The sequence below is a fragment of the Suncus etruscus genome, chromosome X (genome assembly GCF_024139225.1).
Source record: "Suncus etruscus isolate mSunEtr1 chromosome X, mSunEtr1.pri.cur, whole genome shotgun sequence".
Taxonomy (NCBI): Eukaryota; Metazoa; Chordata; class Mammalia; order Eulipotyphla; family Soricidae; genus Suncus; species Suncus etruscus.
In genome coordinates this window covers 103,405,329-103,477,417 of record NC_064868.1, presented here as the reverse complement: position 1 = coordinate 103,477,417, position 72,089 = coordinate 103,405,329, and the positions used below count along the sequence as shown (strand labels likewise).

Here is a 72,089-nt window from a genome sequence, read left to right as displayed (position 1 = left end):
TTATTCTTTGATATTATACCCAAATTTGCAATAAAAATTATTTAAAAAACTGGTCACAATAAAAATTATTTTAAAAAATTTTCACAGTGTTAGTTTAAGGTCAATAGGGAATATGAACCTGTATTAATAAAATTCTGAACAATTTATACTAAACCCAAAGGTTAATATTGCATATTAAATATATCTTTATATAATCTATGATTTCACAACATCAAGCACTAATTATTTAACCAACACTGTTTTACTCCGTTTGCAGACCTTCAAATGATGACACATTTCATTATAAAACATTTCAAAACTCATATTAATACTACTGCTCATTTAGTCAGTAAAGGGGGATCTAAATACTGAGAAATTTTCGAACTATGGTGACAGATACAAGCGTTCCAAATTTTTAATTTTTACTCACAAACTCAAATTTTATTATTGGTAACAAATATTGTCCCCCGTGCCTGCAAGGAGCTATTTCTGAGCTGACAGCCAGGAGTAACCCCTGAGCAACGCCGGGTGTGGCCCAAAAACAAAAACAAACAAAAAAATCTAGTATCAAATTTTGGGGCCGGGTGGTGGCGCTAAAGGTAAGGTGCCTGCCTTGCCTGCGCTAGCCTTGGACGGACTACGGTTCGATCCCCCGGTGTCCCATATGGTCCCCCAAGCCAGGAGCAACTTCTGAGCACATAGCCAGGAGTAACCCCTGAGCATTACCGGGTGTGGCTCAAAAACCAAAAAAAAAAAAAAAAACAAATATTGTCAATTTGCCTTCAAGGGATAGACTTACTTTATTTTTTGAGAAAATGGCTGTAAAATACCCAACTCTAAATAGTCACAGTTTGTCCATTGTTCCTTCAGTAAAATTGGAGAGCTATAGGATACAATACTATCAGTTCAATTTGCAGTCACTCAAGTGCTTCAGTATGAGACATTATCATACTTTGATAAGTGCATCATTTTGTTTATATAAATGGGAAATATGTACAGATTACTTCTGATATGTACAAAAGAATAATACACATAGATATTACATATTAAATATGTACAATTCTTTCTGTGTTATTATATCTCAATACAACTATTTTTTAAATGTACTGTACACAAGGGTAAATGTTTAATAAAAATAATAAAATATGTTTACCATGTTACCATGAACAATATGTGAAAATGCTCTTTTTAACTGTGATTTTTGTGTTAATAAAGAATACAATTACAGTGAGTACACTTTGTGTCATGCCCTTGATTTCTGTCAAAGCTGTACCAGTACTACCCAGTTCTACTCTTTCATGATCAATAAAAATGTCAACACAGGGGAAAAAAAAGTTTTAGGATTATTGTGAAAATGTTTTTACCTTGCAGACTCCATTAAAGTACTGGGGATGTTAGTTCCATAAACCACACTTTGAAAACCACTCAAAATGAATCTGTGCTGTAACAGAGTCTACAATGTGAGCCTATACTTTGAGGTGAAAACTGTGCCTGGAATTATTTGTTGTAATATTAATTCTGCTATTTCCACTTATTTCTTTTTAACCTTAGGTCTCTTTTAGGATTCTAAATTCTAGAGAGCTATCACTCAGCTAAAGAGTTTCAGCTAAAACACTGACAGATTTCTCCCAATTACCCTGTCTTTTACATTCTGTGTTTCTGCAATCTCTCTGACTTAATATATCCAAAATATAATTCACTTGTTCTCTCAGCCTTTCATATTCCTGAATCCCTGATCTAGGCTGTCAGCATCTTTCTTCATTGGTCACTTCATCTAGAAATCTAAGACTCATCCGCAACTTCTTCCTATACCTGGCTCATAAAGAGCCAGTCAGGTAACATTTATTTGTGATACCATGGTAAAAACAAATTGCAATATAATAGAATATAGAAGGTCAAACTAGAGTATTCTGGCCCAACTAAAGAGTACTTAAATTCAAACATTGTGTGGGTAAAACAAAATGTATTTGTTGGTTGAGTCTTCATACTCAGAAACTCTGAAATATCCACTTACGTTTTCATTTCCACTATCACTCCTCTAATTTAGATACTAAACCAGGTCCTACATAGACATTTATAGCAGACTTAAACCTCTGGGTCCAATTTCTCTGATACTTCTCTCTATCCCGTCCAGATTTATCTTTCATGTTAAATAGTGATAGAAAATAAAAATCTGATCACTACTTTGAAAACCTATCTTGCAAAATTCCTTTATAATCCCCAGGCCCCAACTTTATAATTCACATTCATCCAATGCTATTTCACTTAGTTCTTTGTTTCACCTTTTCTCCTCTTTTCTGTTCAAATGCCAAGCTTCAATATCAATAGACAGCAAGATTTAAGACTTATTAATTACTCTTCTATGCCAGCATTCCAAATTATATAATTTAATTAATTGGCCCTCACTATCATGACAGATATCACAATTAAGTTAATTTTTAAATGGGGAGATGGAAAAAAAGACAGAAAAAATGGGGAGACAGAGTCAAAGTTTAATCTAATCACTAGAAGATAATCAAAGCATTTCATAATGCCACTGAATTTCAGGACTTTGCATTTCTACATCTCAAGATGTCAATCAAATAGGTCTTTGAGCTACCTTCTCTGGCTATCCTCTACCCAAGCAAAAGCTAGGCATGACTTTTCAGTTTGGTGGCATAAGCTATACATCATGTCCAGAAATAAATACCTTCTCAGCACTGGGCACAGAACAGCATCTTCCAATAGCAAGGTGCCCTACTCAAAGTGATAGCAGATGTGAAGAACTAGAATTTTTTACTGAAGAAGATGAAGCTCATTTTTTCTCCCATTTCTCCTTCCCAAATTCATTTCCCATAATAGCTATATAGCATTCCCATGACAGGCAGCCCTTTAGAGACGATCCATACCAGAGTCAAAACTTCTTCAAGTTAGAGGATCCCTACTGGGTCCTCCTCCCCATCCAGGGGACTTCAATCTACTTCATAATCCTTCAATAAGGTGATGTCTGTTTGGGTAATTAGAACTGTCAAAATCAATAAGAAAAGTTTATAAACAGTTAAGACAAGCCACTCTGAAATGGGGGAAGCGGCTATAAGTCACCAATTACTATGATTTTTATAGAGAAATATATTTAGTCTTTCCTAAATTGAGCATTAAGGTATAAAAGCTCCATATTCTCTAAAACATTTGGAGTTTGAACACATGTAATCTAGCATCTTTCACCAGGCAGGGCTTTAATGAACATTTTGTAAGAACATCTGTTTGTTATTTATCTTTGTCTCATTTTATACATCAGCAAATCCCTTTTTTAAACACCAAGACTGAATAAAAATCACCATCTCATTATACAGCAGTCATAATTTTTAAACTTCAATTGGAGGAAAGAGAAGCAATTGTCAGCACTGGATTCTACCTGATGTTACAGGGAAGAAGAACAAGGGTGAAGCAGCACAGAGGGGAGATGATTAAGTATATAAATCCCTTTAACACACATTCTGCCGATGGCTCCTGTGTTTTACTGTGCCAGCAACTGTTACAAAGAATTAAAAGATGCTCTGTCTTTCTAGAAGGGCATTCTATTTTATTCTCTTGAATCTATGTCAAAGAAAAATAATGACTGCCTAAATAAATTTTTCCTTAGATTTTACAGAGCATATGCAGAGAAATAATTAGTAAGGATGATCAGGTAGCTATCTATTTATCCCAGCTTTGTTGAGATATAACTGCCACAACACATTATGAAAGTTTAATGTGTTCAAAGTAATGATCAGATATATATATATATCATTAAAACACAATACACCATTATCATAATTAGGTCAGTTAGCACTTTGAAACTATGGGAAATAAGAGAGACCTACTAGTAATAGTCAATATTCCTATCTTATTTTCATGAAGCAATCAAATAGCATTTCTATTGCACCCAATATCCACTGTGAGAAGGAGCCAGAATCAACATCTTAGCCATCAGGAGAGATTAGTGCCACAGATCAGGGGGAAATGCCAGTTTACAAAGAGAACTGAAGCCATTTCTGACAATATATCTATCAGTACCCAATTGCGAATGTTTTTTGACTTCAGATGGATATAAGTATAGAATAAGATCTTAATTCTATGAAAACACAACTATCATATGATGCAGTAATTCCACTCCTTAATACCTAGCCCAAGAACACAAAAACCCTAATCAGAAACATAAATGCAAGCCTATGCTCAGTACAGCGCTAGATACAATAGAAAAGATCTGGAAACAATCCAAGTACCCAACAATATTTGAGCAGATAAAAAATATAGGGTAGCAGGGGTGAGAATGTTGCTCAGCAGTATAGCACCTGCCTTACATATGTGAGTTTTCTGGATTTGATTCTGGGCATCTCAAAAAAAATGTAGCACAAATAATGAATAAAATATTACTCTGCTATAATGTTTTAAAATGCAGCCTTGGAACCGGAGAGACTTGGAACAGTAGGTAAGGCTATTGTTTTGCATGCAGCCAGGCCTTGTTTTATTCCCATCATTCCAAACGTTCCCCCAGGCACCACCAGAAATGATTCCTGAGTAGCCAGGAGCATTGCTGGGTATGTCACCTCCCCTCCAAAACTGCAGCCTGTTTTGCTTCAATATGGATGAAACTTAAAGGAGCATGTTAAGTGAAATAAGTCAAGGGGAAAAGTGTATCAACTCAAGCACCTCTGTATATAAAGAAACAATGCAAGGAAATCAACAAACTCAAACAAAAACCAATACTAGGACTCTGACCAGAGAACCATGGTTGCCAAATAGGGGTGGGGAGAAGTAAGAGAGTGGGTAGGTGGGCAGTGAAGTAGAAGGGGTCTAGAGAGAGTAGTGCAGAGCTACTGGCACTTTCGTGGTGGGTGTTGTGCAGTAACACTGTACATCTACAGTGTAAACATTAGCACTATTGTAAACCATGTAAACTCAATAATAAAAATTGCAATTACAACAGTAGTTAAAGTTGATTGTTCCCTAGATCCATGTACACTGTCCTGCAAGTTATGGAGACTAATAAAGGAGGATAAGAAAAGCATGGTTTCAAGAATTTAACAGTCATTTCCTCCTAACATCCATTTATAGTCCACATAGATCACCAGTCTTGTATGAGGAGAAGTTTAGCACATATAAACTCACTAAAGAACAGAGAACAATATAAAACCCAATTGAACACTGGATAGGGTGGTATAGATAGTAAATATTGCTCTAGTTCAGAGTAGGGGAAAATCAATAAAGACTGGCAAAAGAGGAAGATGCTTTCTGTGATGACTAGAATTTAAGTTTAGTAAGTTGGGTAAGTTTTAGAAAGGTAAAGTGTAAAACAAAGTCAAATTAATCTTTATCATGTAACTTTATCCTATCCCAACTGAGTTATTTATCATTGCTGTGTTGTGAAAATCCCTCTTATGAATACCATGAAGCAGGTAAAGGGGAAGACAAGATTATGAATACTTCTACTTTCCTTTCTAAGCCATTGGGGAATGGAAATCCCAGGCAGAATTTGATCCAAGTAAAATATGAAAAGGAAAAAGTGATTAACATATGATTGAATCTTAACCTCTGCATGAGACATTTGTATTATAAAGCAGATCATAAATCAATACAGAATTTCTCATTAGTATAATTATATGAAAATGACTTTTGGAAACTAGAAGAGCTCCCCCACCCCACCCTGCTGCCTCATAAACATTTCTATACTTTGTCCATTTCTGACAATAGCATTCCTTTTCCCACATAATCTGCTAGAATTTAAAATATTCAAGATCACAGTAGGTAGTCCGTGTCTTTTCCACTTATTCACAAGAGCGTCCTTACTTCTTCTCTGCCTCCAAAATACATTAAACTGTATTTGAAACTACCTATGAAATTTTGAAGTTTCTATTTTTTTTCATAATTATTCTGCAGGGTTTTTTTTTTCCAATTTCAGGTGGTAGGGCAAAAACACAGGGAGCCAGCCATTTCTGTACAAAAAAATTCTTATGGATTGGATGTAATTTTATTTACCTCAGTGACATTTAACCAGCTGGTATAATAACCAATAAAGATTATAATAAACTCTCTAAGAGTTTTCAATCTATGTATTCCCAACATCTCATACTGGATTTTTATTTTTGTTTATTTTTGTTTTGTTTTGTTTTGGTTTTTGGTTTTTGGGTCATACCCGGCAGTGCTCAGGGGTTACTCGTGGCTCTACGCTCAGAATTATTTTTATATTTTTGTTCATTTATAATTGGCTTACAGTATCATGGGAATAATGGGATTTAGCCTCCTATTTTTACATGTGTATAAAACTCACCATTCCCATCAACCATGTACCACTGCCATCCTCTAACAGAAAGACCCATCTGGACTTAATGTACATTGTTTGACTGAAAAGTCAATCACGAACAACTTTGTATCTATGGGGAAAAAACAACTGTATTATAAACAACCTTGTAATCACAGTATTTAAATAAAGTAATTTTTAAAAATTAAAAAAAATAAAGACCCTTCTACCTTCACGTCAGCTATCCCCCTTTCTCTATGGAAAGCAGCAGAATTTCCCTGAGCCTAGGAAGTTAGTTTTATTGTATCTTCTAGTTCATTTGCTTTGATCATTAATATTCTATATATAAGTGCTTACCATCCACAATCCTTCACTTTCTTATCTTTTTTGGCTTGGGGGCACCCAGTGATTCTCAGTGAGTTACTCCTAGCTTTGCACTCAGGAATTACTCCAAGCAGAGTTTGGGGATCAAACCTGGATTAGTCACATGAAAGAAAGTACTATCTCTGTATTTTCTCTCTAGCTCCCCCTTCACTTTCTTACTTTACCCAGAATAAAATTCATTTTGTTATAAAGAACCACACTAGATTTTTAAATGGCAGAATCATATTTCAATAAATTAAATACAAAATTTTCTTTATCCACCTGTCAATGGGCACTGAAAAATCCAGATTTGAGGGGAGGGCACAACTGGCAGTGCACAGGCCTTACTCTTGGCTCTGCACTCAGGGATCACTGCTGACAGGCTTGTGGGACTGAACAGGGTGCTGCATCAGCCTCGTTTAAGGCAAAAGCCTCCCATGCTGCATATCTCTCTAGTCCCCTAGAAATCCAATCTTTGTGGGAAGAGAACATATGCCAGGGATCAAACTTAGGAGCTTATGCATTTGATATACATTTTCTACCACTGAGCTACATTTCTGGATCAAATATCTGATATTTTGGTAGTTATCAAAGATACCATATCTATTACCTCATCCCTAAGCAACCTCTGTATGGCATGTCATAACACTAATCAAAGAATAACAAAGGAAAGATAAGAAAGAAAAAAGCCTGTAAAGACCAGAGAAAGCACACAATACCAGCCTTCTAACAGACTGGTACATCTTCATTCTGAAGGACAGGCTTCTTCGTGCCACACATCAACATGTGTTTGGTATGACTGAGATTGGTAAACACATTGTTCCATATGTAATTGGGAATATCACGATCTTGTTCTTTGGCACCATCTGAGAGGTTGTAAAGGGAATTAGAAAGGTTCCATAGAACAACTGAGTTCTTTTTTTTTTTTTTTTTGGTTTTTGGGCCACACCCTGTAACGCTCAGGGGTTACTCCTGGCTATGCGCTCAGAAATCGCCCCTGGCTTGGGGGGACCATATGGGACGCCGGGGGATCGAACCGTGGTCCCTCCTACGCTAGCGCTTGCAAGGCAGGCACCTTACCTCTAGCGCCACCTTCCCGGCCCCACAACTGAGTTCTTAGCAGTAAAAAAAAATGGAATGAAAAGCTTATAAATAAGTAGTGCAAAAATTGCAGCTTGGGTGATGATAGCAGGATTGGGAGGAATGTCAAACTATGGAGCTGCTATGCCACAACTATAGATAAATACTAAAACTAGTGTTATGTATGGAAATCAGAGAAAGATTACAAACATCATTTTCAGAGAGACATCCAGATTCACAGGCAACTCGGAAAGAAAGCTCAAAAAGAATGACATAGATGACCTGGGTTCCATGCCAAGCACCATACATGGTCCCCTGAGGCCTGCCAGGAGAGCAGAGTCAGGAGTAACCCCTGAGAACCACTGGGCATGGCCCCAAAACCAAGAATTAAAAACAGAAGCAAATACAGAGCCACATACACATAGCCATTTACTGCCCACACAGATGATGATACAAGAGTGACACATACTGCACTCTACTATGGGAGTGTGGGAAAGGAAATTACCTCTTAAGACAATTTTCTCCTTCAAATATATTAGTTGGTCTATTAAAATAAATGCTGCAAAATGCAAAAGGTATGAGCAGAGGGCTAAATTTTGGTTGTCCGTTGAGGTATGGCTGAGTTGGACTCAGACATGCCCCTTAGACATCCCCACCTGGCATTTGGACTTGGACATGCCCCTCGACACGTCCTCCCACTATGCCAGATATAAAAGGAAAAAACTTGAACTGTGGGGGCACCCAGGATAGTGACCAGGGTTCATCCCCTCCCTCTACACCACCACTACCACCTCTGGCCTGTGAATTCCCCCACCCCTAAGAAATCCCTGGGTGGTGGCGGCAGGCCTCAGACTCCAGGAGGAATAAAAAGTAAAGTATGGGGCTGGCGTGGTGGCGCTAGAGGTAAGGTGCCAGCCTTGCCTGCGCTAGTCTAGGACGGACTGCGGTTCGATCCCCCGGCGATCCATATGGTCCCCCAAGCCAGGAGTAACCCCTGAGCATTACTGGTGTGACCCAAAAACCAAAAAAAAAGTAAAGTAAACTTGGTTTCTCATTCTCTTCTTTCTTTTCTTTTTCTCTATCTTCTCTCTCTCCCTCCCCCCAGGGAGAAGGTCTCTACATGTTGGAGTACCTGGGTGGGCATGAGGCCCCACCCAGCATCAAGGCCCCACAGGCCCCTGCAAGCCTTGCAGTACTGGGCCCTAGCAGCCTTGGGCCTCTGCAATTGTCTTCTATCACATATAATACCTCAGAAAAGCTGGCTACCCAGGCGGGTCTTCAGGGCCACGCCTGGTAAATCGGGCCCTGGGGGGAGGAGGGGAGAGATACCTTCCCTATGCATCCACAAACTACAGAGGCAGGGCTGCACCCGGAAGACTCCACATGCCAGTTCTTCTGTTTCTCTTCAGCTGGTATGTTGGGGGCCCTGGACAGGACAGCTAGCCAAAGGCCCCTGGGCTGACCACTTAGTCCAGGGGACTGAGATCCCCTACCCCAGACTGGACATTATTCAGGATTTCTCTTCTTACTATTATTCATTTTCAAAAGCGCACGGGTGCATATATACTTTTTAACAACACCCCAAAATATTCTTAATTCTCAACTGTTTAAGGAAAAAAATTGGAATTCCCTATATTTGGAGGATAATATTCAAATAGGTCTCTAAAATCAGTGTATATGTAGACGTGACTTCCTCTACAGTGGTCCTCTCTGACAGCCAAGCCTAATCCATAAACAATTCATCTATACAATGTATATAACCCCTCTGATATATTTCCCCTCCTCCACACAGAGCCCCTTCTACTGCCTCATACCCCAATCCGGATTTGTTATCTTCCCCTTAATTAACCCTCTTTACCCTCAGTTCTTTAATTTGTTCAGCACCAAGACCGACCTCCTGCACCAACAGATTCTGCCCTTTCGTACACCCTTACAAAGCTCATTATTACTCCTTAACTCTCTCACCCCCAACCATCAGTACCCCACATTTACCCTTTTTAACTTCAGTACTACACAGTCCTAATCACAGACCAAAGTCATGCATTGGATTTAACAACCCCAACTATTTCAAAAGACATAAAATGGACACATATGTCTTTTGAATATTTTTGTGTATTTTCTTTAACAGCTATAACTCTTTCTAAATATTCTTTTACCGTGATGCTTCTACCCACTTTTTATCTTGTCTTCTCTTTGTGAGCTGTTCAATAAGGAATTTTGGTGGAAGAGTCCCTCAGTTTAATGCTTATGATTGAACCATGTCATGGGGATAGTTGGACTTGTTCTTATGGCCCCCTTATGCGCCGATAATGCCACATGGCATATTTTCTTGTTTGCATAGGCACATTAAAATGGGAAAATACGATACATACAAATAAGTTCTTATCTATTAGAGATCGAAACACACAAATCTCGTAGTGCAATGGGGCCTTACACCCTGAACATTGATATAATGACCTGGCACAGGCCTCAGAAGAATGGGCATCCTCCATTCACCCCTGAACCAGGGAAGCTATCTACGAAACATCCAAGGTTTTTTATAACAACATCTGGAAGCAATCCTCTACCAGGGAAGACACTACCACGGCTCTGACATCGACCTGCTCAAAAGAGACTTCCCTTAACACTAAGAAGACTTGACAACAACAATGACCTTCTTACAGGACAGGGTTCTCTGCATTCCCCTTTAATTGTGAGGTGAAACGGGAGGACACACTGCACCATCCTGACTGCAATATAGGATATGCAGATTCCAGGATCTTTAATACAGAAACATGATACCAACAACAGAGACTGGGTGAAAAATAAAAGTGTATTGGCACTACAGACAATGACCTGGATTGGACAAACTAGTTTGCCTGGAGCCTAGAGTTGGTCTTATGCCAGGAAACTTCAGGGGTAGGGTCTCCTTATATTTAGGCTATGGCTTATCCTTTCCATGTCGCTCATATTTTGCTGGGCCTATGCGAACAATAATTGCCACTCTAACACCATTTTTACTGTGCTCCTTTGACTCTAATCCTTAAGAGAAACAACCCACTTAAACTTTTGAGGTTAACTTAAACTAATATGCATGTGCATGAAAATGTAAAAAAGTACTTTGCCTTCAATGTTTAAGGAGTTACATAAGTTTTATGTCTTTAGATTCCTTTGTGTGCTGCTAAGAAATATTATGTAGTACAATCTGGGGGCTTGAGGGACAAAGTAATTGTACATGGGTTCTGTTTTATTTTTCTTAATGTTCTTTGGCTGAAAGTTCAAAGTTAAGATATCAGTAATGGGACTACTGAGAATTCTGTTTATAGGTGATTGTCCTTCCACTGTAACTTTACCTTGTCCTCTTTCTTTGCATCTTTGTTCTCATAATTAAAAATAAAAAATAATAAAAAAAGAAAAGCTGGCTACCTCCAAACCTAAAAGGTGTCTATAAAAGGGATAGGCTTCTATTCTCGAATAGACTACAGGTAGGAAAAGTGAGAGAAATTGTTGGTGGAGTTATCCTGCATGGGATTCCATTCATTGTGAGAATTTTGTCTTAAAAATTACTACTGAGAAAAAAATTTACTACTGAGGACAGAGACATAGTACAGGAAATAAGATTTTTACCTAGCATTTAGTTGAAACTGGTTAGAACCCCCAGGAAAAGAGTCCCCAAAGCATTTCCAGAATTAATTAATGAGCATAGAACCAGGGGTAAGGCCTGAGTATAGCCAGATGTGGCCCACTTCTCCCCTCGCATCCAACCAATAAAGAAAATTCATTTAAAAATCACTATTGAAGGCAAGAGAGATAAAAACAGTTCATAGGGTATTTGCCCTGAATGCTGGTGACCTGGGCTGAATTCCTGGCACTATATATGGTCCCCTAAGTCCTGCCAAGAGTAGTCCTTGAGCAGAGCCAGAAGTGTGCCCCCCACAAAAAAAAGATCACCATTTATCTGATGTAATATCTTTCAATATATAAGCTGACCTTTAAAAAAAGGAATTGAGATAGTGATCATAAAAATCAATATGGAAATTGATAGGCCACAAATAGCTAAAACCATCTTTAAAATTAATGAAGTCAAAGAACTCCCAGTTCCTAATTTCAAAAATTACTTATCAAGACAGTATAGTGCTAGCTTAAGGGCAAGCCTAGAGAACAACATACCAGAACAGAATCCAGAAAATAAATCCTTATATATACTAAAATCTATTTTCACAAGGCCAAAAAGACCATACAGTAGAGAGAAATGTCTTTTCAACAGTGGTACTGTAACTTAAAATATACATGCAAAATAATAGAGCTGGACTCTGACCTCATATCATACATAATAATGAACTAAAAATGGATCACAAACCTATATGTAAAGGTTGAAAATTTAAAACTCTCAGAAGGAAAGACAGCATATCCTTGTGACCTTGAATTAAGCAATGGTTTCTTTCATATGACACCAAAACAAACATAACAGATGGAAGAAAAATCTATAAATTGACTTCCTAATAATTAGAAATGGGCCAAACAAAGGTTAAGGTGCCTGCACAGCATGCAGCTACAAAGGCTGCACCAATTTGAATCCTACATACAACTACATATAATCCCCCCCACGCACTGCCAGGGGTGATCCCTGAGCACAAAGCCATATGTAACACCTGAGTACTGCTGGATGTGTCCAATCATCCCAAAAAATAGAAATGCTTGTGCTACATAATTATGTCATCATAAATGTGTAACAATGACCACAGCGTGGTCGAACATATTTGCAAAATCATAAAATAACACTTTAATTTTTTCAGAGAAGACAATTCTGGGCCTATCAATTGGACTGCTTTTTAGTAGTCTATAATGTTATGGGTGGCAATTTAAAATGTTAATAAAAGGGGGATAAGTGACAGTACAAGGGAAGCTAGAGAGATAGCATGGAGGTAGGGCATTTGCCTTGCATGCAGAAGGATGATGGTTGGAATCCCGGCATCCCATATGGTCCCCCAAGCCTGCTAGGAGCAATTTCTGAGCATAGAGCCAGGAGTAACCCCTGAGTACTGCCGGGTGTGACCAAAAACAAACAAAAAAAGTGGCAGTACAGGGATGAAGGCACTCACCTCACATGCTGCAGACCCTTGATCGATACCTGGCATCACATATGGCTCTCTGGGCAGCACCGGGAGAGATCTCTAAGCACAAAATCAGGAGTAGACACTGAGTAGCAACAGGTGCAGCCTAAAATTTTTGTTAAAGTTAGTAACAGATGCTAAGTTGTACTTACTACTGACCAAAACTTAGTGATACAAATTATTCTGTGCTCTTTTTTTTCCTCTTTCCACCCTCCGCTGTCCTTAATACAGACATGAAATTTGCAGGGTGCTCGTTTTTACATGTTGCTTCCAAGGCTGCAGAATGAAGTCTTTTGCTAAGGGTTTCATATAGTTTGGCTTAAGTCCATAAATGCCATAAGAAAATGGTATTCGATCCTGCGATGCTTTTCTCTCTATCAATAACTTAAACTTGAAATCTTAAAGTGGAATCATTTGTCAGGTGGTCCACTGTGACGCCGATTTAGAAACTGGTGGAAATAGCATGTCTATAAACTACTTTACATTGTAGAATTACAGAGAATGATTTTATACTGAAAAATAGAAATACAGCTACAATGAGAAAAGCTGCTTATCCACCCTGTTTCCCACAGGAGGGAGGTCAGTTTTATATCCTGGGAATGGAGGAAGCTCACCAATAGAGAGACAGGGATCAGAAATGCATGAACAACTTTAGGTCAAGTACCTCTCTCCCTGGATCAGTCATATACAAGCAACATCTAGAGTATGTCTTAGCTAAGTTATGCTAATTCTGCATCACTGACATCTTTAAACACAGCAGCCCTACATGAAAAATTGCAAATGGAAAAATAGTAACCATGAAATTGTACTCACTGTCCAGCTAGTACATTAGAGCCTTACTATAAATCCCAACCTCAGAATTCATGCCTTGGAACTCTGTTCTAACATGGGCCTTCTGTTACTTCCAGTAATAAATCCTCATGGAGAAGATCCAAGAAAGATACTACCTTAGATCATATTCCATGTCAGAGTGAGGTTCTCCTCTACAGCTTGTGCTTTACCTCGTCTTGATGTGAGGCCAGCAAAAACAAGTGTTCTCGATGTTTGCTGTGAGGTGGGACCTCTCTTGGCTTTAAATAGCTGTAAATACTCGACAATTATGTCTTGGTCACTCTAATTACTTCAGACCATTTCTTCCCAGACCATTTCTTTCCCTTTTTGGTAAAAGTCTCGAGGCCAGTAGGTAGTGCACTCAGGGAGCACTATTTGGGAGAAGGTAAGAGACTACTGGAACCTCAGAATCATTTCTCCAGTGGTCTTATTTCTGTCTCTGGCATTCCCTTATTCACCAGATTGTGCTTTTTATTAGTCACACCACTAAAAAATTAGCCATAGTGCCAATATTCACAAAGTACTCGAGCTGTCTTTATTGTATATACTTTGCATCCCCCTCATAACCACTCTGTTTAGGTCCCTTAAGTCTTTCAGTTGCTCTTTTCCATTTCTAGCACCTAAATTCCAGAAAATTGCACATTTATGCATAGTTTTATTACCAATTAAAAATAATTCCTATGACTTTACTCTAAAGTTATTTGTCTAAATCCATGTGAGTTACTCAAAACTATATTGGCTTTTTAAATGCCATATCACAGTGGGTACTTTCAATAGAGTTTACTAACTCCTGTCACCTATAGACTAAAAGAATAAATCCAATTTATTTACAATGGTCATCAATTTACATAGTTATGATGAAGAAATGATATAATATACCACCCTAAAAAAAGAATTTGGGCTTTAAAAGTCTAAAACCCAGAGTTCTAGACAGGTTCTTAGTACATATAGTTTTGGATAAAGAAGATGACTAACATTTAAATCAGGATTTAAAGAAAAAATGTATATAAAGAACTAGTGAAGTCCTAAAGTTGACCTTCTTTTCTATCCTAGTTTGAAATGGGAACAAGTACGGGTCAGGGTGAACTTTTTCATTGAAAGTAGAAATGTCTCACCTCCTAAGTAGTAAAAATGTCATTTTAAAATTGTAGACATCGTTTAACGGAAGACGGTGGCAAAGGGTTAATTTTTTTCTTTAGCTAGAAATGAGTTTTATCTTCAAGAATGTCTCAAAACTTTCTAGTCTCTAAAATGAAATAAGCTATTTGCAAAGTGCCCCGAGGTGGCCCTCAGTGGCACTTCGAGGCAGTTTCTGAGAGAGTGGATACAATAGATTTAGAGAATGAGTTTGAATGGGCCAAGGAAAAAGGGAGGGGTGGTCTTCTATCCATTGAAAACAGAAAGGAGAGCCAAAGAAAGCAAAGAATGTGAACAGAGAAAGGGAAATTTCAGTATGAGCACAATTTTTTAGCAATTGGAAAAGTACAAAGAACTGGGATTCAGTTAACAGAGTGAAAGCCAGGCAGACATAATTATTTATCATACAGTTTTCACAGATAGCAATAGTCAAGTATATTATTATACCTATATTTTCTAATAGTATTAAATTTTGACACTTGGGTGTTTTTTTTTAAAGTCATCAAGCAACACTAATACACAGGATAGACTCCAAGCAATAAAACAAAGTGCCTAGACTAATGTCTAGGACTTACAGTCCATTCAATTCTTCAAAAAATTAATATTATTTAAGCAATGAAATGATCCTCAAAAGGATATACTACTGGTTCAGGGAACATGTACTTAGAGAAAGAAATGGAAGCTGAAACATGAAAACTGACGATGGTCGGCTGATGGAGCCAAAAAGAAGAGTTAAGAGTCTGTGAGAGCTGAAATGTTTTAGTTTCTAGACCTGAACATCGGATCTGTGAGCACTTCCTTTTGATTAAATCAATTCTTTTTTATCCCAAGCTCAGTAAGGAAGACTTTCACAGCCAGATCTCAATGCAAGCTTATAGGAGACAAAATTATGTTAATGATAAACACTGAGCATAGATCTCACTTAAATTTAACTGAGATCATAAGTTGTCAAGTCACTTCTGAGGTTAACACATCTAAAGGCCATTTTAAAATTTAAACTATTTTTGGAGCTGTAGCAATAGTACAACAGTTAGGCACTTGTCTTTTAGGCAGTTGACCTGGATTCAATCCCCAGCAATCCATATGGTCTCTCAAGCCTCACCAGCAGTGATCCCTGAGCACAGATCCAGGAGTAAGCCCTAAGAACTATCAAGTGTGGAACAAAACCAAAAAAAAAAAAGTAAACTATTTTTGGCTGATGTATTGTCCAATATTTCAAAGGAAAAATTGTTTGATTTCCCACAAGTCAATGTGGTATTACAGACCTCTATGAAAACCATTCCTGGATAAGCAAGTTTTCCAGACCTCTGTGCAACAATCAAAAGTAGTTCTTCAGACATTGGTTTGCAATTTTGCTATTGAAGAGTTAAGTGTCTAAAAGACAAAAGGAAGAAAGAAGAATGAAGAAAGAAGATGAAGACGAGGAGGAAGTGGTGGAGGAAGAGGAGGAATGTCTGCCACAAAGATAGGAAGGAGAATGAGGGAGGGGAAAAGAGGGGGAGGGCAGGAGGGAAATTGAGGACATTGGTAGTGGGAAGGAAATGTGCACTGGTGAAAGGTATGGGACATTATATGACTGAAACTCAATCATGAACAACTTTGTAATGGTATTTATGGTGATTCCCTTAAAAATGTATGTATTAAACATAGTAAAAATCAAAACAAATTAGAAACTAAAAAAGTAGCTATTCAAAACCCAACTCAATTTTTTACTGAATTATATTTAAATTTCAGTTCCTAGTTCAAAAGCCACATTTAGGAATTCACCACCACCTGTGGCAAATAGCTGCTGTATGTGACAGTGAAGATGATGACAGAAAGTTTTATTGGACTACACTGTGAAAATCACTGGGATATCATAACTCAGTGTTCAACCAAACACTGGAACCATTTTTTGTAATTTTTTCACAATTAGTATTCACTCCTATTTGTAAGGAAAACAGACTGACCTCACATTTAATTTTCTACATGGGAGAGTAGGTCTCAGAAGTCATTTGTACAGAAAGATCACCTGGAGAGTTGACTAAACACAGATCCCTTAGAGCAGGGGTCTCAAACTCAATTTACCTGGGGGCCGCAGGAGGCAAAGTTGGGTGATCCTTGAGTGCAAAGTCAGTAGTAAGCCTTGAACGTTGGGGGTGTGACCCAAACAACTAAAACAAAACAAAACAAAACAAAAAAGATTCCTCTAGGGCAGGGCCACAAAATGTTGTACGGAGGGCCGTTTGCAGCCCACAGGCCCCGAGTTTGAGACCCCTGCCTTAGAGGATAATCCAGCATGTCTGAGATCAAGATCCCCAATCTGTTTTCAAGATATGTCCCTAAAACACATTTTGAGAAAAACTGAATATGCATTTTGGGAGGTTTGGGGCCTTACCATGGCTTGGTTCAGAGCCTACTCCAGGCTCTGTACCCAGGAGTCATGCCTGGTGGGATGGGAAAGACTACATGCAGTGCTGGGTATCAAACCTGAGTTAGCCTCATGCAAGGTAAGCAACTTTCCCCACTGTACTACCTCTCTAGTCCCATGAATAAGCATTTAAAAATTTATTAATAACTTTATGCTTTGATTCAATTTCTTATATGGATAAATTTTACTATGATATGTCACTAACTCTTCATCTTCCTACAAAAGTGCAAGTGTTTCACAAAGACCCTTCAAAAAGGAGAACAAGTTTAAAAAATCACTTTAGAAAGAAAACCAATATATTGAAGAGAAAATTTTATAATTTCTATTCAGCAGAGAAGTGATCAAACCATTCATCTTCTTAGCACTTGTGTACTAGGATTCGCTCTGCAACCATAAGCCAGCAGAAGAGAAGAGCAGCACCTTAGCAGGAGTTTCTGAAGTTCAATAATTGTATCCAAGTGCTGAGGATGTTGTAGGTACAGAGTCATATGCTAAAAGAAGAGTAATATAAGGCCTATACTCTGAAGAAATAGGTCTCGTGAGGGAAGACAGCATAAAAATAAATATTAGAATATGGTAGCAGTTGTCATCTAACCTTCCACTTAGATGTTGAATAGATCTAGCATTGTCAAATGTATGAAAGAAGAGCAATCAAAAGACAGAAAATCACGTGAGGGAAAATAGGAGAGCAAGAGAATGTGGAGTGTACTCAGTGACCTAGGACAGGCTGAGAGTGGCTAGTGAATGGGGTTGAGAGAGGGTTGCATTGTGCAAAATTGGATGCAAATGCATTCTGGGTGTCTGCAGCAAAATCCTAATGGCCCTGAATGTCTTCCTGACCTAAAACAAAAAACCTCTGGAAGGTGTTTGAGAAGAGTAATAAGATGATAAGATCTGTGCTTAGGAAGAACACTTGAGCACCTTGATATAAAATGAAATGGGGGAGGTAGCATACACAGGAAATGTGTGCTATGATTTAGCCATTTGATTGCATGGAAAATAAATGGCACACTGGTTGGCAAGGTTTGTTCCTGCAAAAGCTGACAATTGAAAGAGAAGCAACATTATATGAAAAGATTTTTATGCTGAAAATATGAAGACAAGGCACCTGAATGACAGTGTTTAGAAGCTGTGGGGGATGCAGTGACCCACCACAACTGCAAGAAAGGGTGTTAGCGATGATAGAAAATAAACCTTTCCACAGCCTGGTAAATAGACAACTGATCTTCACTATCCGTATCTCCTAAACCTGAACAATGGGATGTTCTCTGGGCTTCTTCGGTAAAGTATCCTGCAAGACATACTATATACCACATAGTTGTTAAAAGCATGCACTCCAGAGACTTCCTAAGTCTCTAGATCTGGTAGTTACTTAATATTGGGTAACCTGGCTTGAAAGAAGGTCCTTGATGCCTCGGTTTCTCTAGATTAAATGAATACCTCATAGGAATGCCAAGAAGATACAAATGTATTTATAACATGGACTGCACATAGCACAAACTCAGTAATGGTCTGTTATTGTAATTACCATATGTGTATATGTAAGTATGCTTGAAGAAACTCATATAATTGTGTTATGCTCAATAACCCTTGAAGGTCAGTACTCTTATCTAACAAAGATGAAAGGTAATATTTAGCAGTGCATGGAGCATCTTCAGCAAACTGTCCTACATAGGTATTGCATCCTTCCTGGGGAAAGGCATATATGAATATATTTTCAAATGTTAAAATGCTATTAGTGATTCCCTTAAGCAAGCTAGAGCAAACTGGCTCCTGCAGACCACTGGTTGGTGTACACTGGCCCTAACACCTCCATCCACAAGAGCAAACTTACAGTCCTTTTCAAGATGTACTTAAGAGGAAAAGATATCAGGCAACCAACTCAGCCCCCTAAACTATAAGAACCTAGAAATCTATTCCTTCTCAAATTCCTCTTTGCCTTACAGAGCACAGAGAGGGGAGACAGTTGAAAATGGTTATTTTGTAGAATAAAGACTAAACTAATAAAAAAAATTAATATTAAAAGTTATTTCTGGTTTTTTTACCACCATCCCTCAAAATTATTCTTCCTTAAGCTCGTAACAGTCTCTTTTTCATTTATATGTTCTAGAGTGCTTGTTCCCAAAAGTAAGAATGGAACAAGCATTACCCAGAGCTCCCGACTGCCCTGGAAACTTGCCACCTGAAAACAAATTTAATATGGAGCTTCCAATTAAATGCTCAATTTTCCTCGTTTCCCTGCTTCTAAATCTGACCCATTTCTCCACATTTTCTCCTGTATTTTTTAAAATATCAAATATCATTTAAGTGAAAAGAATGATAAAATGGCAGTATATCACCTTCTTTTCACTGTTGCTAGTGAGGAAAACTATAAAGAACCTGACTTTAAATATAATGCAAAAGATACTATAACAGATAGAAAGAACTAATTCTGATTACAAGTTACTTCAGACCGTATCTCTACTGCCATCTTTGTGAGTCTCATAAACAAGTCATAAAAACACTTGACCTATTTCTAGCCCATATTCTTGACAACACTCTCCAATATTCACTGTCGAATAGTGAAGTGATGTCTGTGGTGTGAGAATTCAGCCATTTCCTCTGCACACAGGATAGTCCAATCAATTCCGATCTAAGATTGACAGTTTCAAGAATGTTTCCTGAAGAGATATGAAAGGACGTTTTTCCCAGAAATGTAGTATGAACTACTCAAGTACCAGGGTTCCATCTATTACAGCCATAATGCATCTTTAAACAACAGTCCCCTTTTCAGTGCAACAATAACAAAAATAGTGTTTATATAGGCTCTCATTTATTTGTGACATACAGAGTATCTGGATGAGGAAATGTAATGTAGGAAAGGGGTGGGGGGTTATAACACCCATGACCCAAAAAAATCAAGGGGAAGACCAGGAGGAAGATAAAAAGGGGGAAGTAATGGGAACAGGGGTCAGGGCTTCAGTAATATTGAAGCAGTTGGAGAGCTATACAGTCAAAATACAGACTCAACAACACTGAAAACAGGAGATCTATGCTGCAACCCCCAAATTTTGAAATCTCAGGGTGGCAGGTGGGGAAAGCAGGAAAAGGGAAGAGGTGCAGGGGATGAAGAATGGGAGCACAGTGGAGGGACTTTGACTCTGGTGATGGTGTTGGTGTTGAAATATGCTAGCCTAAAACTCAACTATCAATAACGTTGCAAATCACGGTTCTTTAATTAAATTAAACAGTTGTTTAAACATAAAATAAAACACCATTTTTACCTTTAAACTCATTCATTTAAAACTGAAAAGCCATTTGCAAGTTTTGAAAGATGAGAAAGGTGATAAGTGATAGTGTAAAACTGAGCTAGCTCCAGTTGATCTTGACAAATATTCTAATTTTTAAAATATAGCTAAAGTAAGAAACTAAGCTGACAATATTTTTTTCTGTTGATCTGGATACCCAACATTTAAAACCAGCACTTTAAATTCATGGATATAATATTTTAAACTACACTTTTTAAAAAATAAGTAGTCACCATGAAATTAAACTGTTATTCACAATTGTGTGTCAGGCATAACAATCCACACCAATCCCTTCACCAGAATTCATTTCCTTCCACCAATATTCTCCCACCCCTTTTTGCCTCCCACCAGTCTGCCTCTACAAAAGGTACCTTTTTGTATATAAGTTGTTACACTGTGGTTTGATAGCATTTCATATACAGATTTTTTCTGAAAACAATTGTGTAAGTATGTGGAGATAATATTAAAAGCAAACTAGTTTAGTTTTATTTTAAGAGAAAATGTAGCTTTTCTATTGGACATTTTCTTTTCTAGTAACTTCACAAGGCTCTACATTCATTCCTATTAATATACAGATTAATCATAAATACTCACGATTCTTGCATATATAAAAACGAATGAGAGAAGGACTAGTGAATTCAAATGTGTGCTGGGTTAAAACAGTTTGGTAAAGGTCTTTCCAGTTCTATGAAATAGTACACAAATAAATAATACATGTTTTTAGAAAATGACAAGTTCCTCTTCTCAACTAGTAGCTTAAGTGAAACTTAACCAGATCAATCAACTTAGAGGCATCTTTGATAAAGGAAGAAAAACCTGGCTCGAATTGGATCATCTAATGTGTTCATCTTCTCAGAGTCCTGATTCTTCCACTTGTTAGATGTGAGACCTGTGGTCATTGTTTTTCCAACTCTCAGTCACCTCACCTCTGAAATGGATGACGGAATGCCCCTGACCTCATTTTTTTCCTGAGGATAAGCTTGCCAATGTATATGTTAAATCATTGTATAAATATTTATGCCACATTCACTCGAACTCAATAACCAAAAAGTATTTTGTAATTATAAATTTTTATGGAGCAAAACCATGAAGGAATCACATGAATTTCACTATTACCATACCAATAAAATTCAGTCGTAAAAACCATCTCATTGAATTAAACATTATTCATTAAGTCAACCCTGGAACTAAGCAATGGCAAGGATATGTTACTATATTATAAAACAAAAACATTTCATTAGCATAAAAAAGTTTTTCCCATATTTAATCATTCCAATACCCATATCTAAGTCCAAAATTTTTCACTGCCAGAAAATTAAATCAGTACACAGATTCATGAGAAACTCTCTCTTTACTGAAAAATAAGGCAGTATATTTCCCTTGCGGAAAAGCAGTATCTATTTACTTTTGCAATATAGAAAAATAAGACATCCTGGTTTTCACACAAAGAGAAAAACTTCACACTTTTCCCACTTTAAAATGTACAGACACCGGTCTTCTGGAGTCAACGATGCACTGAAATCTGAAGATAACATCAAACACGCACAACTCTCCAATACTTAGTGAGACAAATCAACTGCTACCCAAGAAACTGAAGCTATAAATTCAAATAAACAGGCTGCAGGGAGACCACACAAACCTGCTGTTGCTTTAATTGCAGACAATTCAATTCAGCAGCTGTTGGTCCAGGCACTAAGTAAGGTTCACTGGATGCTCTTCTGTGTAACCTTGAAATATTGTCAGTCACTCACTTCTCCAAATAATTTGCATGCTGTCCAACTAATGAGGACTAAACCCAATTGCCCAACCATGCACCAAAACAGAATACAACCTTTTAGTTCTGGATCAAAGTATTTTACATTTCAGCTACTTTAATTTAATGTTTACACTTTCAGTATAAATGATTGTACCTCTTCCATCCTTAAAGTGCCAAAGACCCTCCAACTCTGCTCTTACATTACTTCTATGAGTGTTTTATGATTCATTTGTATGCACAATATTTTAAGAACACAAAGCAAGAATAGAGGTGAAGGTCCTTGTCAAATAAATGATATTGAAACTTAGCAAAACATGAGGTGGTAGGAGCTAAGCCTCTGTTCTTAGCAAGAAAGTGAAACTTTCTCCAGATGTTTTCAGGAAAGATCCTGTCTACCTGCTACTTAAGAACTCTTCAGAACATCTATCAATATCGGATCAATCTTCAACTTGTTCATGCTTATGGACCAACATATTTCAGAAAGCGCAAGAGAATACTTAAGGAGTACTCTGGCTGCATGGATTTGACAACACAGATGGTTGAGAGCTGAGATTTTTAGTCGTGATGTTCCCAGCACTTTTTTTTCCTACCAGGAAAATAAACAAATAACAACAATATAATATATTTTTCATTAAGAGACAAATCATGAGATAAAAATAAATTCACCAAACATGTCCTGGAATATTTGCTTTATAAAAGTTTCCTTACTCTCAGCTAATCACAAATCTATACAATCTATTAAATACAGGAGTTAATAAACTCTAGAGAAACACAACACATTAAATGCTTAAAGATCATCTTGCTTTTTTGTCTTCTGTGCAAACATTCTGGACTGTATCACATAGTGCCAGTTGCAGAAATAAGACTTGAGAAATTTAATACAACAATACAGCAGAGAAGCGTGCACAATTCGGGGACCGGGACTACCAATTTAACAGAGAGCCCAGACTTGACACAGCAATCTGCTACAAACATTATAACTAGGAGCAGTCATGCTTCATGCAGTTAGGTTGCTTAAATCCCATTAAAACCCTGTTTGTCCTTCAGTCGGTTTAAACTAGAGGCAAAATAAGAGAGAAATGCACTTTGAAACAAAAGGCAATATCAGGAAAAAGAAAACATACTCTACCTGTATATTGTACCAGAAACATCGTGACACGCTTCCAGGAACTGTTTCACGCTGTATCCTATTGTGAGTTATTCTCCCTTTGCCTTCTTTTCTCCACAAAAAGAAATGCCAAAGCACCCCAAACCCGTACTACATACTACCCCTATCCCACCCCCCACCCCCCAGTGAGGAGAGGGAAAAAGAAAGCCACAGTTCAGCTCAGATCTGATGCTTCTGTTTAGCTCCGCTCCAGCTGAGCAACTGAGCTCTAGCAACGGAGCACAGGGAGGTGGATTCTGATGCCAGTAGCACTTCCATCCACTACACTTACACAAAAGCAGGCAGTGGAAAATCTAGGAGCCTTGAAGACAAGGGCTGGAACTGGCTTTTATGAATTGCTATTACTGCATGTGTCACCATCCATCTCCAATGACGGACACTTATAGGCTGAATTGGGAGTGTAGGGGGTGGGGTGGGGGAGGTTGGAGAGCAGGTGGAGAAGCAATTAGCAGTATGTTCATCGGAGAATTCGTTCAGGATTTCATACATCAGTGCCTAAAGAAACAGCATGCAGTTGACAAATCAGAACTTTACGATTTGCATGCCCTGGAAGCAACCGCAGCTCCCAGTCCGAAACAAAATAACGCTTGCCCACTGATAGCGTGCATGGCAAGCCACCCCTCTGCTTTCTCTTGCCTCCAGCGACCCTGGTGCCGAAGAAATCAACATTCAGATGGAGTGTTTGCTAATTTCCCCTAAAGAATTGTATTGAAAAGCCTGGCAGCAAAGGAAGTATAAAGAAATTAAATTCCATTGAACATGACACCTCTGAACAAAAAGGCAAGAATCTAATCATTTTAAGCCAACTTGCATCCCTGGACCCCATTCCCAGGTGCATCTTTCACACCTATAATCAGAAGATCACACAACTTTGGTGCTTCTGTGTAACATTGAAAAAACTCTGTGTGCCTAAAACTAGTTCCAATAAGTCAAGGTGGAAAGCTAAAAGCTACTACACAGGACTCACCACACAGACGATGCTATCAAGGCATTGTATCCTCAGTCTTACCCATCTGCTAAATTGGAACACATTTTAAAGACTGGTTTCAAAATTAGCATGAGTAGAAATGAAAAAAGAGATAGTCTCTTAGGAAAGAAGTATACCAAAAATGAAAGAGTACTAGACACCGTATGAGCAACTGGGTTCATTTTCTACTTTTACGGTTTCTGAGCTGTGTGACTTTGGATAAGCCACTTAGCTTCTCTGAGTCTAAGTACCCAAAAACATAAATTGCACATCGTGGTATTAAGCCTGCCATGGTTTCATCAGATTGTTGAAGAGTTAGAGGGGATAATAAACATGAAAATCTTTTTAAAAAAAATGCCAACGGGGGACCGGAGAGATAGTATGGAGATAGGGTGTTTGCCTTGCAAGCAGAAGGACAGTGATTCGAATCCCGGCATCCCATATGGTCCCCGAGCCTGCCAGGAGCGATTTCTGAGCGTAGAGCCAGGAGTAATCCCTGAGCACTGCCGGGTGTGACTCAAAAACAAAAACAAAACAAAAAAAAAAACAAAGAAATGTCAAAGGGTTATTATTATATCCAAAAGAAATCTTACCAAAATGAATGAAGTGAGACTGCTCTATCACATAAGTGTTCATGAAACATTTCAATTCTTTTAACTTAAAAATTACTAGGAAGCATGGTTTGCTCTATAAAGTTCACATAAGGCTGAGGGTGGAAATAAGGTTTAAGTGATGGGCGCACATATCTGGCATATGTGAAGCCCTGAGTTCAATCTTTGGTACCTTATGGTTCCTTAAGCATCACAAGGTGTAATCCTGGCCACCCTGAGTACTGTCAAACCCAAGCACGAAATGAGCACTGCCAGAGAGAGAAATTTTGGCAATTTTTGTTTGTTTTTGTTTGGGGCCATGCCTTGTGGTGCTCAGGGTGTACTCCTGGCTTTGAGCTCAGCAATTATTCCTGACAGGTACAGTGGACCACATGGGGTGCTAGCAATGAACCTGGGTCAGCTGCATGCAAGATAATCAACCACCATACTCACTATACTATAGCTCCAGCACCATTGGCAAAAAAAAATTTTGTGTACTTTTTTCCCACACCTAGCTGCACTCAGACATTACTCCTGGCTCTGCACTCAAAAAACACTCCTGGCAGGTTCAGAGGATCGTACAGGATGCCAGTGATAGAACCCGGGGCAGCTATGTGCAAGGCAAATGTCCTACCCATTGTGTTAATGCTCCAGCCCTTGGCAAAAAAAATTTAAATCAAAAATATAATATACCAAAAGTTAAAGACAAAAATCCTCTAATTTCTATTTTCCTACTGGAGAATTGGTCTATTTTTTCTGTCTGAACTAGTACTATGTCCCATTTAGAATGCAAGACAGTAGCAATGAGCCTGATACATTCCCAATGCCCAGTGTGTACAAAAGGATTCATGTTGATTAGTTAAATCTAAATCCACAAGGTAAAAGTCCAAAGCCATGCTGGATTTTTATGAGGCTCCAAGCTGCCTTGCTACTATATATACAGTGACCAGCTGGCTTGAGCTCAGACACAATTTTAGCACATGAAGTCCTGGGGTGGCCACACCTGGGGCACTAAATGATCCAGGCCATGTTTGGGGACCTCTAGTTTAGCCAATTCCCTCATGTCCCTATTTCCATCTGCCTGATAGTTACTCAAGAGTGTCTTTGTCCACATGGGCCAAATTGGAAGCCATCAAAAGAAAGGTGGGAACTACAGGAAAAATCTCAGAAATATTAGCTATCAGAGCCCCTTTGTCCCTCGTAATATCATCTGTGTTCCCAGACAAATGCCAGGGCCACTTCCTGTCAGAAGAAAGATAACTTTTTCTAATTGCCCCTTTGATGTCAGTATCAATCCTGAAAACACAAGCAAAAATGGATCCAAAATCTATATTAAATCAATGGAGAAAATGGAAAATAGTAAACCCAATGAGATGACTGGTAGCCAGGCACAAGAGAAACATTAAGGAGGGAGCAAGGTGGAAAGCAATTGAGGAAGACAGGAAAGAAGGGGGAGACAAGGAGAGCAAATGACACTTAAGTGAGAGGGTTTTTTTTTTTTTTTTTCGAAAGTTACACACTTGCTGGAATGATCCAACACATCACCTCCTAGAAAGGACTTGCCCTCTGAGGTCCTGGGAAATGCCCTTTTAGCACCACAGCTTCAAAGGTGACCTTCCAAACACTTAAACAGTTAATAGCTTCAGAAAGTGCGGGCAGCCCCAGCATGAAGGATACTTCTCTTTAGCCGCTGATAAGGCAGGCAAGAGACACACAGTTTTCCAGGGTCCTCTGCATTGCAACCCTTCACCACAGCCTGACCTGAACCACTCAAAAGGTGGCAGATCAATTTCAAGTTCAGCAAATGATGTTTTCCTGAGCTTGGAGTTTATTTTGGGGGTTGGGAGAGGGCCCCAGCCAGCAGGTGGTGCTCAGAGCTACTCCCCAGTGTGGTGCTTGGGGGTTGCTCCAGAGGTACTTAGGAGATCATAGAGGTGTGGGGAACTTTGCAAAATAAATCACACTGGTAAGACAGGATCAAAGGCTCTATTTCAGAATCAGGATGTTCCGCCTCTAGGCAATGCAACTGAACTCCTTCAGAGTTAAGCCTGGAATTCAAATTCCCAAAATTCCTCAGAAGGGCCTTTCAAAGTAAAGGAGAAAGGATGGAAAAGAGGATTCTTTTGTTACCTTCTGTTCAGAAAAATGAGGATCCTATCAATAAGTGACTGACAGTGGGTCTCAAATGGCCATGAGATGGGAGTGAGTAATCCCAACCCAGGTTAGCGTGAATGGAAATGAAAGGATCAGAGCAGTCTGATAGAAAAAAAACAAACATACAAACAAAAATGAACACCAAAGCCCACTGTAATGTTGCCAATATCCTGATTTCAAGTTCCAGAATGTAAATCACTAAGGCACCAGAGCGCCTTCTCAACAGCCGTCACCAAGTCTGATGGGTCTTTTCAAATGAATTGCCATCATCAATTACCTTGGTTACTGAGCATTTCTGTCAAAAATCAAAAACCCCAGAGGGAGATTTCAATGAACCAAAAACTTCAAACCATAACCTAAATGGGGAGAAAGAGTGAAACCCCAAACAAAATTGAACTGTTAACCAATTAAAAACAATAGGCATCTTTTTCCACTCTGAAGAAGCCTGTGTCCTCTTAAACATTTCTCAGTCTCTCTGTCTCTCTCATGTCTGTGTGTGTCTCCCCCTTCATGCTTTTCTAAGGAAATTTAACTAAAATTCAAATAGAACTATTTTACTTTCTTTTAACTATTTGACTTTTTAAAAATTGTACTAGGATGCAGGTAAAGGGGAGGGTAAAGGCAAATGGGAACATTGGTGGCAGGAAATGTGCACAGGTGAAGAAGAGTAATTTAAAAAATTAGAATTTCACTGTCCAGTCAACTAATAGCTGCTATTCTGGTAGTAGTTGCTAGTGTGCTTGTTTAAAAAAAAATAAAAGTAACAACAAACAGTGAATTGGCTTGAGCTAGAGCAAAGCTTTGTTTTCTCAATCAAGCATGAGTCTTTCGTAAAATAGTGCAAGTTCCTACAAAAAAAGAGCAAGTATCAAGGCTTGGCATGACAAAGAAAATACAGGATAAGGGTCCTGAACAATATCACAATGGTAAGGATTTGCCCTGCAAGTGGCTGACCCAGGATGGACCTGGATTCAATCCCCAGTGTTCCATATGGTCCCCCAAGCCAGAGAGATTTCTAAGTGCATAGCCAGGAGTAAACTCTGAGCATCAATGGTTGTGGCCCAAAAATTAAATAAAGTAAAAGAAAAGAAAGAGAGAGAAAGAGAAAGAAAGAAAGAGAGAGAGAGAAAGAAAGAGACAGAGAAAGAAAGAAAGAAAGAAAGAAAGAAAGAAAGAAAGAAAGAAAGAAAGAAAGAAAGAAAGAAAGAAAGAAAGAAAGAAAGAAAGAAAGAAAGAAAGAAAGAAAGAAAGAAAGAAAGAAAGAAAGAAAGAAAGAAAGAAAGAAAGAAAGAGGGAGGGAGGGAGAAGGAAGGAAGGAAGGAAGGAAGGAAGGAAGGAAGGAAGGAAGGAAGGAAGGAAGGAAGGAAGGAAGGAAGGAAGGAAGGAAGGAAGGAAGGAAGGAAGGAAGGAAGGAAGGAAGGAAGGAAAAGAAAATACAGGATGCTTTGGAGAACTGGATTCTAATGTTTTTATTGACCTAGGTCAAGTCACATCTATTCTTTCATTTTGCTGGCCTTAAAATAGCTGAGCTGGGATAATTAATATTCCAGGTAATCTTACTAGTCTATGCCAATTATAAATTTTAGTTTAGTGATAAAATAGGCACAGCACAATTTAATCTTCATTTCCACAAAGCAGAGATGAACCATGCCAACTCTCCCAAAATTCATGTTTCTAGCTTATTTTGAAATATGCTTCATAGAAGAATTGGACAAATGTTCTTGCTCAGACTCATAAACAATCAACTTAATACTCCTTTCCAGAATATTTTTCTTTAAAATGTAAGTCCCATTTCTTTAAAATGGCAAGTCCCAAACAAGAAGAGAGAAAGTAACTTAGAATATACTGATCATCTATTATGTGCAAACATGGCATAATACAAATTGTCTCCTTAGTAAGTGATCACAATCCAACTAGATCTAGCTATATCTTGGTATTCTTACTCTCATTTTATGAACAAGAAAACTAAAATTTCCTGTTTTTAAGTGCTCCTTTTTTGTGTGAAACAAGGACTTGAACTGATGAAATGACTGAATTCAGTCATTCAGTTGGGCTTACTTAGTGACTAAACTACTTTCTCAATCAACACGTTGAAAGCAAACTTTCTTGCATTGTACTTGACTGACAATTTTTAAGAATTTTTACCTGACACTAGAGCCTGAATCTAAAGCCTGACCACCCTAAAAATTTTCATTTCTGCCTTATGGAAAGGTAGTTAACCACAGTGAGTCTCAATTTTCTTTTTTAAGCAAGTTCTGGGAAAGAACTTACCTCTTTGGTTGTTAGATAGAAAGTGTCACTAATATAATGTTAGGTCCACAATTCTTCAGATGAAATAATTATTCAATAAAATGCAAACTAAAGCAATCTTTGTGCTCATAAACAAAAGAGCAATAAAGAAAAGGTTATAAAGAGGTTCCAGGATTCACTGACTCAGGTAGTTTTGTCTATATATCAGACATAGTTTTAAACACCCATACACAAAAAAAAACTAAGAAAGAACAATTCACACAATGACATAAATTTTTTAGTTGGTTGTGCAAGAGCAATAGCAAGAAAGGCTTGTCATGTGACTCGACTAGACAAAAATTGTCCCTGGTTTCCTAAAACTCATTCTTCTTTTTTTTTGAATATTCGACAGCTATTTAAAAATATTTCTATTGAGATTCTGTGATCTACAATACTGTTAATAATTGTTTCTTAAACAGATAATTCCTATACCACCTATCCTTCCTAAGACTAGAGAGCAGCAAACAGAAGTACTGCTGGAAGTATACAGTGGACAAAAAATGTAGCTTCTTAAACTCTGGGTTGTTTAACTGAATTGTCTCTTGCAAAAATTGGCAAGAGGAAAAGGTTTATAAAAGTACAATGATCAAAAATTAATTCAAAATCAACTGCATCTTGAGTCCATGGTGTTACTGGCAATGCTTAAACATGATGCATTGCTTGGGAGAAACTATGTTGCTAGTGGAAAGTTTATGAAACCCTGGCATTAAGTCATGCTTCTTACTCCAAGACTTCAAACAAGCTCTAGCTCAACCATCTTTTTTCCATTAGCTTATGGCCCTCTTCTCATACATCTCCTCTCCTCCTTCATTTTTTATTCTACTCTTAATGATGTAATGATTCTTCTCTTTATTCCTGTCTCATCATCAGCAAAAGACATTTATAAAATATGTGCCTGACAGTGCATTGAGGGAATGAGGAGGAGTATCTAAACAAAGTGAAAGTCAATTAAAGAAACACGTGTTACATGGCCAAACAGATCTGAGAGGTCATACAATAAATACAATTATAATTTAATAATTTTATTGACATCAGAGCACAAAATTTGCTCATCTAGTTAAGGATAAGCAGTGGCAAATATAGAAAGAAGTTTCATGTCTCTGAAACTTAGTATGCAATGCATTAAAAGATGGATAAGTGATTGCAGATTATAAACTCAGAACCTAAATGGTGAACATATGGGTAATTACTTCTAGAATTCTTCTAATTTTTCTGCATATTTAAAAGTTGAGAAAAAAGAATAGGAGCAAAAGGTACAATTTGTTTTAGCTTCACATGTTTGAAAACAAAATAACTATGTTTATATAGAGAAGCATATATAAAATAAGGCAATTAATTAGTGACTGACCCTGTTCATATATGCTTCTCTTAAAAATGGCGAATCTCAAACTCCCCCTGAGGGAGGCCCTAATGATGACCTTGGAACCAATTTGCTCCAGGATATGTTCATAAGACACCCTGATGATGAGGAAACAGCAACAACTTGCTCTAAGGACAATTTCCCTGCCTCGCCACCTTACAGTGAGATGAAATCAGAAGATGCTCTGTGACACCTTGGCATCGACATAGGATCTGTTCAAAAACCAAGATCTCTAATTACAGAAGGCCTGAATGTGACAACTGCAACTGAGTAAAACTTTTCCTGGGACCATGAAGAAAGACCTTGGAGTTGGACAATCAGTATGCCTGGAGCCTGTAGTTGGTCTTATGACAGTATGCTTCATGGGTAGAGAGATCCTGTTTTTTTAGGCCAAGGGTATTTTCCTTTGGAATTTCCCCCAATGTTTACTCTGTCTATACAAAAAAAAACCTGCCACACATGACCCCCCCTTGTATTTTATTTTATTTTATTTATATCCTCTAGATAGGGCTCCCACCTCTTTCATAGAACCTTGGGGAAAGAATCACTTTGCTTTATCTCATATTTCTACATCTTTCTACAAATTGAGAAAAAGAAAAAAATATGTGGATGGAGCCCAGGGGCCAAGTGGTCTCAGGTGCTTTGGGTGGGGAAAAATGGTCAGAACTAAATACCCAGGTCAAAGTCAATGACAATAGATTCAAGAGGCCCAAACTATACCAAGCTAAACACAAAATGAACCTTGGTAGACTAGGTGGCTAAGGGCGGAGGTATGGGATGCATACTGGGAACACTGGTGGAGGGAGGTCAACACTGGTGGTAGGAAAGTTCCTAATTCATTGTCCCTATATGCCTGAAATACAAATTCAAAAGACTTGTAATTCACAATGGACTCAATAAAAAATAAAATAAAAATGGTGAATCTGAGTGAATGGTATGAGAACCTTCATATAAACCTCACAACTTTTCTATGTTTAAAATTATTCATAAAAAGTTATAATGTTGGGGCCAGAGCAGTGGTACAAGCATTAAGGCATCTGCCTTGTGTGCACAAGCCTAGGATGGACTGTGGTTTGATTCCCTGGCGTCCCTTATGGTCCCGCAAGCCAGAAGCGATTTCTGAGCACATAGCCAGGAATAACCCGAGTGTCTCCTGGTGTGGCCCAAAAAACAACCACAAAGTTATAATGTTTCTTGAACAATGCCCATTTTCACCTAGTGTTATATTTGCCATATTTAATAAGATATTAGGCAGTAGTAGAGAAATAATGGAAACAATGGGGCATTGTAATGAGCTCATAGAAATACCTTGGGTACATAGAATGGTCTTCACGGCCAGATCTGGTAACCTGGGCCCTGGGGGCTGGTGTGGGGTGGAGGAAAACTCCTCCCCCTATGCATTCACAAACTGCAGAGGCCGAGAGCTGGGCTCAGAGACCCCACATGCCAGAAGTTCTTTCTGTCTTGCACTGGTATGTGGTGGGCACTGGGTTGGACAGCTAGCCAAAGACCCCCCCGGACTGCCAATTAGTCCGGGGGGCCAAATTCCCCCACGCCAGAATGGTCTTCACAGCCAGATCTGGTAACCTGGGCCCTGGGGCCTGGGATGGGGTGAAGGAAAACTCCTCCCTCTATGCATTCACAAACTGCAGAGGCGAGAGCTGGGCTCAGAGACCCCACATACCAGGACAGCTAGTCAAAGGAAAATTCCCTTATCCATAGCAGACCCCCTGCAGCAGTGTCTTTTCTTACTGATAACCATTTTCAAATATCCTTTTTAACATCGTCCAAAAATACTCTAATTCTTGACTATTTATAGGAAAGGAAATGGAATACCCTATATATGGAGGATAGTACTCAAATATATCTCTGAAATCAATGTCTATGTGGATGTTACTTTCTATACAGTTCTCCTCTCTGACTGCCAGGCCGTAACCTTAAACTATTCATCTATACAATGTATATAGCCCCTCTTATACATTGCCCTTTCACACCCTTTCACACCCTTCTACTCCCCCATATCCCAACCCGGATTTGTTATCTCCCCCTTATTTAACCCTCTTTTCCCTCAGTTCTTAACTTGTTAGGCACCAAGACCGGCCTCCTTCCCCAACAAACCACCATCCAGCTCCTCAATGAAAGACACCCTCTCGATCACATCTCATGTCTCAGCAAGAAACCACAACCAACACACCTGCTGACTCAAGCTTGTGACCACTCTCACCCCCATCAAATCGTGGACTGATACATGATACTGGCATCATCTCAAACAAAACTCCCAGCTCAAGGACATTACAGGACTCTGAAATGCCGCAAATCATATCTTAAACTCTAGACCAAAGTCTGTGATACGAAAAAGTGCCTTGGCTTTCACTCCCCACAAGAATATCTCAGAAGACCTTATTGGGAGGCCTGTATTGCCTACTTTTGGTGCTACTTGGTACAAAAACCATGAAAACGTCTTGACTGGGATAAAAGCTCAGACCACACCACAGACACTGTATGTGTAGCCTGTCATTCTTACCCGGAATAGCACCAGCAATACAAAAGGACACCATACGTTTTTGTATAGGCACAGTAAATAAGGGGAAATCATGGACTCAGACACAAGATCTTATCTTCTAAGGATAAGAACTCACACTTTTTACACAAGGGTGCCTCCCATCCTGGACATATGTCATGTGGATACAACTCAGTCTCCACGAGATTGGACACTGTTAGTTCATTCTCTAATCCCAGATCCCAGATGTAGAACTAAAACAACTCCCTGTAACAACACCAGGAACTAAGCTCCGTTGGGAGATATACTTGTTCTAGTGTTAATATGACAACGAGGACAGCGAGGAAATGACAACTTGACCTAAGACCAGGAGGCCCTATCACATCACCTAACACTAAGTGGAAATCAGAAGATGTATTGTCCTTTGAATTATAAAAAATAAGAGCACTAACTACAGAGAACTGACTTTGACAACCATGACTGGGCAGAACTTACCTTGAGACCATTAAGGAAAACCCTACCCTAGGCTATAGCTCAGGTCTCTTACAAAAATCAAGATTTCTTAGTACAGAGGCCCAATTCTGACAACAGAGACTGAGCAGAACCTTTGAAACCATAATTTCCTAGACTTTGGCTTAGGGAACTAGCAAAAACATGGAGCACATGATACAGAAAACTGAACACACCAAACAATGTTGGAACAGAATCTCTAGAACCTTAAAGACTCTATCCTAGGCCTTGTACTAGAACCTGCACAAATACCAAGATTGCTTGCTACAGGGGCCTGATTTTCTCATCCACAACCAAGAGGAAAGTTTCCTGACACCACAAAAAAACACCCTGGAATATGGCAATGAGAAGGTGTGGAGCCAGTGGTGTTCCCATGACAATATGCTTCAAGAGTGGAGAAACCCTGAAACTCTTAGGCCACGGAAATTTCCTTCCTTCTCCAATACTTACTGTGCCTATACAAAAAAAAGTGGGGTAACACCAAACCCTGCCACTCCAGCATTCCTTTTTCTGGTTTTATTTTGTTCTTAGTCTGTTTTTGATATAATTTTCCTTCTCTTTTTTCCTTCCACTTTTTCCTTTTCTTTTTTTTCTTCACTCTTGTGGATATTATTCGGTGATTTTTTTCATTTCTTTTCTTTCTTTTATTTTTAGTAGTTGATACCAAATTTTTCTTCTCTTTTCCTTAACCTTTTTATCTCCAACAGAATAGCATAACTTGAATCATTCAGCCTCATAAATTGAGGGGGGGAAAGGATGATACCAGGACCAGTCATATGAACATGTAGTATAAATAAAAAATGACCAGACTGGAACACCAAACAGAATAGAAACCCAACCTACAACAAGCTGTAAAGTGGAGACCAGTTACACTAGTATTCTGGGAGTGGGTAAAGGAGGGAGATATGAGAGACAGACTAGGATCAGGAGTAGAGGGAGGACAACATTGGTGGTGGGAATGCCCTTCATTCATTGTCACTATGTACCATAAATAATTCTGTGTAATGAACTTCAGTCACAATAAAAATTAAAAAAAAAAAGAAATACCTTGGGTACCTACCATATATATGCCAGTATGCTAGGCATTGGGGTGGAGGATGTTCCAAAAGGTTAAAAATATATTCCCAGCCCTGAGAGGCTCACAAGTAATGGATTGCCAAAACAGAATATGAAAGGGCAATTGGCTGGAACAGAGAAGTTCTGGAAGAGAAAGGTCTGAAAATTGGACAGGTTGGTTGAGGCCAGACTGCAGAAAACACTGAATGCCAGAATAAAGCCTTTGGGCTTCATCCTATGGATAATGGGAAGTCATTCACAGCATCTGAGTCAGGGAAATAACAGGTTCTAAAACAGATTGGTTAGACAGCACAATTTGTTTGGGCAGAGGTACCTTCATCATCCAATTGTTTTCAATACAATATACTTCTGGTCTTTGTTTTCAATATTCTGGGGGCTGCCTATGTGGGAACACCTCCTGCCATCTCTTTGGCCTCTTATTTTCCTGTCCTTAATCTTGTGGACTCACGCAAGCAATTAGTAAGTTGCAGATGGTTTTGGGACTAAGCTGCTTTCAAAGATCAGTGTCCTTCATGATAAACAAATCCCAGTAAATACTGAGATTGTTGTATTAATATAGAAGATAATGTTCTAGAGTTGGGGTGAGACCTTTTTCAGCATGGCACCTGTAGCCCCTAGGCCGGCAGTCTGAAGCTGCAGAATAATGGCAGAGAGATTCACAAATAGTCAGTTGAAGTTTCAGGAGTTAACCAGCTTTATTATATGGCCCTAACCGCCATATGCATTTCTCCACATGGCTTCTATGCTAAGCCATTTTAAGCAGCCTCCTTCAGCTGCACCCCCATCCATTCTTACTGTGTCTGCCCTCAGCTCACTCCTCTTCCCCTTCCCCAGTCAGCCTCTTTTATTCTTCTATTCCAAACCTCAGTCCCTCCCAGGTATGGGGGGTCTGACCATCCAGGTAATATTTGATTATGGGATTGGGGGAGGGGTAACATGGGGTCATTTATCTAAGTTGAAAAGAATAGATATTCAGCTAAGCACCATGTGAAAGAGTACAGGTAAAATATGTCCAGTACATCATAAGAAATAAATACTATTTATCTATTACAGAACTGAAGGAAAAACAACTGAAAGTGGCACTGCTGAACAGTATCAAGTGACTGGGGTAAACACCTTTTATAGACTGACAATTTAAGATATGGGATTCTGTCTCCACATTTCCCCTAGAAAGCCCCTCTAACATTACTCCAGTGATTTTACCTTACCTTGATGTGTGGGGAACCTGCACAGCATTGCTTAGGGAGACTGAGTGGGGTTCCCTGTGGCACAGTCAACCAGATAGATGGAAGAAGTCAGTGCTCAGGCTTGGTAAGGCATTGCTGCTGGAGTTCAAAGTGCTGGAATAACATCTGGAGTATCTTTATAGGCAGCAATAGACTCTAGCCCGTTGTGCTATGTCTCTGGCTCCACCACCCTCTATGTAAAACCTAAGCTGGCTTCCCTATACTGTCTCCAAAATAACAACAAAGCTTCTGAGAAAGCAGAGCTCTTTGACAAAACAGCTATAGGATATCTTTCCATATTTTCAACCTGTTCTTCCTCCCACACTCCCCAATGTTCACACACAGTATTTTCTTGTGCACTGAATATAGACAGTCAGTCAGAGGACTGTCTTGGACATGTGAGTAGTTCCCTCTGCCTGCAATTCTTGCCCACCAACTCTTTATGCACCTCAACTTTTGGTAGTGTCACTCACCCTTTATGATTCAGAGTAGAAAGAGTCTGGTCTTTAAGTTGCCTGCTACCATTAGTGATTCTCTTCTACCATGTTTCCAGGGCACCTTTCATTGAGCACCATTCCCATCATAGAGCAAGACTGGCTTCAGTATCTCTCTCATTCCTGCATCTCAATTAACTGTGAGCTTCTTAAGGGAAGGCAAATGTACCCCTGCGAATGTATCACTATATTCTCAAAGCCTGCATTAGATCTGGTCCTACATGGACACTCAAGTCACCGCTGACTAAATGCGCTTAACATCAAGTGTCCCCCTGAATCAAATTCAATATCCCGTGAAAGGTGAAAATTAGAATATTATGTGACCAAAGTAATCCTAGTGAAGTGCATTTGAGGATCTGCCTGAAGCAGATATGGCAAGGGAACATACCGTGGGCACTTACTGTTGGACAGTTTCGACCCTAGGAAGCTCTTACTGGCAGTCCTCACTGGCTAAGTAGAAGAGCAGCTGAAGCAGATGAGTAAGAGGCCCTTACTGGGGACTTCCCCGTGGCTATGTGAGGTAGTGTTGTTGATATAACCTGCTCAGCAGCATTTCCACCACTTGAATTACTTCCAAACTTTCATTTGTGCTCAGCCTACAGATGCACTTGAAGCAGCCATGTTCATGGGCAGTCATAGAAAGGTTTCTACTTCTTATTCTAAGCTAGCATTATTATATCAAAAATATTTGGTGGATAAGCGCCAACAACAACAAAAAGGAGGGAGGGCAGAGCTAACAAAAACTGTCTTTTGCAGGGACCAAGAGACAGTATAGCAGGAATATGCTTGCCTTGCACACAATTGACCCCAGTTCGAATTGCCAGCACTGTACACGTGCAATGACAGGACTAAGCCCCGAGCACAGAGCCACGAGTAAACAGTGAACATGCCAAGTGTGGTTCAAATCCTAGCCCTATCAAAAAATCCTTTTTCTCTCTTTTAGATTGTTAACATACATACATATATATATATATATATATATACTATATATATATATATATATATATATATATATATATATATATAGTTCAATACCCCTCATATCCTACATTGTTTTAGAAAGGTCCCAAAAAAAGAAAAGAAAAGAAAAAGAACTGAGGTAACCCTTTACATCTTATAAGCAAGAAATAGAAAGCAATACTGAGGTATGGAATATCAATCTTTAGAAATATGATCACTTCTGGAAAGTAAACATTTGGGTTGTTTTAATACATTAAAAAGCAATTAGCCCTCTCTGAAGGCTAAACTGAGGTGTATGCAGATTTTCTTAAATCTGTTTTGATCTTCAAAAATGTCAAACTGGTAAACATTTTGCTCTTTTTATACATATAAATCTAAGAGCCAAGCCAAGCTTGAGGAAGATTTAAGGGACATAAATTTTGTCTGAGGCGTCTGCCAAATCTTCGCAGCAGAGATAGAAATTCTGGGAAAGCTGACATAGTCATAACTTTCACAATATCACCAGCGGGTTTGTACAGGGCCGGACACCTGGAAAGTCACGGCTCCTCTCCAACTCTTTGTAAAGAAATAATTTGCTTGACAATGATTTGGTAGTTTATTTCAGACTACATATCCTAGAGACTCAATTTTTACCTCATTAAATGTCTCACTCCTACTTTTTCTTTCTCTCTCTTCTTCCCACTGTTTTTGTCAAACCTCCCCAATCTGGGATTCAAAGAGTTAAAGATATATTTTTAAATTTGTTTTTGTTTGATTTGGGCCACACCCAACAATGCCCATGGATTATTCCTGGCTCTGCACTCAGGAATTATTGCTGGAGGTATTCAGGAACCATATAGTATACCAAGGACCAAATAGAGGTCAAGATCGAGGTCAGAATCGAATCCACATTGCAAGTCAAGCACCCCATCTGCTACACTGTCACTCTGGCCCAAAGGGCAATAATTGTAAGCATATACTGCAGTTGCTTAAACAGATTCTATTGCATGTCCCCATAGTAATTCACAAAAGAACTGAACTGCTAGGGCCGGAGAAATAGCATGGAGGTAAGACATGCAGAAGGACAGTGGTTCAAATCCCGACATCCCATGTGGCCCCCTGAGCCTGCCAGGAGCGATTTCTGAGTGTAGAGCCAGGGGTAACCCCTGAGCGCCACCGCGTGTGACCCCAAAACAAACAAACAAACAAACAAACAAACAAAAAAAGAACTGAACTGCTACTGTAATTTCTTATGTTCACCCTATTTGGATTTGACCAAGAAACAGGATTACAGATTATAATTTAAATTATAAGTAATTTAAAGCAACAAATCAGAAAATGGGACTGGAGGGGCTGAAGTGACAGCACAGTGCTAGGGCATTTGCCTTGGATGCAGCCAACCAGGACAGACTCGGGTTGGATCCCCCGAGCCTGCCAGGAGTGATGTGTGAGTCCGTGCCAGGAGTAATCCCTGAGCGCTGCCAAATGTGGCCCAAAATCAAAAGCCAAAAAAAAAAGAAGAAAAGAAAAGAAAAGAAAGAAAGAAATTGGGACTGGAATGTGCAAGAAGTCTAGGTAGGACCTGGGTTCAATCTACAGCATCAGATAGGGTCCTACAAACACCACCAGATGTGAGTCCTCAGCACAGAGCAGGAGTTAGCCCTGAGAACTACCAATGTGGCCAGAATACTAAAAAAATAAACATTTTAAAGTGACAAATCCTTATGAAGTAATGTCATTTTATTCAAATGATGCTTGTTTAGGATCAATGTCCTTTAAAGAGCATCTACTGATGCACAGTGAGTATTATTTGCAAGGAAAATGAAAGAGAGACCAGGCTGCAGGATCTTGAGTGAGTGATAACATGAAAACTGACACTTTTTTGGTAGAGAAAATCAGATATACCTTATCTGATTCATCTGATTACATGTCATATGGTAATCCACTACACATGTCTCAGATCACTTAACAATGCAAAAATATAGTACATGCATGGGGCTGCATTCTGTAAATAGGATTAACAGTTGAATTCAACCAAGGTCTTCCCAGGGGAGAGATTGCTGAAAAATACATCTACATGACATTTTAAAAAATAAATTAACCAGTGACATTGGCTCCTGGGGAATACACTGTTTCTTGTACATTCAATTCGATCATAGTTTTCCTGAGCTCTCAGCTGACATTCCCATCCCCAAAGACCTAAAATTTCAAAACAGAGAGAAAAACAGAACAATTGAAGCTATTCTGTCGCTCCTACATGAAGTATGATGCACATAGCAAGATTTTATACATTAGCACAATGTGAACCGTGACATGGTGAGATCATGTCAGTCTGGACTGGATTGTCCTCATTAAAGCTGTGGTCACATATAATTAGCCCAAGTGAATGAACAAAGTCTGTATGAAGACTGACAAAGACTGGCAGGGTCTGCAGAAAAATGAAGAGAGCTATTGTATAGGAATGATTTTCCCTTTAAAACATTAGTAGGATTATTTTATACCCAGTTTTTATTTCAGTGAAATTATATGAAAATGGAGAGAAAGAAAATGCTTCTCCAGAGAGACCAGGGGCCTCTCCAGAGGAAAGAGCCCCATGAAATAAAAGGAATTACCTGCGGTGTGGACAGTTCCAGGGTAGGATGCCCCACTTCTTAAAATTAATTTTCCTCACCTAAAAGAAAATGAGGTAACTACTTTATATCAGTATTTTTCTTTTTTTTTTTTTTTTTTTTGGTTTTTGGGCCACACCCGGTAACGCTCAGGGGTTACTCCTGGCTATGTGCTCAGAAGTCGCTCCTGGCTTGGGGGACCATATGGGACACCGGGGGATCGAACCGCGGTCCGTCCAAGGCTAGCGCAGGCAAGGCAGGCACCTTACCTCTTGCGCCACCGCCCGGCCCCTCAGTATTTTTCAATGGGCGATGCTCAGAGGTTACTCGTGGCTCTGCACTCAGGAACCACTACTGGCGGGTTCAGGGGCCATCTAGGATGCTAGGGATAGAACCCAAATTGGCCACGTACAAGGCAAATACCCTCCCCACTCCCAGCCCACCCCAATATCAGTGATATTTTTGCTCTGAGGATGGAACCCAGATTTGCCACATACAAGGCAAATCCCTCCTCACTTCCACCCACCAAAATATCAGTGATATTTTTGCTCTGAGGATGAAATGAAGGAATACTGATGGACTGTCTGGCATACAACAGTTAACCCCTACCATCCATTGACAGCTACAGTTGGCTGGCATTAAATATTTAATAAGTGCCAGGAATTGGCCTAATACTCTAATTCATAAAAGCTCATTGTAAGAAGAAAAATTATGTGTGGGAAAAGAATGGAGAGCTTATTTTCAAGTTTTATAAGTTGTTCTAAGAGACATAGGTTTTATCTTGAGGACAATGGTTAGGTAGCATTTAAACTATTTTATAGACAACTAAATAGCTTCAGAAATAAAATTATAATACTAATTCTATTATCATTGGTGGGGAACAGGATGGAGGGGATGAAAACTTCAGGCAAAAGCAACCTCTGCAAGAAATTATGTGTATATTGTAGAGGCAGGTAGGTGGGTATATGCTTTGCCTCACACAAAGGCAATATTAATAGTGGTGATCATGGGGAAATTATCTTTGAAAATCTTTTAAAAACAACAAATATATCTTAATAGATTAGAAAATTTAAATATGCAAAATGTTAAAATAGAATGCATATGCCTTCTTACAATGTATACAAACTTCGTTTCATTAATAACTGTGCTTACTTAATAACTATTTTTGGTTTTGGGGCCCCACCCAGTGGTATTCAGTCAGGGCTTACTCCTCATACAGTGCCTGAGCCCAAACCTGCATTGGCCCCAGGCAAGGTATGAACCTTGCCTGATGTATTATCTTTCCAGTCCTACAGAATATTTTATATGCATGCAGCAGATGTGCTTATATCATAAAAACTTAATGCATTATTAAATATTTGTTGGCAACATCAACTTACATTGTTATCTAGTAATCCACTCTAAAGATATACCATATATTTTTTGTTTTGGTTTTTGGGCCACACCCAGTGATGCTCAGGCATTACTCCTGGCTATGCGCCCTGAAATCGCTCCTGATTGGGGATCATATCCAGGGATTGAACTGTCCTAGGCAGGCAAATGCAAGACATACGCCCTACTGCTGCACCACCACTCTGGCCCCAATATACCATAATTTAATTCAAACCTCTAATATTAGACATTAAAAACTGTTATATTCAGGCCTGGGGTTTGCTGGAGAGATAGAACAGGTAGAAAGTTTTCCTTACTCGCAGCAGCCCCTGATTCAAGCCTTGCCATCCCATATGGTCTCCTGAGCACACTCAGATTCCTAAGTGCAAAGCCAAAAGTAATTCCTGAGCACCACTGAATGTGGCACCAAATTATAATAATAAAATTAAACTAAAAATAGGCTTCCCTCCTTCCCTGCTTTCCTTACTTCACTATTCCTCTTTTTACCTCCCTTCCTTCCTTTCTTCTTTTACGTTTTTTTTACTGTCACTGTTGTTACTATATACAATTCTGGAATAGACATCACTGGGAGCTAAATTTTTGGAAATCTATTTAAGATTTTTAAATATACATGGACAGTTTTCCTTCAGAAAGCCCTCATCAAAGTAGAGTTCCAAGAAGAGTGTCCATAAATAGGGAACAAGTTTGAGTGAGATTTCAAGGATGAAAGTAACTGGGCTTGGTGGATAGAAAGAATGACTCATTGTTAAAGACTTGGGACAAAAGCCATGTGAACTCTATCACAAGGATGAAAGCAATAGGAAGGCCTAAGATACTCTCAGGCCACATCAAGTTTAAGAAAAAATAAAGATCCAGTAACCAAAAGAGAATGGGAAACCTCAGAAGAAAATTCCCTCTTTAGTTATGCAGCGACCTCAGTTACTGCTTCATTTGGCCAAAGGAACACAGGAAGGCCAGTTGATCTTTTGGAAGCATTTGGTATTGTGTGAGTACAGAGATCTGCTGATTCTTTTTTCCCCTGATCCAATACTCATGTATTAAGCTTCTACCATATACCAAATTGCTCTGAATGCTATGGATATATATGTAGATAAATAAACCCCAGTGCCTACCCTCAAAAGACACACGGTCTAGATGGGGGAACAATCCTAGTCAACTGTGATACCGACAGAGTCCTATGGATGAAACATGCACAGAATTGCTCACTGAGTGCAAGCATGTACACAAGGGGAGAAGGAAAGGCTGCAAAGAGGTACTGATAATCTGAGAAGAGTCAGAATGGAGGGACATAGTAAAGCAACAAGTATTTTGGTATAATTCAAACCTATTTGTAACAACAGTATTCTGCATACTTGTACAAGTGCCTATTTAGACAATAATATACTCATCTTAGGACAGAAAGAATACAAGTGGTACACAGACTTCTAGAGCGATTCTGATGATACTGCTGGAATAACAATATTCACATCTAGCAAGTCCAACTAATTCTATCTTTTAAATACCTCAAATTTAATACTGACTCTCATTTATTGTTCTCTGGAGTCCTCATCTTCTCCCTGCTAAACAGATAAGCAACCTCCTAATAGCTCATGAGCCACTCCAGCGTATACTAAAGCAAAAGACAAATAGCAGTTTTCTGCTTCCAGAAGAGTTTAACGGTTTTTTTTATTACCTACAAGCAGTATTTTCCCATTTCAGTTATGTATTATTTAGTTATTTTTATCATATTCAAGCATGGATACTATTATTTGCTTAATATAACTTTAAATCAACTTAAAACTGCTTCCCTTTCTATTTTTTTACCAAAGCATATCTTAAATAAAGTTAAGATTACTTGTGTAATTCAGTGAAATCCTTTAGAAGACATATTTGGAGATATCTATCTGTATATATATAAATATAATACATAAATATATTTATAGAATATAGATATAATATTTCTTAACATTTTGTGAGAATGCAGCGTAACCAGTGTCAGAAACACTGGTCTATGAAAACATGTTCAAACTTCTTAGGATTGCAACCAAGTTTCTTTACAAAGTCCTAGACTTTCTAACACTTCTGCATTGCTCACACCTTCCTTTTTTCCTTTTTTTAAAAAAAAAAGAAATTACTTTTATTTATCTATTTATATTTTGAGGCCACACCCAGAGGTTATTCTGGGCTCTCTCCTCCAGGCTCTGCAATCAGGATTCATTCCTAGAGGTACTTGGGGGACCATATTGGATGCTGGGAATAGAACCCAGGTCAATCATATGCAAGGAGAAAACCTTACCTGCTGAACCATCACTGCAATCCCACACCTTCCTTTTCTTAAATAGTCTGCATCCACCCAGCCATACTGAACTCAATACTGAATGGGCATGCCTTGCTTTTGTTATTTTACAACCTGTCTCATACTGACTCTTCCTTTTATCTGGAATGTCTCCCCTTGTCTCTACCTAGAAAACGCACTATCCTTCAGATACATGTATATGTCACCTTCGCACAAAATCCTTCCTAAACCCCACATATAGTCAGTTCCACCTTGCTTTAGCCTCCATAGCACTGCATACCTATGATACTATACACTATATATCCTGGAATTATGGAACTCTTATCTCCCCAACTAGACCCATACAGTGCTCACATATTTACTTTGTTTCAACCCCAACATTTTAGGTACGCAAAGGTCAAGAAAGAGATTTAATGTCCCAGCATGTCATTTAAAAGCCAAAATAAAATAAAATCCAATGTAATGGCCAGGGCCAACTAGTCTAGAGGTATGACATATTTCGTAAAGAAACAGCTAATTCAGAAATAGCTATACCCACTATAGTTTTGGCAGACACAATTAGCAATGTCTGCAATAGCAGTTAAGCTAAATTGGTCTTGGCAGCTACTTTACTGCAGACACATACTGACACAGAAACTAAAAGTGAATTATTTGGGCTTCTGCCAGAATGATCAACCAAACCTCACAATACTTTCTCCTTACCACAGATGAAGAAGCAAGAACAAAAGTGAATAGTGGATCCAGAAAACCATATTGGGCAGTTCATGGACTTTAGAGTCAGAAATTTACACCTTTTTGGGGCCGGATCAGTAGGGCAGTGGTAGGGTATCTGCCTTGCAAGCAGCTACCTAGGATAGACCACAGTTAGATCCCCTAGCGTCCCAAGCCAGGAGCAATTTCTGAGCACAGAGCCAGGAGTAACCCCTGAGCATCACCGGTGTGGCCCAAAAAGAAAAAAAGAGGGACCGGATGGGTAACTTAAGCAATAAGATGTCTGCCTGTGCACTCTAGTCTAGGACAGACCTCGATTCGATCCTCTCCCCTGCCCCGTGACCCATATCATCCCCCAAGCCAGGAGCGCATAGCTAGGAGTAAATCCTGAGCTGAGTCACCGGATGTGGCCGAAAAAAAAAAAAAGAAAAAATTTACACCCCCAAGAAGCCAACTCACTTATCAAAATCTATACAAATTTGGGTATGTTGTGTAACCTTCCTTAGATTTAGTTTCCTTTTCTAAAAGTAGGCATAAAACTCGGGTGGTTTTTTTGTTTGCTTGTTTGTTTGTTTGGTCTGTTATGTTTTGAGTCACATCCAGTAGTGGTCAAGGTTTACTCCTGGCTTGTACTTAGGGATCACTCCTGGTGGGGCTTAGAAACCATATGGGATGCCAGGGATCAAACCTAGGTCTGCATGTATGCAGCAAATGTCCTACCTGTTGTATAAAAGAATAGATAAGACTATTATTACTATTGTAGAGTTTAATGCATATCATACTTAATCTTTTAAAATATTTTATTTAAAGAATTGTGATTAAAGAACCATAATTCAGTTACTGGGAATTAAATTTTTAGGCATTTAATGTTTCAACACCAATCCCACCACCAGTGTCAATTCCCTTCACCAGTGTTCTTGTACTCCATCAACCCCAATCCCCACTGCCCCAACCCAACCCCAATCCCTGGCTCCCCTACCACCTACCTTCCACCTTGACAGGCACATTACAAAGTTCAGTGGTTGTACTTAGATCTCATGTTTTCAGTGTGGTTGAGTCTGTGTTCTGGATATAGGTCAATACCACTCTCCCACATCATCCACCTCACCTATACAACCAAAGTCCTGATGCCTTATTATAGTGCCTGGCATAATCCAGAGTCTCAATAAATATCACGCATTATTATCACTCAATGAAATTGCTAGAATTCACATATTATGATCCAAAAGGTTGAAATATGTACTCCTTAGGCAGATCAATTTATATAATTAGGCTTTAAAATCAGCAATTATATGCTGTAGTTATAGAGTGAGACTAAGGATAATGACAAAACAGCTTACAAAATGCTTGCATTTGAATTAGACACACTTGAAACATACCACACTTCTCTGTGTTCTCCAAGAATTGATCTCAAATCGGGTTCCCCTAGGATAAAAAAACAAAAATCACCCAATCTTAACTTCTTTGTATTTAATTTTATTTGACACAGAATAATACACAGATTACATGGATGCTTCAAAGTGTCTTGTTATTAGGATTCCCAAACTTTTCAAAGCTCTTTCCCTAACTATCTCTTCTAACACCCTTTACTCCATGTCGGGCAAAATTGTTTGTCACACAAGAAATCCCTCTTCTATCTACCCTTCTTAAATTCCAACTCGAGTAACAGGAAGCATTGTTCTCCCTCTTCCTTGTCCATTTAAAAATACCCATTAGCTCTCTGGAACCCAAATTAAAATTCACCTCCTTCACAGAAGTCTACCAGGATTGGTCTGGAAGAAAAGTGTTTGCATTACCAGGTTAAGCTTAACCTTCCATAGACCAACTCATTCACCATCTGTCTCCCCTTCCAGTAATCTCAAAGGCACTTTTTGTGTGCGTTTGGGGGAAAAAATGGTTAACACGATGAGTTTCGCACAAGCTACTTTATTCTCTAGATGTCACTCAGCATCTATGCTATCAGTCTTGTAAAAATGTTCGTAAAATTCGGCCTGACCTACCATTGACTCACTTCTTCGCGCCCAAACCCTGAATTGCACCCTGAACAAAATGCTTTCCAAACCAAAATTCCTTCCCTTTTCTTCCACACGTCCCACTATAAAGACCTGGTGGGGAAAAAAAAAAGAGGAGGTGGAGAGAAGAGGACAAGGAACTTTCACCATCAAGGAATCAGAAAGAGAAAATGGAAAAGTAAGTCACCGCACCCCAACCCGGGCGTGGTGAGGACTTGACATGCGTTCGGGGAAAGTGAGAAGAGTGTGTTGGGGACCAAACGTGTCCCAACTAGTCATACAAATTAGGAGACGAAAAGTGATCCACCCAGCAACAAGAACACTCCAGTTGCTGCCTAGAGGAAGATCCTGGTGGTGAACCCTAACTTCCAAAGGCGAGGGGGCGAGTGGTAGGAAAGCAAAGAGCCCTCGCCCCGGAGAGTCCAGGCAACTGGAGGAAAAGCTCCGATGCACCCTCCAAGCCCAACGCTCACTCCCGACACCCCAAGCCTTTAAAGGCGGAGCTGGGCGGAGTCAGAAGCTGAATCCAACAACCCCGGAAGCACCCTCCTCCCTTAAGGCCCCCTGGGTCCCGGTATGGAGCCACAGCCGCTCGGGCTTTCTGCCTCTCTGACCTCCGGCTCCCAGGCTACTGAAGCGCTACTCCTTATACAGCTGGGCAAAAGCGACCGGGTCCTGGGCGAGGAGGCGCCTCGTGGAGCCCCACATAGGTCAAATGTCTAGCTACCGTCAGCCGCGCGCCCGCCGCCTTTGCAGGTGATGAGGCCCAATCAGGTTTAAGCTCTTTTCCACGCCGGGGGCAATGCCTTGTTTCTATTAGTCGTTAGGGATACCGGTGACCCACGCCTTTTGCCCCATGGGAAATGTAGTTTTAAAGTTTGGGGACTCGCCTCTTCCGGCATTGGTGGAGAGGACCAAACTAACATAGAGAAATGTGGGAGTGGTAGTTGGAACTTGTCTCCTACAGGACCCATAATTCTCTGCCCCGCTCTGCGGAAGCACCCAAGAGTTCGGACGAGGAGGGAATTCTGGGTGTTGTAGTCTGTAGTACTCCGTCCTACAAGCAGTCCCTTCCCTGGGAGGAGTTTGTGCCTTTGATGGCAAATGAAGACGCTTAAGTCTAGATTTGTTTCCCTGTTCGGAATCACTTGTTTTTGTCATCTGAAGTGCTCGTTGAGTTATTTTGCTTTCCTGGGGTTGGGGCACAGACACACACGGGTACGGACACAGCCTGCCCCTCATTCATTGAGTTTTGATCGACGTTTAGAAAAATGGGTTTCCCGTTCTGACTAACCTAGATTATTTTTCAGTAACAGGATGGAACTCAGACCCTCAATCATGGAAGATAAGTACTGAGCTACAGCCCCAGACTTCTGGCGAACTTAGAATTTTAACTGGTCTCTTTTAAATCTTCCATTTTCTGTTCAGTGCAAACAATTTGAATTATAATCACTCTAAAGAGCAAGTGACTTGAAGATTCTAGAAATATATATATATATATATAAACCACTTCTAGGTATATACCTTAGGAACACAAAAACACAATACAAAATCCCTCACATCTATATTCATTGCAGCGCTATTTACAATACCAGAATCTAGAAACAACCAAGATGTCCTTCAACAGATGAATGGCTAAAGAAACTGTGTTACATATATACAATGGAATAGTATGTAGCTGTCAGTACATCCTATACATGGATGTACTTGGGATCTATTTCTTTTTTAGTTTTCTGTTCAGATTTTATTTGAAATCTAATATAAATTGTCAAAGCTACAAAAAAAGGAAAAGACATCTGTATTATCTTTGCTAAGTCACAACATCCTAAAACAAATACTACTACTGCCTAGAGATCCATTATACAAATTTTTTATTTTTATTTGTTGGTATTTTTGGACCATGCCAGTTTGATACTCAGGGGTTACTCCTGAGCTAAGTGCTAAGAAATTGCCCCTGGGTTGGGGGGACCATATGGGACGCCGGGGGATAGAACCGCGGTCCTTCATTAGCTAGCGCTTGCAAGGCAGACACCTTATTTCTAGTGCCACCTCTCTGACCCCCATTATACACATTTTTGATGAAATATATTAGCACAAAAAATTTCATCTTGAGAAACATCGACAATGAAAGAAATTTATACAATATAAAACGACAAGTCTACAGATGCAGTTACTCATGAGTATACACATGCATTCACAAACAAAAACCCCAGTGATGCTTTCATTGGACTTTTTGTTTCCTTTTTGTTTGTTTGTTTGTTTGTTTGTTTTAAAAACAGATTACTCAGATCAGCATTCCTGCCGGTGATTGCCTGGTACAGAAGTGGGTCAGGATGTACACACACTGATTCCTGCTGGTTTCTGCTGGGAGTCAGAAGGTTGCAGAAGCCATCTTGGGCCATGCAATTTCCAGCTGCCTGAGACTGGATTTCACCAGCATTCCTGCTGGTGATCCTGCCTACTTTAGAGGTGGGTCCGGACTTACACACATAGATTCCTGCTGGTTTCTGCTGGGTATCAGCAGGGCGCAGAAGCCATTTTGGGCCATGGTGTTTCCAGCCGCCTGAGACTGGATTTTATCAGTGTTCCTGCCAGAGATCCTGCCTGCTACAGAGAGTTCTTGGCTGGCTCCGCCCTCCTGCTGTGCCTTGGATGACCCTGAGGACTTGAAGGGAACTCTTTGCTTTGCTTCTCTCTTTCCCAAATACTTGAAGCTCTCCTCAGAGGCCTAGGAAGCGCACCCCCGAAAAAACTGTCATCTAGAGGCCAAAGAAGAGCATGGCAGCTCCACTTGGCTTTGAGGCTGCGCACTCTTTCTAACTAATGAACCCATCAAAAACAGGCAGAAAAAATCACACTACAAGCGTGACAATGGGGAAACCTCGCAGGCAAACACAATGCATAAAGAATGAATATGATAGTGCGGACAACCCAAAAAAATTCCAACCATCTGATTAACCTCTCAGATAAGGAGTTTAGAATAGAAATATGGAAGATGTTTGTAGAACTCAAAGAAAGCATAAATCGATCTGAACAGAAATCAGAAAACTCCAAACTGAAAAAACAGATCTGAAAACACGGTAGCTCAACTGAAAAACTCAGTGGATAGCCTCTCCAGCAGGTTAACAGCTGAATCAATGTGCTGGAAGATGATGTAAAAAAAACCTCAACACAACAGAAGAAATTGGAAAAGAACCTTAAGACAAACGATCAGGCAGTGGAAAAAGTACTCAAGGAATGCGAACAGATGAAAATAGAAGTCTTTGATAAACTCAACAGAAACAACATAAGAATCATTGGAGTTCCAGAGGCCCAGGTAGGAGATCCCCAGGAAAAATCAACTATCAAAGACATCATCAAAGAGATACTCCCAGAGTTAAAGACTACATGCAATCAAATTCTGCATACCCAAAGAGTACCAGCTAAAAGAGTCCCGAAGAAAAACACCCCAAGACACATCCTCGTTACAATGGCAAATCCCATAGATAGAGATAGAATACTGAAAGCAGCAAGATCAAAAAGGGAAATTACATTCAAAGGAGTATCCTTAAGACTTACAGCAGACATGTCACAAGAAACTCTCAAGGCCAGAAGACAGTGGTGGGATATTGTGACAAGACTGAATGAAATGAATGCCTCACCAAGAATACTTCACCCAGCCCGACTCACGTTCAGGTTTGAAGGAAGGATACATAGCTTCATGAATAAACAACAGTTCAGAAACTTCACAGATGAAAAACCAGCCTTAAAGGAAAAACTGAAAGGTCTACTTTAAGACAAGAGAGACCAACAAACACAGCAAACTTATCTACAAAGATGACAAATTCTATGAAAATCATCTCCCTCAATGTCAATGGACTAAATTCACCAACTAAAAGATACAGGGTGGCAAAATGGGTCAAAATGGTATTGGAATAAAGACAGACCCTCAGATCAGTGGAATAGGCTTGAGTTCTCAAAGTTCCCCAGACATACACCCACCTAATGTTTGACAGAGGAGCAAGAAATCCTATGTGGAGCGGGAAAATCCTCTTCAATAAGTTGTGCTGGCAGAACTGGTTAGCCACTTGCAAAAAAGCGAACATAGACCCCCCCCCAGTTAACATCATGTACGAAGTTAAAATTCAAATGGATTAAAGACCTCAATATCAGACCTGATACAATAAGGTATTTAGAACAACACGTAGGTAAAACACTCCAGGACATTGAGACTAAAGGCATCTTCAAGGAGGAAACTGCACTTCCCAAACAAGTGGAAGCAGAGATCAACAGATGGGAATAATTAAGCTGAGAAGCTTCTGCTTCTCAAAAGAAATAGCGCCCAGGATACAAGAGCCCCCCACTGAGTATGAGAAACTATTCACCCAATACCCATCAGATAAGGGGCTAATCTCCAAAATATACAGGGCACTGACAGAACTTTACAAGAAAGAAGCATCTAATCCCATCAAAAATGGAGAAAAGTAATGAACAGACATTTTGATACAAAAGAAATACAAATGACCAAAGGGCACATGAAAAAATGCTCCTCATCACTAATCATCAGGGAGATGCAAATCAAAACAATGATGAGATACCATCTCACACTACAGAGATTGGCACACATCACAAAGAAAGAACAATCATTGCAGATGGATTGTGGATAGAAAGGAACTCTTATCCACTGCTGGTGGGAATGCCGTTTAGTCCAACCGCTATGGAAAACGATATGGAGATTCCTCCAAAATCTGGAAATTGAATTCCCATTCGATCCAGCTATTCCACTCCTAGGGATATACCCTAAGAACACAAGAATACAATACAAAAACCCCTTCCTCACACCTATATTTATTGCAGCACTATTCACAATAGCCAGGCTCTGGAAACAACCAAGATGCCCTTCAACAGATAAATGGCTAAAGAAACTGTGGTACATATACACAATGGAATATTATGCAGCTGTCAGGAGAGATGAAGTCATGAAATTTTCCTATACATGGATGTACATGGAATCTATCATGCTGAATGAAATAAGTCAGAGGGAGAGAGAGATGCAGAATAGTCTCACTCATCTATGGGTTTTAAGAAAAATAAAAGTCATTTTTGCAACAATACTGAGACAATGAGAGGAGGGCTGGAACTTCCAGCTCACATCATGAAGCTCACCACAAACAGTGGTGAGTGCATTTAGAGAAATAACTACACTGAAAACTACCATAACCATGTGAATGAATGAGGGAACTGGAAAGCCTGTCTAGAGTACAGGTGGGGGTGGGGTAGGATGGAGGGAGATTTGGGACATTGGTGGTGGGAATGTTGCACTGGTGAATTGGGGTGTTCTTTACATGACTGAAACCTAATCACAGTCATATTTGTAATCAAGATGTTTAAATAAAGATATTATAAAAAATAGATTGCTCGGACAAAAAACAAAACCACATTTCCAGTAAGCGACAACGTCTTAAAAACTTCTGTCAGTGTTTGTTTTTCTTTGACTTTTTATGAGACCTGTGTGGGGATGGGGACTGGGATCTGGATTTCTTCCCTGACGTTTTATTAGAGGATCTAGACCTTGATCGCCTAGACCCGTGGTCGGCAACCTTTTTTTTTTTCAACTGAGCCAAATCTCGCCAAAACCACGATTGAAATTTATTTTGAGAGCCACACAGGGCATGCACTGAAAGAGGCTAGGAGCAGAGTCCTGACTCCTGTAGCCAAATTAAAAGTGTAAAGAGCCACATTTGGCTCGCGAGCCGCAGGTTGCTGACCACTGGGACCGTTTAGGGGTCCTTGAACCAGATGGTAATCTTTTTGCTAACGTCTCTGGGCGAGTCTTTATGAGATAACTGGGACCTGGAGCTTTCCTTATGAGATCTCTCTGAACGCTCTGAATGCTCCTATTTGGGTGATGGGGATTTCACTCGTCTACCACTGCTACTCTGAGGTGGGCTAGGGGATGTGCTGTGTCTCCTTTTCCTTTCTTTCCTCGTTGGAGTGCATTCATCTTTTTCTTTTTGTCTTTAGATCGAGATTCTGATTTTTCTTTATCTTTCTTATCTCTTTCTAGTCCTCATTTTAATTATTTCTCTTTCTCCCGCTGAGGCAGTTTATCTCACAAGTGTTCAACTTGCTCTTGAAAGCTTTAGCCTGGTTTTTTGTATTTTTCCAGATTACATTACAGACTTCATAACTTTAAGCTTAGTCTCACGAAGTTTAGCTCATTTTTCCTCACTTGGAGAAATTTGACTCTGTCATTTCCTCTTTGATTGGTTTAGAATACAGGTGATGCTCCTCAGATTTGGAACTTTGAGTATCTACTTCATCTTTACTTCTTCTTCTTGATTTTTATTTTCTTCTGATTCTTCATGCTGGTCAAATAACTCCCACTTAGAGGTTGTTACAGCCTGTGCTTCCAATTCAGATTCATCAACAGCTTCCCATTTTGAAGAAACAACTTTAAATATTGGCTCATTCTTCTTTGAATCTTCAATCGCATCTAGAGGCACTCCATCCAGATCATCATCAAGACTCTTAATGGGGACCCCATCTAAATCATAAATTGGAGCAGCATCAATAGGAATGCCATCCACATCCTCAAGAGGTGCACCATCGAACTCTTCTTCAATGGGGGCTCCGTCAAGGTGATCGGGTACATTCTCTGTTTCCTATTCTTCAATAATATTTACAAGTGCTAAGAAAATATTTTGCAGATTGATCAAAAATGGCTCTGGATAAATTGTTCAATCTTCCCATACTCTGCAGCAAGTCATTACTCATTGATATTTTTTTGTTTCTATCACAAGAAGAGATGGTGGTCTTTCTTTGAACAACTGATTTGGAGGACTTTTCTGATAAGCAAATCTCGAGGATGGCTTATAGATTTTACCTAGTTTTTCATATGTTTCTTTAGCTGCATTAACGACACCTCCAAGTACAAATGTTTTTACTTTATTACCATCTCTGCCTTCAAAAGCAGCAAGAAATTCCTCATAAATTTCAGCTGCTGCCTTTTTATCATCTTTTTTCTTCAATTCCTCTTGTTCCTTTTTTACTTAAAGTCTGCATAGCTGTACTCATTTTTCCAATACCGAATGCTTTCAGTTTGTTTTCTAGAAGAGGTCATGAGAGATTCTGGTGGGAAGAATCACAAAGACTTTCCTAAGAACTCTCATTCCTGTAATTATGCTTTCATGGGCTCTTAGGTCGGGTCTGACTTGGTATACTGTTATCTGAGAGTCCAGAAACATCCATATGTAAGTCTGAAGATCCAGACGAATGAATATCTGATTATCTAGCCCTGGAACTGGCCTTCTAAGACCCGCCTAGAATTTTGTCTGCCATCTTGAGATTTGCCGCCGTACTTGGAATCTATTATGCTGAGTAAAATAAGTCAGAGAGAGAGAGACACACACACACAGAGAATAGTCTCACGCATCTATGGATTTTAAGAAAAATAAAATACATTATTGAAATAACTCTCAGAGATGAGGGTCGGAAGGACTGGCCTACAGTATGAAGTATGAAGCTCACCTAAAGAGTGGTGAGTGCAGTTAGAGAAATAACTACACTGAGAACTATCATAACAATGTCAAAGAGTGAGGGAAGTAGAAAGCCTGCCATGAATACAGGCGAGGAGTGGGGGAGGGAGATGGGGCATTGGTAATGGGAGTGTGGCACTGGTGAAGGAGGGGTGTTCTTTTTATGACTGAAACCTAACTACAAGCATGTTTGTAATCAAAGTATTTAAATAAAGATCTTTTAAAAAAAGAAGATGAAGGACAAACACAGGATGATCTCACTTGCTTTTTATCTTGTAACTGAATGAAATGATGTAATGTAGTAAGTAAAGGGAGATACCCAAATCACCTTGATGCCAGAACTTAGGGGAAAGTTACAGTGAAGGAAAGAAAACAAGGTGAGAAAGAGAAAGATGAAAAGGGGTTGTAATGTGAAAATACGGGTTGGGGCTTCTATTATACTCTGGTGACATGGGAGAGTGGTATAGCCATATAATCAAAGCACAGACTCAGCAGCACTGAAACTTGAGGTATAATCCGAAACCACAGAACTTTGTAATGTGCATGTCCTGGTGGTCGGCGAAGAAGGTGTCCAGACGAGTGGGGGCATGGAGCATAGAGCATGGAAACACTGGGGAGGGAAGTTGACACTAGTGGTGAAATATAATCTGCCAAAAACTCAACTGTCAATAACTTTGTTGATCATGGTTCTTTAAATAACTTTTAGTACTGAATTGCTCTTAATTTATGACTTTCATTGTAGCAGATTATTTTTTATAATTGAATGGGTTGTCACTATAAAGTTAGCATTTATTTATATACAAGGAAAATTTTTCTAATTTATTTTTAAGGTAATATCGGTACTGATGTCTATGCTTTAGGGGTACAACATTAGCACACAACAGCCACCACTAAGTGCTAATATTCCTGTATCACAGGACAAGATTTTTTTTTTGATTTTTGGGCCACACCCGGTAATGCTCAGGGGTTACTCCTGGTTATGAGCTCAGAAGTTGCTCCTGGCTTGGGGGACCATATGGGACACCGGGGGATCGAACCGCGGTCCGTCCAAGGCTAGCGCAGGCAAGGCAGGCACCTTACCTTTAGCGCCACCGCCCGGCCCCTCACAGGACAAGATTTTGACTCACAAGTAAAATAAAAATAATTTGCTAAGTTAATTTTGCAATATTTTAAAAGTAAAAGTGAAAAGATTCTATCGAGGGGAAACTTCTACGCCTGTCTGCCTGTGCCTGTGCTTCTGAATCCCCGAAGGTTTCCTCAGAGGCATAGGGAGCGCACCCCCAAAAATTGCATTTTGAAGCATCTGAGTGAGTACATTCTGGCTGCAGGGGTCGCTGTCAAATAAGCTGAGGTCTCTGACCTCTGCAGGCTCTGCCCTGCTGTGCCTTTGTTCACTCTGAGGACTGTCAACTAGAGGCAGCGGAAGAGCGCTTCACAGCTGCACATTCTTTCTAACAAATGAACCCCACCACAACACGCAGGAAAAACCACACCACAAGCGTGACAATGGGGACACCTAACAGGCAAACACCATCCACAAAGAATGAAGACGAAAGTTCAGATGACCTAATAAATTCCAACCACCTGATTAACCTTTCACATAAGGAGTTTAGAATAGAAATATAGAATATGTTTGTAGAACTCAAAAAAAGCATAGATCGATCTGAAGAGAACACAAAGACAGAAATCAGAAAACTCCAAACTGAAATAACAGATCTGAAAAACACGGTTGCTCAACTGAAAACCTCAATGGATAGCCTCGCCAACAGGGTATCAGCAGCTGAGGAGAGAATCGTAATACTGGAAGATGTGATACAGAAAACTCAACACAACAGAAGAAATTGGAAAAGAACCTTAAGACAAACGAACAGGCAATGGAAAAAGTACTCAAGGCATGCGAACAGATGAAAATAGAAGTCTTTGATAAAATCAACAGAAACAATGAGATCATTGGAGTCCCAGAAACCCAGGAAGGAGATCTCCAGGAAAAATCAACTGTCAAAGACATCATAAAACAGACACTCCCAGAGTTAAAGACTACATGCAATCAAATCCTGCATGCCCGAAGAGTACCAGTTAAAAGAGACCCAAATAAAAACACCCCAAGTCATATCCTCGTTACAATGACAAATCCCATAGATAGAGATAGAATAATGAAAGCAGCAAGATCAAAACGGGAAATTACATTCAAAGGAGGATCCCTAAGACTTACAGCAGACATGACACAAGAAACTCTCAAGGCCAGAAGACAGTGGTGGGATATTGTGACAAGACTGAATAAAATGAATGCCTCACCAAGAATACTGCACCCAGCCCGACTCACGTTCAGGTTTGAAAGAAGAATACCTCTCTAAATTCCGGTACAAGACAAGGCTGTCCTCTCTCACCACTCCTATTCAACATAGCACATGAAGTACTCGCTATAGCGATTAGGCAAGAAAAAGATATCAAGGGAATCCAGATAGGAAAGGAAGAAGTCAAGATCTCACTGTTTGCAGATGACATGATACTCTACTTAGAAAACCCTAAAGACTCTACCAAAAAGCTTCTAGAAACAATAGACTCATATAGCAAGGTGGCAGGCTACAAAATTAACACACAAAAATCAATGGCCTTTCTATACACCAATAGTAATAAGGAAGAAATGGACATTAAGAAAACAACCCCATTCACAATAGTGCCACACAAACTCAAATATCTTGGAATCAACTTGACTAAAAATGTGAAGGACCTATACAAAGAAAACTATAAAACTCTGCTCCAAGAAATAAGAGAGAACACGCGGAAATGGAAACGCATACCCTGCTCATGAATTGGCAGGATTAACATCATCAAAATGGCAATACTTGTGGGGAGCCTAGCTGATGAAACCTGGGACATAGGACACCTCAGTAATTCCTAATCTGGTCACCCACGTGACCAAAAGGCCCATGCCTTGAGAACAAAGGAAATAGACAAAAATAAAGTAATTCAGAGCAGCCCAATATATCCAGCCAGAAAGAAAAATATAGAGTTTGCCTTTGTGTTAGCAAACATTATTAAGAACTCTGTTTGAATCTTATGCCTTTTAGTAAAACGTGCTCAGGTCTACCTCTTTGCCCCTCCCTATTACCTGCCCCAGTTTATGCTAATGAATGCTTGTAACTGTGATTGGTGTAAAATTTGTAACACCCCTGACGTTTTTCAGCCCTTAAAAGCTGATCCCCCAACAATAAACTTCCCTTTTTGAACAGCATGCGTTGTCTTGAAGGCCCTTCTTACTAATTTCTCTAGTTCTTCTTTACAGGTCGGTTCTGCTCGAGTGAACCCACTAATAACTAGCAACTTTCATTTCCACACCCCCGCGGGTCGGGGGACTCCCACGAAAGTTGCAGGTGGCGCCCACGTGGGAGCTCGAGTTACAGAATCTGATCGGGTGGCAGAGTGCGACAAGTCCGGAGCTGAATTACGACAGGTAAAATAAATTAAAGCAAAGTAATTTAGTAGTCTAATACCTAGGTGAAAAACCGCCACCCCATTACAGTCCCAGAGTAAAAATGGGGACCAGTCTGAGCAAAGGAGCAAAATTTATTAAAGGTATACAAGAAGTACTTAGAAGTACTTGCTATAGCGATTAGGCAAGAAAATGACTTCAAGGGAATCCAGATAGGAAAGGAAGAAGTCAAGCTCTCACTGTTTGAAGATGCCATGATACTCTACATAGAAAACCCTAAAGTCTCTACGAGAAAGCTTCTAGAAACAATAGACTCATATAGCAAGGTGGCAGGCTACAAAATTAACACACAAAAATCAATGGCCTTTCTATACACCAATAGTAATAAGGAAGAAATGAACATTAAGAAAACAACCCCATTCACAATAGTGCCAAAATATACAAGGCACTGACAGAACTTTACAAGAAAAAAACATCTAATCCCATCAAAAAATGGGGAGAAAAAATGGACACTTTGACAAAGAAGAAATACAAATGGCCAAAAGACACATGAAAAAGTGCTCCACATCACTAATCATCAGGGAGATGCAAATCAAAACAATGATGAGATACCACCTCACACCACAGAGAATTGCACACATCACAAAGAATGAGAATAAACAGTGTTGGCGGGGATGTGGAGAGAAAGGAACTCTTATCCACTGCTGGTGGGAATGCCGTCTAGTTCAACCTTTATGGAAAGCGATATGGAGATTCCTCCAAAAACTTGAAATCGAGCTCCCATATGATCCAGCTATACCACTCCTAGGAATATACCCTAGGAACACAAAAATACAGTACAAAAACCCCTTCCTTACACCTATATTCCTTGCAGCACTATTTACCATAGCAAGGCTCTGGAAACAACCAAGATGCTCTTCAACAGATGAATGGCTAAAGAAACTGTGGTACATATACACAATGGGATATTATGCAGCTGTCAGGAGAGATGAAGTCATGAAATTTTCCTATACATGGATGTACACGGAATCTATTATGCTGAGTGAAATAAGTCAGAGAGAGAGAGAAAACACAGAATGGTCTCACTCATCTATGGGTTTTAAGAAAAATGAAAGACATTCTTGCAATAATAATTTTTAGACACAAAAGAGAAAAGAGCTGGAAGTTCCAGCTCACCACAGGAAGCTCACCACAAAGAGTGATGAGTTTAGTTAGAGAAATAACTACATTTTGAACTTTCCTAGTAATGAGAATGTATGAGGGAAATGGAGAGCCTGTTTAGAGTACACGCGGGGGTCGGGTGGGGAGGAGGGAGACTTGGGACATTGGTGATGGGAATGTTGCACTGGTGATGGGTGGTGTTCTTTACATGACTGAAACAAAAACACAATCATGTATGTAATCAAGGTGTTTAAATAAAAAAAAGAATAAAAAAAGAAGAATACACAGCTTCATGGGTAAACAACAGCTCAGAAACTTCACAGATGATAAACCAGCCTTAAAGGAAAAACTGACAGGTCTACTCTAAGACAAGAGAGACCAACAAACACAGCAAACTTATCTACAAAGATGACATTAAATCCTATGACAATCATCTCCCTCAATGTCAATGGACTAAATTCAACAATTAAAAGACACAGAGTGGCAAAATGGGTCAAAAAGATGAATCCAACCTTCTCTGCCTACAAGAAACACATCTGAATAGTCAGAACAAACATAGACTCAAAATCAAAGGCTGGAGAAAAATCATCCAAGCAAACAACACCTCAAAAAAGCTGGGGTGGCCATATTAATATCTGATGACACCAACTTTATACTCAGAAAAGTGGTAAGGGACAAAGATGGACACTAAGTACTAATCAAGGGATATGTGCAACAGGAAGAAATCAGACTATTAAACATATATGCACCCAATGAGAGACCAGAAAATTATCTAATACAATTACTGACAAATCTGAAAGAAGAAATCAATAATAACACAATCATTTTGGGAGACTTCAACACGGCCCTATCAACACTTGATAGGTCAACCAGACTGAAAACATCAAAAACATACTAGCCCTAAAAAGAGTTATGGAAGAAAGAGGACTAGTAGATATATACAGGACACTCCATCCCAATGGATACACATTTTTTTCCAATGTACATGGGTCATTCTCCAGAATAGACTACATGCTGACACAAAAAACATACCTCTGTAAAATCAAGAGGATAGAAATCTTGCAGGCTACCTTTGCTGACCACAAGGCTCTGAAATTAGATGTGAACTACAAAGCCACACAGAAGAAAAACTTTAACATTTGGAAATTAAACACCCTGCTACTGAACAATCAGTGTTCTGAGATGAAATCAAAAAGAAAATCAACACTTTCCTGGAAACAAATGATAATGAAGACACAAACTGCCAGAATCTATGGGACACAGCAAAAGGGGTCCTGAGGAAAATTTATAGCTCTACAAGCACACATCAGGAAGAAAGAAGGAGTATACCTGAATAACTTAATGACGCAGCTCAAAAAATTAGAAAATGACCAAGAAAAGGAACCAAAAATAGGGAGACAGAAGGAAATAACAAAACTGAAAGCAGAACTCAATGAAGTGGAAAACCAAAAAGCAATCCGAAAGATCAACGAAAGCAGAAGCTGTTTTTTTTTAAATAAACAAGATTGATAGACCATTGGCAAAACTCACAAAGAAAGAGAGAGAGAAATCTGATAACCCATATTAGAAATGAAAAGGGGGAGATCACGACAGAAATTGCAGAGATCCAAAGGGTAATCAGAGACTACTTTGAGAAACTTTATGCTACTAAACATGAGAACCTAGAAGAAATGGAAAAATTCTTGGACACTTATAACCTTCCACATTTAAGTAAGGAGGATGTAGCATATCTAAACATTCCCTCACTACTGAGGAAATTGAAACTGTAATCAAACAACTGCCCCAAAAGAAAAGCCCATGCCCAGATAGTTTTCCTAATGGATTTTTGCAAATCTTTCAAGAGAAGCTACTACCAATTCTAGCCAAGATCTTCCATGAAATCGAAAAAACAGGAACACTCCCAAATAGCTTTTATGAAGCCAATATCACCTTGAAACCAAAACAAGACAGAGACGCTGCCAAAAAAGAAAATTACAGACCAATATCTCTGATGAATGCTGATGCAAAGATCTTCAACAAAATCCTGGCAAATAGGATCCAATGCATCATCAAGAAGATCATACATGGAAACTACACCTGCCCATAGGGCCCAACTGTGAAAAACTGTGAGTGCTACCTGTGTATGTCTGTCTACTGTCCTCTTGCGTGAAACTTGGGAGTGGGCCGAAAAGAGGCTCCAGAAAACTCACTCTCCCAGAGGCCATTTTCAGGGCGGGACTCCAGAACATAAAAACGGGCTAGCTTTTGCAGAAGCCGGGTCCCCTGTTTGTGACATCAGGCTGGGAAAATCCACGAAACTATGCCTGCCCAGTGGGGCCCAACTGTGAAAAACTGTGAGTGCTACCTGTGTATGTCTGTCTACTGTCCTCTTGCGGGAAACTCTTTGAGTGGGCCGAAAAGAGGCTCCAGAAGAGCACGGCCGCTTCGCTTCACTATGCGGTCATGTGCTCTTTCTAAGAAAAGAACACCATCGCAACAAGAAGAAAAAAAATCACACTAAGAACTGTGCTATATCACAGAAGCAAGCATTTCTCTTCGGACTGTCTTCTCTGTTGCATGCTCGGGCCTAAGATTTGATCCAGTGTGAGGCTTCATCCACGGAGGACTCCCCTCCCTTAGAGGCAAGTCAGCCCATCCAGAAAGGGCGGAGCCAGAGGAGTGTGCTGCCTGCATCATATAGCCAATGAGTACCACCACAACACGTAGAAAAACCCACAATACAAGTGTGACAATAGGGAAACAACACAGGCCAGATTCAGACATAGAGAATGAAGATGACAATTCTGAGGACCAGATAATGACCAACCAACTAATCAACCTCTCAGATAAGGACTTTAGACTAGCAATATGGAAGATGCTCAAAGAACTCAAAGAAACCATGGATCGAGTTGAACAGAACACTAATAAGAACCAAGAAAATATGAAGACAGAAATCACAAAACTCCAAACTGAAATAACATGTCAACTAACAGGTCTGATAAAGTCAGTAAACGAAGTGAATAACAAAATGGATAAGCTCTGGGACAGGGTGTCAGAAGCTGAGAATAGACTTGGTGCTGTGGAAGATGAGATACATACAGCAGGAGAGATTGGAAAAAAACTTAAAGCAAATGAACAGACAATAGAAAAATTAGTCAAAGAATGGGAACAGATGAAAATAGAGGTCTATGATATGATCAACAGAAACAATTTAAGAATCATTGGAGTCCCAGAGACCCAGGAAGAAAATTTCCAGGAAGAATCAACGGTCAAGAACATCATTAAAGAGAAACTTCCAGAGCTAAAGAATATATGTGATCAAATCCTGCATGCCCGAAGAGTACCAACCAAAAGAAACCACAGGAAAACCACGCCAAGACACATCCTAGCCACAATGACAAATCCCACAGATAGAGACAGAATTCTGAAAACAGCAAGATCAAAAGGGGAAATTACGTTCAAGCAAGCATCCTTGAGTTTTACAGCAGACCTGTCACCAGAAACACTCAATGCCAGAAAGCAGTGGTGGGATATTGTGACAAGACTGAATGAAATAAATGCTTCACCTAGAATACTACACCCAGCAAAACTCACTTTCCGGTTTGACGGAAGAATACATGGTTTCACAGACAAAAAAAAGCTCAGAAACTTTACAGACTCAAAACCAGTCTTAAGAGAAAAACTGAAAGACCTAATTTAAGACAAGACTAACCAAAAGACACACCAAATTTTGATATAAAGATGGCATTAAATGCCAGGACAATTCTTTCTCTCAACGGCAATGGACTAAATGCACTGGTCAAGAGACACAGAGTGGCTAAATGGATTAAAAAACTCAATCCAACCTTCTGCTGCCTACAAGAAACGCACCTGAATAGTCAGAACAAACATAGACTCAAAATAAAAGGCTGGAGAAAAATTATCCAAGCAAACAACACCCATAAAAAACTGGAGTGGCCATAATAATATCAGATAATGCAAACTATATACTCAGGAATGTTGTAAGGGACAAAGATGGACATTTTATATTAATCAAGGGGTATGTAGAGCAGGAAGAAATAACTCTCCTAAACATATATGCACCGAATGAGGGGCCAGCAAAATATTTAATACAACTGTTGACAAATCTGAAAAATAATATCAATAACAACACAATAATTGTGGGGGACCTCAATATGGCTTTGCCAACACTGAATAGGTCAACCAGACTGAAACCCAGCAAGAATATACTAGGCCTGAGGAGAGAAATGGAAGAAAGAGGCCTAGTGGATATATATAGGACACTCCATTCCCAGAAACTTGGATACACATTCTTCTCCAATGTACATGGGACATTCTCCAGGATAGACTACATGCTGGCACATAAAACATACCTCCATAATAACAAGAGGTTAGAATTCTGCAGACTACATTCGCTGACCACAAGGCTCTAAAATTATTTCTGAATTCCAAAGGGACTCAGAAGAAAAATTTTCACACCTGGAAGTTAAACAGCCTCATGCTCAATAACCAGTGGGCCCGAGATAAAATCAAGGAGGAAATCAAAAGGTTCCTGGAAACAAATGACAATAAAGACACAAACTATCAGAACTTATGGGACACAGCAAAAGCAGTACTGAGAGGAAAATTTATATCTTTGCAAGCACACATCAGGAAGGAAGAAGAAGCTTACCTGAGTAGCTTAATGACACAGCTAATAGAACTAGAAAGTGCCCAACAAAAGGACCCAAAAATAGGGAGACAGAAGGAAATAACAGCTGAGAGCAGAAATCAACGAAGTGGAAACCCAAAAAGCAATCCGAAAGATCAATGAAAGCAGAAGTTGGTTCTTTGAAAAATTAAAGAAGATTGATAGACCACTGGCAAACCTAACAAAGAGAGAGAGAGAAACTTGATAACTCGTATTAGGAATGAAAAAGGAGAGATCACTACTGATATGACAGAGATACAAAGGGTAATCAGAAACTACTTTGAGAAACTCTACACCACTAAAAATGAGAACCTGCAAGAAATAGATAAATTCTTGGACTCTTATAATCTTCCACGGTTGAAGGAAGAGGATGTAGCATATCTAATACCCTCATCACCATTGATGAAATTCAAACGGTAATCAAATGTCTGCTGAAAAACAAAAGCCCAGGCCCAGATGGATTCACTAATGAATTCTTTCAAACTTTCCAAGAGGAACTACTACTAATCCTGGCAAGAATCTTTCATGAAATTGAACAAACGGAAACACTTCCAAATAGCTTTTATGAAGCCAACATCACCTTGATACCTAAACCAGACAGGGATGCTACGAAAAAAGAAAATTACAGACCAATATCACTGATGAATGCAGTTGCAATCATCCTCAACAAAATCCTGGCAAATAGGATTCAATGCCTCATTAAGAAGATCATCCACTACAATCAAGTAGGTTTCATCCCAGGAATGCAAGGATGGTTTAACATCCGTAAATCTATCAACATAATACACAACATCAACAACAAGAAAACAAAAACCACATGATTATATCAATAGATGCAGAGAAAGCATTTGAAAAAGTCCAACACCCATTCTTGATCAAAACTCTCAGCATGATGGGAATGGAAAGAACCTTTCTCAATATAGTTAAGGCCATCTACCAAAAGCCAGTGGCAAATATTATCCTCAATGGAGAAAAACTGAAAGTCTTCCCTCTAAATTCTGGCACAAGACAAGGCTGTCTTCTCTCACCACTCCTATTCAACATAGCACTGGAAGTACATTCTATAGCGATTAGGCAAGAAAAGGATATCAAGGGAATTCAGATAGGAAGGAAGAAGTCAAGCTCTCACTGTTTGCAGATGACATGATACTTTACTTAGAAAACCCTAAAGACTCTACCAAAAAGCTTCTAGAAACAATAGACTCATATAGCAAGGTGGCAGGCTACAAAATTAACACACAAAATCAATGGCCTTTCTACACACCAATAGTAATAAGGAAGAAATGAACATTAAGAAAACAACCCCATTCACAATAGTGCCACACAAACTCAAATATCTTGGAATCAACTTGACTAAAAATGTGAAGGACCTATACAAACAAAACTATAAAACTCTGCTCCAAGAAATAAGAGAGGACACGCGGAAATGGAAACGCATACCCTGCTCATGGATTGGCAGGATTAACATCATCAAAATGGCAATACTCCCCAAGGCATTATACAGATTTAATGCGATCCCTCTAAAGATACCCATGACATTCTTCAAAGAAGTGGATCAGGCACTTTTGAAATTCGTTTGGAACAATAAACACCCCAGAATAGCTAAAGCAATCATTGGGAAAAAGAATATGGGAGGAATTACTTTCCCTAACTTTAAACGTTACTACAAAGCAATAGTTATCAAAACAGCATGGTATTGGAATAAGGACAGGCCCTCAGATCAGTGGAATAGGCTTGAATACTCAGAAAATGTTCCCCAGACATACAATCACCTAATTTTTGATAAAGGAGCAGGAAATCCTAAATGGAGCTGGGAAAGCCTCTTCAACAAGTGGTGTTGGCAAAAGTGGATAGCCACTTGCACAAAAATTGAACTTAGACCCCCAGCTAACATCATGTACGAAGGTAAAATCCAAATGGATTAAATATCTCGATATCAGACCCAAAACCATAAGAACAGCACATAGGGAAAACACTCTAGGACATTGAGACTACAGGCATATTCAAAATGGAAACTGTAGTCTCCAAGCAAGTGAAAGCAGAGATTAACAGATGGGAATATATTAAGCTGAGAAGCTTCTGCACCTCAAAGGAAATAGTGCCCAGGATACAAGAGCCACCCACTGCGTGGGAGAAACTATTCACTCAATACCCATCAGATAAGAGACTAATCTCAAAATATACAAGGCACTGAGAGAACTTTACAAGAAAAAAACATCTAATCCCATCAAAAAATGGGGAGAAGAAATGAACAGACACTTTGACAAAGAAGAAATACAAATGGCCAAAAGACACATAATAAAATGCTTCACATCACTAATCATCAGGGAGATGCAAATCAAAACAACAATGAGATACCACCTCACACCCCATATCATTCCAATGTCTTCCCACCAAGAGCAGTGTTGACCTTATTGGCTATCTACTAGAGGGCCAGAGATCCCCCCATTTTACCCACCCATTCTTCCCATTCACATATTCCTCCCACAGACACTCAAGCACACATTTTTGTTAAGATGCACATTTTACTTTATTGAACATCATTGTTAGGCATTTCTAGATGTGTCTAGATGTTATTGGATGGTTTGAGATATTATCTTGGATGTCACAGATTGTCCGGTGGTCTCAGATGTTCATGATGTCAAATATTAATATGTGGTATCAGATAGAAAGCCTGGGGCTTTTTCCATCTCTGCAGACACCACTGAAGACCCAGATGAAGATTGAAGATTTAGGGCCCATGCTCTGCATTTTCTTGACTTGCAGTATTTTACCGTATATGGCTCAGATCTCATGCCATATTTGTGGCACTTCCACTTGCACTTATTTTGCTTATTATTCGTCTTGTGGGAACAGACAAATATTGTTGGCCTTGGTGATAATTCTGTGGACACAGCAGGCTTTTCTTGAGGAGTGGCCTTTCTTGCTTTTCTTTGCTGTGTGGTTGTTGTCTTCTCTTTCTGCAAGGATTACAGAGAGAGTCAGTAGGGAGAGGAAGAGTCTGGGAGTATCTAAGAGAGGGGATTCTTTTATAGGAGTATGTGTGGCAGTTATTGGTGTCAGGTCAGAGTAGAGAAAAAGATTTAGGGGGAACCTATGGGGATGAAGGCATATGGAAAAGCAAATCTTACCTTATTTATTGTTTTGGTTTTATCACAAGTTACCATCTTCGTCTTCTTCTCTTTAGTTCTTAATCTGGACTCTTTCATGCTTACAGAATTGTCTGTATCTAACTAGGCTTGTCTGTAGGTCTTCCACTCCTTGCTTAAGCCTCCAGTGGTCTACCTCAGGCTTCAAACAATCCTACATATAAACCCTGATAGACTATTGTTTTGTCATAAAAGAGATCCTCTGGCTTATGGGTACCTTTGATTTGTTCTGACATCACAAATCATACTCTGTGTATCCAGGTGGCAGATATCTGGGGAGGACAAATGGTGTAGTTGGGAAAAGGGAGCCCCTCATAATCCTCTAAAGATGTATCCCAGGGGGACTTGCTACTCTTTCTTATTTCCTCTTAAGTCCTGGTAACGCTTGTGATTTGAAGAGTGCTTTCTCTAAGACAGTTACCACAGCTACCGCCACTTATGGTTCCTTCTATTTCCTCCATCCTTTAGCTGCTAAAGATTAGCAGATCCAGTTTGAAGAGTCTTAACTAAAATCCCTCTGAAGTAAATGTGGCTTTATTTAGTTATCTGGAGAGAGAAATCATTTTACTTCCAATCCATTTTCTTCTGCAGGCTGTTTATATTTATTTATTTATTTTATTTTTTAGTTTTTGGGCCACACCCGGCGGTGCTCAGGGATTACTCCTGGCTGTCTGCTCAGAAATAGCTTCTGGCAGGCACGGGGGACCATATGGGACACCGGGATTTGAACCAACCACCTTTGGTCCTGGATCAGCTGCTTGCAAGGCAAACGCCGCTGTGCTATCTCTCCGCGTGTTTATTTATTTTTAATGGCCTGTAAAATACATAAGTTTTTTTGTCTTAGAGTTTTAAAGGATGGAGAAAAAACTAAAAGGATATATCATGTCATGTAAAAAGTTTTGAGAAAAATACATTTGAGTGTACATGAATAAAGTTTTTTAGGACACAGATAATGCAAATATTTTAGTCTTCTCTATGGCTGCTTTTAGACAATGGAGTTGTTGAGTAGTGGTTATAATAACTGGAACACATAAAATATACATCTCACCTTTTCCTGAAAAGGTTTGTAAACTCCTGTTCTGTTAATTGTCTGATGGGTGGCTCCCTGTGTGTGACACCAGGCGGGGAAAATCCGCAAAAGTACACCGGCCCAGTGGGGCTCAGCTATGAAAGACTGTGAGTGTGACCTGTCTATGTCTGTCTACTGTCCTCTTGCGTGAAACTCTTGCGAGTGGGGCAAAAAGAGCCTCCAGAAACCTCGCTCGCCCAGATGCCATTTTCAGGGAGGGACTTCAGAGCATAAAAACCGGCTAACCTTTGCAAAAGCTGGCTCCCTGTGTGTGACACCAGGCGGGGAAAATCCGTGAAAGTACACCGGCCCAGTGGGGCTCAGCTGTGAAAGACTGTGAGTGTGACCTGTCTATGTCTGTCTACTGTCCTCTTGCGTGAAACTCTTGCGAGTGGGGCAAAAAGAGCCTCCAGAAACCTCGCTCGCCCAGACGCCATTTTCAGGGAGGGACTTCAGAGCATAAAAACCGGCTAACCTTTGCAAAAGCTGGCTCCCTGTGTGTGACACCAGGCGGGGAAAATCCGCAAAAGTACACCGGCCCAGTGGGGCTCAGCTGTGAAAGACTGTGAGTGTGACCTGTCTATGTCTGTCTACTGTCCTCTTGCGTGAAACTCTTGCGAGTGGGGCAAAAAGAGCCTCCAGAAACCTCGCTCGCCCAGACGCCATTTTCAGGGAGGGACTTCAGAGCATAAAAACCGGCTAACCTTTGCAAAAGCTGGCTCCCTGTGTGTGACACCAGGCGGGGAAAATCCGTGAAAGTACACCGGCCCAGTGGGGCTCAGCTGTGAAAGACTGTGAGTGTGACCTGTCTATGTCTGTCTACTGTCCTCTTGCGTGAAACTCTTGCGAGTGGGGCTAAAAGAGCCTCCAGAAACCTCGCTCGCCCAGACGCCATTTTCAGGGAGGGACTTCAGAGCATAAAAACCGGCTAACCTTTGCAAAAGCTGGCTCCCTGTGTGTGACACCAGGCGGGGAAAATCCGCGAAAGTACACCGGCCCAGTGGGGCTCAGCTGTGAAAGACTGTGAGTGTGACCTGTCTATGTCTGTCTACTGTCCTCTTGCGTGAAACTCTTGCGAGTGGGGCAAAAAGAGGCTCAGAGGAGCACGGCCGCTCCGCTTCGCTACACGGCTGTGCACTCTTTCTAAGGAAAGAACTCCATTGCAACAAGAAGGAAAAATCACACTAAGAACGGCGCTATATCACAGAAGCAAACATTTCTCTCTGGACTGTCTTCTCTGTTGCATGCTCGGGCCTAAGATTTGACCCAGTGTGAGGCTTCATCCACGGAGGACTCCCCTCACTTAGAGGCAAGTCAGCCCATCCAGAAAGGGAGGAGCCAGAGCAGTGTGCTGCCTACATCATATAGACAATGAATACCACTACAACACGTAGAAAAACCCACAATACAAGTGTGACAATGGGGAAACAACGCAGGCCAGCATCAGACATAGAGAATGAAGATGACAATTCTGAGGACCAGATAATGACTGAACAACTAATCAACCTCTCAGATAAGGACTTTAGACTAGCAATATGGAAGGTGCTCAACAGACTCCAAGAAACCATGGATCGAGTTGAACAGAACACTAATAAGAACCAAGAAAATATGAAGGCAGAAATGACAAAACTCCAAACTGAAATAACATGTCAAATAACAGGACTGAAAAAGTCAGTAAACTAAGTGAATGACAAAATGGATAAGCTCTGGGACAGGGTATCAGAAGCTGAGAAAAGACTTGGTGCTGTGGAAGATGAGATACATAACAATTCCATACAGCAGGAGAGATTGGACAAAAAACTTAAAGCAAATGAGCAGACAATGGAAAAATTAGTCAAAGAATGGGAACAGACGAAAATAGAAGTCTATGATAAGATCAACAGAAACAACTTAAGAATCATTGGAGTCCCAGAGACCCAGGAAGAAAATTTCCAGGAAGAATCAATGGTCAAGAACATCATTAAAGAGAAACTTCCAGAGCTAAAGAATATATGTGATCAAATCCTGCATGCCCGAAGAGTACCAACCAAAAGAGACCCCAGAAAAACCACCCCAAGACACATCCTAGTCACAATGACAAATCCCACAGATAGAGACAGAATTCTGAAAACAGCAAGATCAAAAGGGGAAATCATGTTCAAGCAAGCTTCCCTGAGATTTACAGCAGACCTGTCACCAGAAACGCTCAATGCCAGAAAGCAGTGGTGGGATATTGTGACAAGACTGAATGAAATGAATGCTTCACCCAGAATACTATACCCAGCAAAACTCACTTTCCGGTTTGATGGAAGAATACATGGTTTCACAGACAAAAAACAGCTCAGAAACTTCACAGACACAAAACCAGTCTTAAGAGAAAAACTGAAAGACCTAATCTAAGACAAGACTACCCAAAAGACACACCAAATTTTGAAATAAAGATGGCGTTAAATCCCAGGACAATTCTTTCTCTCAACGTCAATGGACTAAATGCACCAGTTAAGAGACACAGAGTGGCTAAATGGATCAAAAAACTCAATCCAACCTTCTGCTGCCTACAAGAAACGCACCTGAATAGTCAGAACAAACATAGACTCAAAATAAAAGGCTGGAGAAAAGTTATCCAAGCAAACAACACCCATAAAAAAGCTGGAGTGGCCATACTAATATCAGATAATGCAAACTTTATACTCAGGAAGGTTGTAAGGGACAAAGACGGACATTTTATATTAATCAAGGGGTACGTAGAGCAGGAAGAATTCACTCTCCTAAACATATATGCACCGAATGAGGGGCCAGCAAAATATTTAATACAACTGTTGACAAATCTGAAAAATAATATCAACAACAACACAATAATTGTGGGGGACCTTAACACGGCTTTGTCAACACTGGACAGGTCAACCAGACTGAAACCCAACAAGAATATACTAGACCTGAGGAGAGAAATGGAAGAAAGAGGCCTAGTGGATATATATAGGACAATCCATCCCCAGAAACCTGGATACACATTCTTCTCCAATGTACATGGGACATTCTCCAGGATAGACTACATGCTGGCACATAAAACATACCTCCATAAGATCAAGAGGATAGAAATTTTGCAGACTACCTTCGCTGACCACAAGGCTCTGAAATTATTTGTGAACTCCAAAGGGACTCAGAAGAAACACTTTAACACCTGGAAGTTAAACAGCCTCATGCTCAATAACCAGTGGGTCCGAGATGAAATCAAGGAGGAAATAAAAAGGTTCCTGGAAACAAATGACAATAAAGACACAAACTATCAGAACTTATGGGACACAGCAAAAGCAGTACTGAGAGGAAAATTTATAGCTTTGCAAGCACACATCAGGAAGGAAGAAGGAGCTTACCTGAGTAGCTTAATGACACAGCTAATAGAACTAGAAAATGCTCAACAAAAGGACCCAAGAATAGGAAGACAGAAGGAAATAACAAAGCTGAGAGCAGAAATCAACGAAGTGGAAACTCAAAAAACAATCCGAAAGATCAACGAAAGCAGAAGTTGGTTCTTTGAAAAAATAAACAAGATTGATAGACCACTGGCAAACCTAACAAAGAAAGAGAGAGAGAAACTTGATAACTCGTATCAGGAATGAAAAAGGAGAGATCACTACTGATATGACAGAGATTCAAATGGTAATCAGAAACTACTTTGAAAAACTCTACGCCACTAAAAATGAGAACCTGGAAGAAATGGATAAATTCTTGGACTCTTATAATCTTCCACGGTTGAAGGAAGAGGATGTAGCATATCTAAACACCCCCATCACCATTGATGAAATTAAAACAGTAATCAAATGTCTGCCGAAAAACAAAAGCCCAGGTCCAGATGGATTCACTAATGAATTCTATCAAACTTTCCAAGAGGAACTACTGCCAATCTTGGCAAGACTCTTTCATGAAATTGAACAAACAGAAACACTTCCAAATAGCTTTTATGAAGCCAACATCACCTTGATACCTAAACCAGACAGAGACGCTACCAAAAAAGAAAATTACAGACCAATATCACTGATGAATGCAGATGCAAAGATCCTCAACAAAATCCTGGCAAATATGATTCAATGCCTCGTTAAGAAGATCATCCACTACGATCAAGTAGGTTTCATCCCAGGAATGCAAGGCTGGTTTAACATCCGTAAATCTATCAACATAATACACAACATCAATAACAAGAAAAATAAAAACCACATGATCATATCAATAGATGCAGAGAAAGCATTTGATAAGGTCCAACACCCATTCTTGATCAAAACTCTCAGCAAGATGGGAATGGAGGGAACCTTTCTCAATATAGTGAAGGCCATCTACCACAAGCCAGTGGCAAATATTATCCTCAATGGAGAAAAACTGAAAGCCTTCCCTCTAAATTCTGGCACAAGACAAGGCTGTCCTCTCTCACCACTCCTATTCAACATAGCACTGGAAGTACTTGCTATAGCGATTAGGCAAGAAAAGGATATCAAGGGAATCCAGATAGGAAAGGAAGAAGTCAAGCTCTCACTGTTTGCAGATGACATGATACTCTACTTAGAAAACCCTAAAGACTCTATCAAAAAGCTCCTAGAAACAATAGACTCATATAGCAAGGTGGCAGGCTACAAAATTAACACACAAAAA

General features: G+C 39.7%; 1 pseudogene; it reads right to left on the bottom strand.

The window, feature by feature from the left end:
* Nucleotides 1-51,879: 51,879 nt before the first annotated feature.
* Nucleotides 51,880-53,788, bottom strand: LOC125998669 (U2 snRNP-associated SURP motif-containing protein-like; annotated as a pseudogene).
* Between the last annotated feature and the right edge of the window lie 18,301 nt (nucleotides 53,789-72,089).